The 57,894-nt window shown below is 42.9% G+C and overlaps 1 protein-coding gene across 1 annotated transcript; it reads left to right on the top strand.

The window, feature by feature from the left end:
- The first annotated feature begins 282 nt into the window (after window positions 1–282).
- On the top strand, window positions 283–56,408 carry UBE2E1 (ubiquitin conjugating enzyme E2 E1). The gene is made up of 6 exons (XM_033166145.1): window positions 283–429; window positions 1,596–1,775; window positions 3,119–3,169; window positions 44,888–45,020; window positions 54,248–54,395; window positions 55,474–56,408. The coding sequence occupies exons 2-6, from the start codon at window positions 1,624–1,626 to the stop codon at window positions 55,569–55,571; spliced, it is 582 nt and encodes a 193-aa protein (XP_033022036.1). The 5' UTR covers window positions 283–429; window positions 1,596–1,623; the 3' UTR covers window positions 55,572–56,408.
- Window positions 56,409–57,894: the final 1,486 nt, after the last annotated feature.

Here is a 57,894-nt window from a genome sequence, read left to right as displayed (position 1 = left end):
TTTTCTAAAAAAATTGTTTAGGGGTACTCTCATTTTCCTACTCAAATTGAAATACTGCCCCTCAATGAGGCCAAACTTAGATCCACAAAATGTTTAGGGGTATGCGTCCCCCTGGATCCCCCCCAGAAAAAAGCACTCTGTGTGCGTGTGCGCGAGCGTGTGTGCAGCGTTTCTTGCACACTGTGCGGTGACACCGGCTGTCTGTCTGTCTGTCTGTCCCCCCTTCCCCTTCCCCTGCTTGCGGGAAGGCGGCGGCGGCGGCGGCGGCGGGCGGGGGGGGGGGGACGGCAAGGCAGAGCGGCAGGCGGGGAAGCCATTGCCTGCTTAATAGTTGCTGTTGCAGCACTTCCGCTTCTCTCCCCGCGAGAGAGACACGAGTGGCCAGGCCCAGCCGCACCGAGGAGGAGCGCCAGACACAAAGGGAGAGAGGTAGGGGGAGAGGGGGCGCCCCGACTTTCACCCTCGACGGGCGCAGACGCCCCCCGCGCGCCTGGCCTCCCCCTGAGGGCGCGGAGGAAGGCGGCGGGGGCTTGGGGGCTTCCCGGGGGGGGGGAGGGAGCCGAGAGGAGATGGCAGCGGAGGGGGGAGACCCGGGTGGGCAGAGGAGACGTCGGGGGTGGGGAGCATTTGGGGGGAGATAGAGAGCTGACAGGTCTCACCCCGCACCCCTGGGAGCCGGGGGAGGCCGGAGGGTGCGCGGACGGGAGGGGGGCAGCTTTCTCTCTCCCCCACCCCGTCTGCAAACCGAGAAGGATGGGGTGGTGGGGAGGGAGGCATGTTGTTTTTGGGGGTGGGGAAGGGTAGTAAAACAAAAGCCAAGGGGGGGCGTTTAGAAGTAGAGGAGGAAGAAGGGGCGGGGAGCCCCTTGAGGAGTAGCTAGCTGCTCCCCCCCCCAAGTTGGAGGGGGGTATACTCTATAAACACCCCCTTCCCACAATACCGATTCCTCTTTCGCATCCATTACGGATTTCTCCTCTCCTCTCCTCCCTCCAAGGCATTCCCCTTTTTCCTGGGTTATCTCTGCCCCCCCAGTCCCGAATTACCAGTCCCCGATTATGCGCCTTCTGAAAAGTATTCCCCCCCCCCAACCCTCACTTCCTGTGGTGGTGAGTTTTCCACCTCACCTCTTTCAGCAGCCTCCCAGTTTTTCCTAGTACTGCCCCCCTCTGAATTTCTTACTTCTCCCCAACCTTGTGGAATACCAATGTTTCCACCACTATTTAGCCTCTGTTCTCTGACCCCTTTATCTCCATGTGTCATGGATGCTATTTGGAGGGGGAAAGGGGGGTCGGAGTGGGTCCTGTGTGAAAAGGTTAGAGGAGGCATGTAAGGAAATTGCTTCGTCTCCCTAATCCCAGTTTCCCCTTTTATTAATTTTTGTGGTCTGCCCCCATTTCCAGAGAGGAGCTGGCACTAAATGTTGCTGAAACTTGCAGGTGGGGGCTTCTCTTTGAATCTATTCATTCTTTCTCCCTACAAAGAGAAGTAGAAAACGTTTTCTAAGAGCTTGACCCAAGACCCCCGTGGCTCCTTGTCCAAGTGTTAACTGTCCCCCGTTTCCCTCCCCCCCATTCCTTGTGGTGTTTTCTCTCCAGGTTTGGGGTACGTAGTGTGGGGGTAGCTATGTCGGATGACGATTCGAGGGCCAGCACCAGCTCTTCCTCATCTTCGTCCTCCAACCAACAGACCGAGAAAGAGACAAGCACACCTAAGAAGAAGGAAAGTAAAGTCAGCATGAGTAAAAATTCCAAGCTCCTTTCCACCAGTGCCAAGAGGTGAGACTGTCCTTAGCATTCTCTTCCTTATAGTTGTTGCGATGGCTTTTCTTCACTCAATACCTTTCTGGCATATTCTCTTTCTGCAAAACAATTACAGCATTGTTGCCCGCTCCCCAAGTGCATTATTTTTATTTTAAAGAATCTATATTTTTTCACCTAACCATACCTCTAACCTTCTGCTTGAAACTTGTCGTTATCACCTGTATCCGCCAGCAGAAAAGTTCAGAGCACTTGACTTCAAACCATGAGTACCTCAATACCTGCCTTTCTACCAACTTACTGCGTGGCCTTGGGCGAAACTCTTAATTTCTTCACATGCTTTCCTGTTGGATGGTGACAGTAGTCAGTGTGCAGGAGTGTGATGTAGATTAATTAAGATTTGGTATCTGCATTGAGTTCATCCACTTATGTGTTAAAATAGTAGTCTCCAAGGGAGGAAAAAAAGGCTACTTTCTATCGTTGCTCGCATTCAGAGTCAATCTTTTCTGTCCTTCAAATTCATCACAATTCAGCTTTCAAACTTTGATGCAAAAGATCACTGTTGCTTCAATAAGAAGAATGTTCTTATTGAAAATGTACAGATCTCACCCTTATGCTTATGAATCTCCTATATCTTTCTCTTGTGTGGCTGAGATTTGAATTGGTGTTTCCAACAAATTGTCTGATGGGTCCAAGCACTCCATCTTGTTTGTACTGAAATTAATGTGTCACATTGGTATGAGAAGAGGAGGAGCCTTTCATGAGGAATTTTACAGAGGGGAGGGCACACACCAGTATTTGTATTGACTGCCAGTTCATTTTGTGGAGGGAGAATCAAACAGAAGGAATATTCTTTAATGCTCTGACCTTTTGCTGCTTGGTGATAAAAATCAGTGGGAATTTTGTTGCTGACATCATTGATGCTTGGATTTCTTCGGTTGTGGTTAGTGAAGGGGAACTCTGTACTATTTATTCTCTCATGCCTGCGATGGCATTAAGGTGATCCAATGGGAATGTGTTTCTGCTCCTTCTGTGGGGATCTAGTATGTTTCACTGGACAGAATGCTAGACTTGACAGAAAGTAGGCATTGAGTTTTGGACTCATTAATTTGAGCAAAACAGTGTCTTTTGCCCTGTGTTTCTGACTGTGAAGCAGGTATAATAGTTTCAGTGTTATGAAGATCACTGAGGTTTGGAAATAGTGGACCTGGATCGACCTTAGTAGATTTATGTAGCTTGCCCTTTATCCCTATCAATAGTTTTTGTGTGTGTGTGTGGATGTTACTTTGGAAAGTCATACTGCTTTCATCTCTTGAATTCCCTGTGTAAGATTTGCCTTCTCTTTTGGTTTCTTGCTGTAGGATTCAGAAGGAATTGGCTGACATCACCTTAGATCCACCTCCCAACTGCAGGTATGTGTTGATCCATCTTTTCTAATGGCTGGACTACGTGTTGCAATTAAGTGTGGCTACCACCAACCTGTATTGCCTCCCATGTTTAGTTAAATAAGGCACGTGACACGGCATGATATCATTGCACTCTGTGTTTTCCTGCTGAGTGCAGTTGTTGGCTTCTGCTTGCAGAAGGGCAGGGAAATAAATGCATCTTACCAGATAAATGCAGGACATTTTGTGGGGTGGCAATGAGGAAGACTGGAGAGCACTTGACGGGTTATTACTTCTAAATATAATTTTTGGTTCTGAAATGTTGATGCAGAGTATATTTTCCAAATGGCCTGGAATAATTCCTTATGGCCTTTGAGGCTCAGGAGACAATTCCGGATGTGAATATTCTGTTTCTTATGCTTGTTTTTATTGTACTTCAGACGCAATTGCATTAGGAGTGGATTGCATCATTGGTTGTCATGCTGTGTATATATATATATTTCTGTGGCTGGTCAGTTGTGAAGGATATGAAAACGCATGTTCCCGTCACCCCTTTTGCATTTATAAGTATTATTCCAAATTGCATCATGCTTATTATTGCATTCAATTTGTGAGGGGGGGGGGGGCGGACGGAAGACCTGTTGCTGCTTTTTCAAGTTGTCATGCCTCTGCACGGTGCAGTAGGAGCGAGATTTGAGTTCCTAGCTCAGCATATGCACCTTAAGAGCATGCATGTAATCTGGTGAAAGCACACCCCGGGGGATGTCATTGCCTTTTATAAAATGAGTGTTTGAGCTGTGTGTTAAAAGATTTAGACACTTTCTGAAAGTACCTGCTAAGCTGCTTCTTAGGTTATCACTTACCGGTAGCTTTTGTAGCCCCTGAGCATTTAGATATGGGGTAATACAGTATGATGGTCCTTGGTTGCCCCTGTTAATTAAACAGGAAGGCTACTTTTCAGCACATGCTGTCACCTTTGAGGCTGCTGTTTCTAGACAGCATCTTTATCTGTCCAGGCTGCTAATAACCACTTTTGAGCCAGTTGCTATTGATGGTGGCAGCTGGTGAAACGATCCAGTCTTTTAGAACACTTAGGGTGGAGCTTGCTTCCTCTACCTGCAAGACGTTCCCTTTCTTTTATAACTGCTCCAGCAAGCAAATGATGCGACTGTTAAAAGTTTCATTTTAAAATCCAGCCATCACGTGAAGAAACTGGGAGGAAAATATGTGAGGAGAGCAGAGGTCTGGGCTTAATGAAGGGCTGCCCTGTTTATTTAACAGGATCAGCTAAAGACGGTATTTCCTTCTACTGGCCGAAGTCCCCATTGCAACGGGATCAGGAACATTATCAGTGACTGATGCCTGGATGAAAGAGGGGAGATGACTGATACAAATGTATTATGATGTTAAAGGTTTTTAGTTGTTGGTGTTTGATAAGAGAGACTTAAAAAAAAATGCATGACAAATTGCTTTGTCTTGTTGCCGAAGCTTCATGTGGTTTAAATTAATCATGGTTGTGAATTTGCTATGTGGGTTTTTTTGAATCCGCTGTTCTCAGTGTTGCATTCTTGTTAATGGCTTCCCTCTTACCTTGCCTGATCGAAGCCTAAGTCCAAATCATTCAAGTAATCTCGCAACAGTTATCTCTTTCTAAACAGCTTGTATATGAACTTGGTGCCTTTCAGGGCTATGCTAGCAAATTACCTTGTCAGAATATAATGACTGTAGATGTGGTTTCTTATTTCACTAGTGCAGTCCACTGGGAATCATAAACTTCGAGGCACAATACAGAGGTGTTTGCTTTGCTCAAGCCTTTTGAGAGGCAAAAATTGGTTTATGCTACAAGCACTTTAAACTACCTGGTGATCAGAGGAATCTTGCACTTCAAATCGTATATGTGAGCAGAAGTTTGGATGTTTTCAAGTTTCTTTTTCCTGTGGATTGTGTTGGGCTTGAGAGAAGTATGCTAGCCTTGATTTGGCTCATAATTGGTAGTGAGAGGAGGAGGAGGAGGAAGTGCGGGGGGACCTAGAAACCTTGAATCTGGAATTTTAGAGTAACTGCATTGTTGGCACTTATTTGCTGGGGGTACAAAATTGTGTCTCAAAACCTTGTTCTCTCTTCATTCGCATCTTAAGTCCGTTATGATAATGACGGCATCTTTTGGGGATGTGTTTCCTTTGTCACAGAAAAGAATATTTTTTAATTATTTTGTAGATGTGTTAATATGTTCTCCTGGAAGAGAGCCATTTCTCTAGCTCTCATAGATGCTGCATTAAAATTACAGGCACAGCACAGGCTACAGCATCACGTGTGAAAATAGCCTACGTGTTGCCATTTCCTAACACAGGAGTAACCATTGTGTTGCACCCCCTGACCGTTGGTCATGCTGGCTGGGGCTGGTGGGAGTTGGAGTTAACAACATCTGGAGGGCAACATATTGACTACCCCTGCCTTTATGTATTCCGTGTGAATCCAGCTGTTAGCTGATGCTGTGGGAAAGATCCATACCTTTACACCAGTAGCATTGGCCTGGCAAGGTTGCTTTCTCCTAGCCTGCAGTCTCATGCTGCTCTCATTCAGGATTGGAGACTGCCGTAGTGGCCCATTACAGATGTGAGAAACACACATTTTAAAAGGATTTTTCAATGTGATCTTTAGTACCACTATGATTTCAGGGGACGTAGAGCCAAAAAGCCCCTTGTTGTCTTTTTAAAGGCAGAATGGAATGGCATTTCACCCCACCTAAGCTGCTACAGCAGAGCTGCATGCCCCGAATATTATTGGTGATGGGGGGGGCCTGTAGGCTTATTCCTCATATGCTTTTTGCTTCTTCGAAGAGTTTTCCCAACAAGGCACCTTAAAGCTTTCTGTGAGCCCATGAGGTCCTGCATCTCCCCTTTCATTTGATGTGTTTGCCTTCAGGACAAGGTTGAGCACTGCCAGTGAACCGCCTGCCTGTGTTTTGTCTTGGCTACGCTCGAGAAAGCTTATATTGTTGCTTTTGTTCCTCGAGGGGGCTCACCGTGAAGCCCCCTGCCATAGGCTGCTTTCACAAGTGACACTAAGAATGCCTTTTTGTCCCTCGCACTTGTGGATATGGTTAATGTGGGAAACGGTCGCTTTTAATTTGAGTGATAATCTTTGGAGCTGCTAAATTCAAAGGATCTGGCGGACGGGCATTATCTTATTCCTAGGAGCAAATATAGTCTTTAAAATGCATCATCACATCAGTTGCTGTTTGGTTAGAGAAGTATGCATTCATCCTCTCACTGTCTGTGATAACTACAGGCAAAGTATTTGGAGGAGACCAGAGATGATAATATATGGACATGCATAGTGAAGGTTCATGTGGTGCTGTAACTGTGCAGGCATGGGAAATGTGTGAAAACTGCTGAAGCAGTTCTTGTGAATGTCGCCATTGGGCCTAATTTCTTTGGGCAGTGGCTCAATCCTTCTTTTGTCAGGTTTTATGTATATGTTCTATGGCGCCGAGGAGCTTAAACCACAGAGCCTAGGGCTTGCTGATCAGAAGGTCGGCGGTTCGAATCCCCGCTACGGAGTGAGCTCCTGTTGCTCGGTCCCTGCTCCTACCAACCTTAGCAGTTCAAAAGCATGTGAAAGTGCAAGTAGATAAATAGGTACCGCTCTGGCGGGAAGATAAACAGCGTTTCCATGCGCTGCTCTGGTTCGCCAGAAGCGGCTTAGTCATGCTGGCCACATGACCCGGAAGCTGTACTCCTGCTCCCTCGGCCAGTAACGCGAGATGAGCGCCGCAACCCCAGAGTCGGACACGACTGGACCTAATGGTCAGGGGTCCCTTTACCTTTTACCTTTTACCTTTACAGTCAGACCTCAGTTCCCAAACAGCTCCGTTTTGGAACGTATTGGCTCCCGGACGCCGAAATCCCAGAAGTAAATGCTCCGGTTTTCAAACGTTTTTCAGAAGCCGAACATCCAACGCGGCTTCCGCTTGAGTGCAGGAAGCTCCTGCGACCAATCGGAAACCACGCCTCGGTTGTTGAACGTTTTGGAAGCCGGTCGGGTTTCCGGAACGGATTACGTTTGTCAAACAAGGTTAGACTGTACTAAAATAGTGCGGCTACTTCTGGCTGCTCTTATCATACCAGACTGCTGTTGCATCTCCTCCTCGATAACATGCGAGATCACCTTCCTTGTCCCCAAGCCCCACCTACTTTGCTCCATACGTGATAAGGATCTCGGTGGTTGTTGGAAGCAGCCCCCCCCCCCCCGCATTCAGATGGCAGTACTTTCCAAAGGATCAGGTTTCACACGCTTTCGCTTTATGGTCTGGGAATGACTCCTGACTTGAAACGCTCCAGATGTGTACAGAAAAGTGCTTCCTTTTATTGACTCGGTGCACTTTGGGAATGTGCACCGAAGGCTAGAAATTGCCCTGAATACACCCAATTTGTGTACGCAACGATTACAGCACAACAGACTGAAGAGCAGCAACAAAATATGTGCGGAAAGGAGCAGCAGCAAGCCCTCGAAAGCAGCTACACACCAAACTTTCATGAGGACCCCTAAGAAAAGGAAGAGAGCAAATTGTTTCCTAGAAAGGGGCTTTGTGTAAAACCCTTAGTCTGCCAGTGTCAGCAATTTTTATTTTATTTTATTGCCATTTTTTTGTTTGAGTTATTTGTGTTCTTTTAAATGCCATCTTTCCGGGTAATATTGCAGAGTTTCTGTTTGTCCCGTGCATTTTGATGTGCTAACTTGACACTTGTTAGAGAGTTTCCATGTGAGGGTGAGCAGTTTTCCTTGTCCATTTGTGAAATTGCTTCAGTTCTGGCAGTTATTACGAGAGAACTGAAGGCACATTTTGACTGCGGCTTAAATAGAAGATAGGGCTTTGACATTCAAAGGATCACATCTGGCTAGCAAGAAATAGCGCTGTCTATTGAAATTTCAATGAACACATCTCTCTTAAAACGCTTAGTAGTAGCATAGAATTTCCTTAAGAGTTGTGCTTACATACTGGGCTGGGTGAAGGAAAACAAAGCGGGTGGTCGTGTGTCCCCCCCCCCCCATGCCTATTTTGCATGTTCAGAATTCTGAATTTCATAGGTCGCAGAAGAAAAAGTGCAAATAACAGCATAGTCTCACATAGAACAGTTCGGACTTCATAACTAATCTAACATTTTGTCTCTGTCATTCTAACAGGAGCATTTTAAATATGTTTTTTCAGGTTTGTGTGATTTAGAAACCTTCAGGGAAAACTAATACTAAAACTCCTATTTCAAATACGCAGAATATGCACAAATCCTATTAGTTTGTCCAGATGTTCTTTCTTGTAACTTCTCTCTCTCCAAAAACACCTACAAACCTTTTGACCTGAAATGATAATAAAGGAGGAGGAGGACTAGAGAAATGTTAATGCCATGCTAGGAAGTAATAAATAATAAAAATGCACAGAAATTTATGGGATATTATCTGTGATTTGCAGAGATGGAACTGAGAAATTTGAATTCGATTTCACAAGTTGTGCAGCAAGAAGTTCTTGGTGTTTTTTCAATAGCCCTAAATCTCCCTCTAAACTCAGTGAAGGCTAATATATATGTATATCTGACAATGGCACTGGACTCTACTTTCATATATTAATTAATCTGTGCCCCAGTATCTTAATTCTTTAAAAACTTACACAGATTTGGTCTCCTTAATATCAGTGGAACTATATGCAAGTGCATATTTTTAAGAATCAAGGTTTTAAAATACACTATTTTTTATTATTTTGCAAGAAATGTTGTATGAATGAATGTGTTCCCTTGAGTAGCTATTGCCTGGGCAAATGCATTAAATGGGCTGCTTTCTAGCGCTCCATAATGCAGGAATACTCTGCAGCTGTTTAACCAAGATGAGAGTTTTGGTTTTTCTTCCCTTTGTTCGCTGGCTTGAAAGAGACATTTGTGAATGCCAAGTTCATTTTGCATATGTATGCTTTCTGTTTTTTTGTCAGTGGTGACGTGATATGGAGAGTACTTTATTAATGTTTATTAGCTGAAAAATTCCTACATAATGTGCAGCAAATACTTAAGGAACACTGTACAATAAGGTTCATATGGAGAAATTGCTAGTTAAACCTATAGAAAGACCTACATTAGTTTCTTTTTACTTTTTTAAAAATAAATTAAAGCCAATAATGATTGGAGACTGTTCAGTTAGCACATGTTTCTCTCAAGCAGATCTATCACTTTTTTGGGAAAGCTTTTTACAAAATATTACCCAAATGAAGATATAAAATTCCTTTCTATATTACAATGCCCTCAGTACTGAACAGCCTTTCAGGGCACAGCTCTGAATGAAATCCTCACTTTTAATCTGCTGTTAATGTACTAATCCCATGCTTTCAGATTTAATTACCGCATCCAGATCACGCAAGAGTTTGGTTACTTCATTTATTAGAATTTAAGCATTGTTCTTGGTGGCTTTACCTGCAAAGATGAAAAGAACTTCCTGCTTAAATGCAAATAAAAGTTAAGTGCTGCTCTCCATGTGCAGAGTGCCTTTTCCTCCTCTCGCCATAGGCAACCACAAGCAGCAACCATATTTCTTGGGACTGGAGTAGTGGCTCCCCAAACAGGGTGAGCAGAACAGCTGGAGGGGGCACAAAGCCCCAAAGTAATTCAAGATCTGCATGACAGTAACCAACTCTTCCTCAATCAGCAAAGATCTGTTTTAGAAGAGATGCAGTGGGGAGGGTTTGAAGTTCAAGGATCTAGAGTTTTAAGATGTGTGATGGCAACAGCAACTGCTTGCCTGCCTATTGCATCTGGTTGGGGTTCTTGGAGGGGCCCCATTGAAGGTCTGGGCCCTTGGTCATTGCCCCACCTGGGTACTCCCTAGCATTGGACCTGACTGGGACGGTTGCTAAGTAAATGTCATGCTTGTGGTGCATTGGATTAACAGGATCCTGAATTAGGATGGTTGTCTTGGTCACTATTGTTCCGCAACAGTTTAATTCCAAAATTAAATGCAGGAGTAGGCAGCACGGAGCGTGCACTGTGTTTGATCAACGTAACTTTTTCGGCACTTGTCCATAGACATGTGGAAAAACTAAGTTGCTATTGCTGTCTGGTGGTTTTAAAGTAAGAAGTGAGGGACATGGGTGGTGCTGTGGTCTAAACTACTGAGCCTCTTGGGCTTGCCGATCAGAAGGTTGGCAGTTCGAATCCTTGCGCTCCCGTTGCTCTGTCCCAGCTCCTGCCAACCTAGCAGTTCAAAGGCACGCTAGTGCAAGTAGATAAATAGGTACCGTTGCGGTGGGAAGGTAAACGGCGTTTCCATGCGCTCTGGTTTTTGTCACGATGTCCCATTGCGCCAGAAGTGGTTTAGTCATGCTGACCACATGACCTGGAAAGCTGTCTGTGGACAAACGCCAGCTCCCTCGGCCTGAAAGTGAGATGAGCGTCGCAACTCAATAGTCGCCTTTGACTGGACTTAACCATCCAGGGGTCCTTTACCTTTACCTTTACCTGTAAGGTGAGAGTAGGGTAGCTCTGGCAGGTTAGGGGCCACTTGCCACACAGTGTCTACTGCTTCTCTAATAATGTGGCGGACAGCTATGCCTTCCATTGGCATCAAGTAAGTCACTTGAGAGAGATGGGATGTTGCATTAGCTAGGCATTTGGCCACAATTAGCAGCACTCTCCTGAAATATTTTAGTAAGCACTTCAGATGACCATCCATTGGAAACGGCACGATTTAAAAAACAGTAATAATTGAGCCTGTTTCCTTTTAAACCTGCACCCTTGTTTCTGATCATTTAGCACTATTTCCAGCACATTTTGCAATTTATCTCTGCCCCCAGGAGAGCTAGGAATCTGTCTGTGCCAAAATGTGTTGGGGGCTGCACTTGTTCTTCTGGGTAGGGGCTGTAACACAGTGGTAGGACATGAGCTCTTGCATGCAGAAGATGTCCAGCTTCTATGCCTGACATTTCCCCGTAAAACTAATCTTGGGTCCCAGAGACCTTTGAGTGTTGCTGAGGGAGATAGTACTGTATTGGAACAAGACAGACCAGTTGGTCTGATTGAGTGCATCTCCTTCACCTGTAAAGATTGCTGTACAGCAGGATGATTAGAAAACAAACAAACCGGCTGGCTGATATTTCCTGGGAGCCCAAAATTATTTAGCACAGCAAACAGTTCAGTTGATTCCTTTCTAAAAACAAACAAACAACTCCCCAAAACACCAGAGAGATAGATACTTAATGGCAGGGTTCGTTTAGTTTAGAACATGTGGCAATATGATCTTGATTTTTTTGTACTGATTTCGGGCCATTCCATGAAAAATGAGCCTGATAAGAATGCTAGATGAGCGCTGGACTTTGGTGAGGAAGATTCCAAACGTGCAGTCTAACCATTTTTTTTTAAAGCTAAAGACAAAAGAAGTTTATTTTATGGACCTTCTTTTCAAAAGTCCACCCACGTAGTCTTCACAGAAGTGTTCAAGTTAAAAGTTTTCGGATGATTGTCCCACCCGTGACAGCATTTTTTCCTTAATTTTGTATCGTTAAATTTCTTAAACTTAATTCCTGATTGCATAGTTGTAACCAATAAACATTGATTTAAACAGATATGCTGAGTTTATCATTGATTCACCTCCCAACTCAGTTTTTCCATAAATCAAACTTATCTCAAGTTCCATGTCCTTTTTTGTCCCACCCGTGACAACACTTTTAACATTTAATAAAATTGTCAAAAATATCCATAACAATAATAAAAAAAATTAGTAAAATGTTCAGTATCTTATTAAGAACATAGTTTAAATTTTGGTTGTTAATTTTTATGTATATTTACATTGTTACACATGTGTGAATACCAAAAAACATGGTCAAAGTGTCCCACCCGTGACAATGGAATGGCCCTTTTCTGTTTGATGCACCCTTGCTAAGTAATTCCCTAATGAGCTGAGTGCCTTGCCTGCCAAGTATGAAAAATGACAGATTTTGGAAGCTGCTTTGGCAAAGAATTGAAGTTTGAAATGTCCACATACCACTTAACTTTATTATTTTAACTATCTTGGTGACCCATTGGCAACACATTTTGATAGTGCTTGCGGTACTGTGAGCATATCTTACCTGGCGTCTTGTGTGCAGGGTAGGGGATACAGTAGAAACCATGATCTGGAAAGCCTTATGCCAATGTAATCATATGCAAACAGTGATTTTGTTTATGTAGCTCAGTTTATCTAAAACCTTGGGATGTTTCCTGAGCTATTTTGATAATTGAGATAGTGCTATTGTCGAAGATACATCTAATGCATTGCATAGAAGTAGCAGAAGTAACTTTGGAAACGATGCAGAAAAAATGTACTTAGTGAGTGCAAACAGTTTTTAGTGGCTGGTAGTCTTTTGTGCAGGTTTTGAAAGTTAGCACATAGAAGATCGCACATGCAGTTTGTTATCAATTCAGATAATCCGTGGGGTTCATAGCATTGGAATAATTTCTACTATTGTGTCTGTTTTTAATGCACAATTTACACACTTTGCAAAGAAGAGCAGACAATTTTTACAGCCATTCTATGAAAATACAGCACTGTCCAGAACTGTTCTTACAAGGGCCAAACTCTGTTTTGCACAGGAGATCTGTGATCTCTCTCTCTCTCTCTCTCTCTCTCTCTCTCTCTCTCTCTCTCTCTCTCTCTCTCTCTCTCTCTCTGAAATGTGTCTGTAGGGGACTGCTAATGTGTACTGAGCCTCAGTTAAGGAAGAGGTGTGTACTTAAACCTTTCCCCTGTTTTCGGTTTCCCCAGTCAAAATCCTGCTCTTTGCTCTTCAAAGCTGCTATTTGCCCTTTGAGGAAAACAAAAGCATGTTGATACCTTCAAAAAGGAGAGAGGTTGCTGGTGTGTCATGTCAACGTGTAATAGTTATAGCAAACTTAGTAGCTGCAAGTGAAAACTAGTGTTTATATGTTGCTTCATGCACAAGAGGGTATACTTTTTCTTGTGGCAACCTAGCACGTAGTAGATGCAAAGTGCCTCTGCCTGTTCCTCCTATGCCTTTCTCACAGTTTCCAGCTTTCTCTACAAGCTACTGCCATCTATCTGGTCTGGAAAAAGCAGTAGTGGACTTTGCCAAGTCCCTTCCCTGGAATAGAGGAAGGTAACTGACTTTTTGGGTAGTTAGTAAAAAAGTGCTGCTGATCTTGTAGGGCAATCACAACTGCCTCCCAGAAGCTGGGAGAGAGTCAGGATATGCCAACGCCTGGTGGTTGCAAAGGCTGCAAAAGAATGGTGTAGTACTGCACCACTCTGTTGTAAGGGCCAGAGATGCGACCGCTCTTAATCTGTACTGCTGTTTCTTACTCTGAGAGAGTAAGGTGGGTTGGGACTAGGAATATACTTTGGCGATGGGTTGGGAATATAGTTTGCCACGACTAATTGCTGACAATGGGGTGGGGTGGGGGGACGGGACACTTGCTGTTGACCCTGATGAGCAGGTAAGTGGCCAATTGGACCTCTGTTTTATCCAGTTCTTAAACAGCAAGTATTTAATAGACTTAGAGGTATAGTAAGATTTCCTAAACCCATATAGATCTGTATTGGGTGCCGTATAGATGGTAGGTTATTTAAAAGAAAGCCCTTGAAAGTTCCAGGTTCCACTGTACATGTGGGGGAGAGGATATCTGGATAGGGCCATTGGTTAGAGCTGGCATGGCCAAACATGGCCCTCCAGCTGTTTTGGGACTACAATTCCCATCATCCCTGACCACTGGTCCTGTTAGCTAGGGATGATGGGAGTTGTAGTCCCAAAACAGCTGGAGGGTCAAGTTTGGCCATGCCTGGGTTAGAGCATAACTCCAGGGTTGCAGGTTCGATCCTCGTATGAGATATATTCCTGCATTGCAGGGGTTTGGACTAGAAGATCCTCAGCGTCTCTTCCAACTCTACAATTCTACGATGTAACTTACCTGCTAAAATAATTCATGCAAAGTATGAAAGACAATTTGTGATGGCGAAAATGTGATGTTGCCGGCTCCGAGCACTGTAAGCTATAGGAATACTTTACTTTCAAACTGTGACGTTCCTGAGATGCTACTTTTACCAGCCCTGTGAAGTGCTGTGTAATATATTCTTTCACGTCCGTTTGAATTATACAATTTCCCAAGTACAACTTCCTTGAATTTTAAAAACCAAAAGGCAAAGTGGAAAATAGTGGTGCTCACGACCCCACAGAATACGGCATCAGGACTTGCTACAAAAGAAATAAACATACTGGTTCTAAGACCAAAAACAGCTTCCACAGATAACGTTCCTTGATTAACTCTTCCCTGGGTTACAGAAAGGAAAGACAGTGCTGTGCTAGCGTTGCAAAAGCATGTTGCATAGTAAAAGAATCCTGAAATATAGGTTCCACCTCCACCACTCACCCACATGCACACATCTCAGTTTTGGAGTATTTCTGGAACTGAAGGAGTATTTTCGGTCCGTGTGAATTTTTTGACAAGGGAAAATTTGAAATCTGGTTGTTCTGGAGACATCTTGTCTCTTCTCCACATACATATTTCATTTAGGAAAAGTGTGTCACGTACATCTAGAGCGTTAACATGTGATGATGACCCCTCATGTATTTGTATTTATTTATTTATTTATTTTACTACACAAGGTTTACATCTGTTTCCTAAATGGAACAGCTTTTGCATAGAAAATTAATCACGTTTGAAGTGGCCCCGAAAAATGCTTTAATAAGGCAGGGGAAAGTGGCAGTGTGTTTTAATTATAGTAGTGCTTAGCTGTAGAAGATTAGTTTGCAAGGATGCTAAAATGATGTGATCATAAAAGTAATTATATCAGTCTTATAGTGTACCACAAGGGGTCATTTAATCAGAGGTTTCTGATCCATCTCATTCATATACACACACACACACACACACACACACACACACACATATATATATATATATATATATATATATATATATATATATATATATATATATATGTTGTGTGTGTGTGTGAGAGAGAGAGAACATCCCTTTAATCTGAATGTAAATAATCCACTGTAATTTATTCTATTTACATGTTAAATGTTTAGAAAATCCACATTTTGGCCATTCTTCCTTTCCATCAGTAATGCCAGACACAATATTTAAACAATAAAAATTGGGGTGAAATAGTTGCTTTTACCAAGTGGTGTTCTTTATAGAGAAGAAATAATGGGGTTTCCCTCTGCTCTGTCCGTGAAATTATTCTTGGTCAACTTTCCCGTTTTCTTTTAATCTCCTGGATCAATCCTGACTTTATCGCAGGTGATGCAAACTAGCTGTGGGTCAGATTAAATAATCTAATGGGGTGGATTGTATCTGTAGCCACACACTTGTGTCTTTTCTTGCCAGCTGACGGGGCACACGTTAGTGTCTTACCGTTGATTCTAACCGGCTCTGTTTCTTACTGTTTACTTCACCTTTTCACCAACCCAAGAACTATATTGCATTTCCCCCCTCAGTTCTAAATGTGCACAAATACTCTGTTTCAGTTCCAGTCTATTTAAGATCATGTAGACATTGATCCACACAAGCTTTACCTCTCTGTTGCTTCTCATGAAGCTCTGTGAGCACGCTTGCCTATCTATCTGTAGATATTTTTGTGTCTCCACTGCGCTTTCGGTTTGTGGTTGATGACTACATTGTGAGAAGGTTTCAGGTTCCGTCCCCCCCCCCCATTTAACTAGTGTTAGATCGCCAGCGGAATGGTTTTATTCAAAATTGGATTTGTACACGGTCCTAATCTCTTCTTACTAATAAATTTGCATTCTTTCAAATACACATTTCAGAGACAGAGCCTTTCATATTCTTGTTGATTTACATTAGTCACGGTTGGGTTTTTTTTATTGTTGCACCTTAAACCCACATCTGCATTGGGAAAAGCAACTGCAAAGGAATGTGGATTCAAGACCTTTTGGGGCAGACTGGAAAGGGTCTGTTGTTAACAGAACTCAAGAGTGGATGGAACAAGTTGAATTTTGGGATGTTGACGGTTGCAAAGAATTCAAAGCTGTTTCGTCCCCAGCCTCCTTAATCTCATATCTTTTAAACTGAAACAGACCTTGGTGATGAGGCACAGGGAGCCGAGCTTTTCTTCACAGTTTCTAGCCCATTTCCTCCATTCCCTCAGCTGTGTATTGCATCTGATAAAATGGTGGTTAGTCAAATGCAGGTAAAAGGTAAAAGGGACGGGTGGCGCTGTGGTCTAAACCACAGGAGCCTCTTGGGCTTCCCGATCAGAAGGTTGGCGGTTCGAATCCTTCCCTGGAGAAAACCACAAATATCTCTATAAGAGATACATTATGGTTTTCCATTTAATATCTGAATAAATTTATCACATGCATGAAGTAGTCTTCTACAAATAAGTATTGCAAATGCTATATTGTGTCTTTCAATTAGCATATATGCTCTCAACTATAATGGGCTAATATAAATATTGCCTAATTAGACAAGTTAGCATGCAGCTTAAAATGGCATCTAAAACACATAAAGATCGTGTTCTCAAAATAATAAATTGTAACCTGTCTTAAGGATTTGAATCCTTGTGAAAAAGCTCACAGACATCACCTTGAAATTACCTACTTTTTAAGTATATCAGTGTGGAACACAAACACCAGTTTCATTCTTGGAAAGCTTCCTAGTTTAGTTTATCTAAAGCATGTTGAAAATACAACTTGTTTATTTTAAGTATCTTGGTCTTTGTAAACTTTTGCACACTGCTAACTCTTTTTAACCTAAGGATATATTTTTAATTGTTGCTGATTTATACACGTAGAAACAGCAGCAGCAGCAAAAACCATGAGGTTGTAATTACGACTTAAAAGAGTCCAGGTTTGTTGCTGTTGTGCCATTAATGAAACAGACAGAAACAGTTGTTTGTCATGCTGCCGTGACATATAACAGGCAGTGACAACTTCCGCCAGTGCCTAAATACTGGCCAACAACATGTTTAACTGTCCCTTACAGGCAAATCTAGGAATTTTCCTTTGTTTTCAGTCCTTATTGCAGGGAATCAGTATGGCATATATGGGGTTATAGATTCTCTCCCTCCTATGCTAAGAGCTTCATGTCTGAGCAGGAATTTGAACACTACACTTTCCAGTCCAAAATCCAGCACTTTCTTTGCATTGATGTCACATTACATTGTGTGCCTGTGTGTTGAGAAGACAGCCTTTAGCAGAGAAGAGGAACCTCAGACCCAACAGATATTGTTGGCCTCAAAAGTCCCATTAGCCTCAACCAATACCACCAATGGCCAAGGATGATGGTTACTGTAGTCCAACAGGAGAGCCACAGGTTCTCAGCCCTGCTTCAGCCCTTGCTTAAAACGTCTATCTGCCATTTTCTAGAAGTGAAATCCACAAGGTACCAGACTTAGTCACACAGAGGACCATTCAAAATAGCTTTTCCCGGTCTGCTTGTGACGTTGATCACTTGCATTCTGTGGTTCTGCTTCAACCAGCCTCTGCTTGACTAGTGTACCATTTAGGTTGACTCTAAACAACAAAACATTGTGTTAATGTTCAGGGTGGCGCTGTGGTCTAAACGACAGCCTCTTGGGCTTGCCAAATGGAAGGCCGGCGGTTCGAATCCCCGCGACGGGGTGAGCTCCCGTTGCTCTGTCCCAGCTCCTGCCAACCTAGCAGTTCAAAAGCACGCCAGTGCAAGGAGACAAATAGGTACCACTGTGGCGGGAAGGTAAAGAGCATTTCCATGCGCTCTGGTTTCCGTCACTGGTGTCCCATTGCACCAGAATTAGTTTAGTCATGCTGGCCACATGACCCGGAAAGCTGTCTGTGGACAAACACCGGCTCCCTCGGCCTGAAAGCGAGATGAGCGCCGCAACCCCATAGTCGCTTTTGACTGGACTTAACCGCCGAGGGGTCCTTTGCCTTATTTTTTTACCTACATTAATTTGGCATATGTTTCTCGTATATACAACCGACAGGCAGATAGCTGAGTGTCTTTTTTACTTACTACTTTTCCTTTTTTTATTCCTTTACTATTTTATTATGCCTTTAATATTTTTATATCTCTGTTATCTTTTCTTTTCTTTTATTGCTTTGTTCTTGCTTCTGCTTTGCTCTGTTCCTTGTGTGTGTGTGTGTTGGGGGTATCCTCCACTCAGGGTTAATGAAGGGTTTGCATGCAGATGAAGCTGTTGGGTGGTTGGCGAAGGACCCTATGTGAGAGGCAGGCAAGGGAAGCTCTCCCAGGTGAGAGCTGAGAGGGTTCACCTCTTTCCGTGTGAGACAAGTTAAGATCTACCTATGAGAGAGGACTTTCCATTCTTTTTGTTTAGATTAGTTTTGCTTTTTTTATTGTATTTTACTATGAAAGGTCTTAATACAGTCTGATTTGGGGGAAATTATATAAGTTGGCGTGTGCTATAGAAGAGTTTTGAACTTCTTGATGCATGAAGCTGGGATAGCTCAGTCGGCAGAGCATGAGACTTTTAATCTCCGTGTTGTGGGTTCGAGCCCCACATTGGGCAAAAGATTCCTGTATTGCAGGGGGTTGGACTAGATCAGTGTTTTTCAACCACTGTTCCGCGGCACACTAGTGTGCCGCAAGATGTTGCCTGGTGTGCTGTGGGAAAAATTGAAAAATTCAAGAGAATTACTTTATATATAGTCAATATAGGCACAGAGTTAAATTTTTTAACATTTTCTAATGGTGGTGTGCCTCGTGATTTTTTTCATGAAACAAATGTGCCTTTGCCCAAAAAAGGTTGAAAAACACTGGACTAGATGATCCTTGCTGTCCCTTCCAACTCTACGGTTCTGTGATTCTATGAAGCATTGCCCATTGGTCAAAGAAAGAAAGAGCTGTCTTTTACTGAGCCAAACCTACGGAAATGGCGGGGAAGGTGTTTGGGGGGGGGGTTCAGCTTCATTTTCCCTCAGAGTGACTTGGAAGTGGCTTGTTCCCCCTTTGAGGACAAACTGATTCATATCTGTATCAGTCCAGGGAGGATTGGAGGATGTTGTGGGTTGGAGGGTTCCACCCCCTGCCCCCCCTACTGTGTGCCACTTCTTCCCCCTACACACACTCCTTGATTACTTCATTGCATGTGTTGGAATCATAGAGTTGTAGAATTGGAAGGGACCCTGAGGATCATCTCGTCTAACCCCCCTGCAATGCAGGAATATTCAGCTGTCCCATACGAGGATCGAACTTGCCACCTTGGTGTTAGCAGCATCACACTCTAACCCAGGCATAGGCAAACTCGGCCCTCCAGTTGTTTTGGGACTATAACTCCCATCATCCCTGACCACTGGTCCTGTTAGCTAGGGATGATGGGAGTTGTAGTCCCAAAACATCTGGAGGGCCAAGTTTGCCTATGCCTGCTCTAACCAACTGACAGGTGGGTAGCCGTGTGCATGCACACGAAAGCTCATACCAAGAACAAACTCAGTTGGTCTCTAAGGTGCTACTGGAAAGAATTTTCTAACCAACTGAGTTATCCAGACAGTTTAGCTTTGGTTTGCTTAGTTTCTTGTCTTGCTGGTGGCTTTGCATGGTTTTTGGAGAGGTGAAACATGCATTTATAAAATAAAACACCCAGCCTGAGTTAATGGGGTCTGTATCACTCCGGTGGCTGCAAGCAGCCTCTTCCCTTTCCACAGCATCTCTGCAGCCACTGTCCATTGTCTGTGAAACCCCGATCCTTGGTTATTTAAGAGACATGTTACTAATTGCTCTTCTAGTTTGATTATACAAAAGAGTAAAGATTTACATGATGAAACCACCAGAAATGTTAAGGGGAACAAGTATGCAACAATTTTGTGATCGGAAGGAACATTCCTCACTATTAAAATTCTGAAGGCACACCAAATATGAGGTTCAAAGTAGGATTCTAATATGCAAGTTGAGGTATTGGGCTTTGATGTTCTCTCTTTCTTTTTGTGCCGATTGAAGAAGACTGCTCACTCTGCTCAAAAGACAAGCTAGACTAAGTTTGATGCTTTCTGAGACCATGGTTATCATGTCAGGGAGTTTGAAATATTTGTGATCTCGGATGCTTCCGAGTACCTTTTATAGACACTCTAGCATTTTTACGATTCTTGCCTTCACAGGAGCTTAATGAAACTCAGTCCCGTTCACGGTGTATAGTAAATGGTGATATGCTCGGATTCACTTCATTTCCTTACTGATGAGATTTATTCTCCTTATTTCAAATTGCAAGAGTTGCTGAGTGCGCTATGCTAGCTCATGGTTTTGATTTCGGCAGCGTGTTGTTGTTTTTTGCCCCTGGTGGTTTGTTTTGTAATCGCCTTAGTCATGTCAATAAAAAGCTGTTCGGCTTCTGAGGTTTTTTGTCAAAGTTAAGCCTAGGCTTTGACAATGAATCACCGAAAGGGTGTGATGTCCAAAAATCTCTTGCGGGTTTGGGATTCTTGAAACGCACAGTGGAGATTTCAACAGGTGAGATGGGCCTCTGTTGTGCTAAATGAACAACTCTCTTTTTTAAAATCTTTGCCCAGGCTGGTCCACAAGGAGGATCACCTGCCTGCAACCTGCTTGTGTAACACTGTACCCTGTTCTCACCTTCCCAGATAGGCAGGGAAGCAAATCTGTGAAAGTAGAGCTATAAAGCCAAGTGAGAAGCAGTGTTAGAAATCCCCCAGGCGTCAGGTGCGTTTTGCGACTGGTGCAGGTCCAGTTGCGACCAGCTGGAGATCTCTGGATGCCAGATTGGCGACTGACATCTCCACCTGGCTAGCTCCTCCAGCTTTCTTAAGCCGGTAAGCAGAATAGCTTATTTATTACATTTATACCCCACCTTTTTCTCCAAGGAGTACATGCTTCACCCCCTTCTCAGTTAATCCCTGAGGTAGGGGTAAGAGGCTGTGACTGGCCCAAGGTCACCCAGTGATCTTCATGACTGTGTGGGGATTTGAACCCTGATCTCCCAGGTCCTAGTCTGACACTCTAACCCAGGCATAGGCAAACTCGGCCCTCCAGTTGTTTTGGGACTACAACGCCCATCGTCCTTGACCAATAGTCCTGTTACGGTAACTAGGGATGATAGGAGTTGTAGTCCCAAAACATCTGGAGGGCCGAGTTTGCCTATGCCTGCTCTAACCACTACACCACGCTGGCTTCCTAGAGTACTTGTGATATGGGGCAGCTATAGAAATATAGTAGATAAGTAAATATGGGGAAAGCAAAGTGTCCCTTAGGGAAGGATCTGAAGTCTTTTCCTTGAAGCTTGAATTTGTTTCATTCTGGATTGTTTTATTTGATGTTTTAATGTGTTGTAAAATGCTTTGAGGTTTTTTAAAAAATATATATATATAAAGTGGTATAGAAATGCGATGAAGATAAAGATATTTCACCAGGGATGAAAAAGTGGCACCTAGACATTCCGCTGTGGTGACTATAACCTAAGCTTAAGGTGCCATTTGGCAATTAGCTTATACAGTCGTACCTTGGAAGTTGAACAGAGTCTGTTCTGGAAGTCCGTCCAACTTCCAAAATGTTTGGAAACCAAAGTGCGGCTTCTGATTAGCTGCAGGACGCTCCAGCCAGTCAGAAGCTGTGGAAGCCCTGTCGGACATTCGGGTTCCAAAGAACGTTTGCAAACCAGAACACTCACTTCCGGGTTTGCGGTGTTCGGGAGCCAAAACGTTCGGGATCCAAAGTATGACTGTATATATAAGGTTCTAATACCGATGAGCAGCCAGATCCCTCTCAATGGTACTGGATAGTTGGGGTCTGGTGTCTCTCAGAAACAGCTCAGTGGAACTACTCACTGCTGGGATCCAGAGTAGGTGCGAGACTTGTCTCCACCTTCCCAATAGAGCAGGTGCGCTGCTAAGCACTCCATCTCTGGACCTCAGCTTTGACTCAGGCCCATCAGTTTTTCCATTTCAGAGGTCTTGGAGCGGTTATGACGGAGGGACCAGAATTAGGAAATGAGGCATGAGAAGAGGTGGTAGAGTCCCCTCTGTTCAAGCTCCTTTGTGTGGAGTGTCATCTGGGGGATGTGGCTTCTGGTAGGGAGTCTAGGATCCATGCCTGTTCTCTTTCGAGCAGATCTGGTCAGGTCTGAGGTCCAACCACTCAGGTGTTGATCTGTTGAGAATACAGTAGAGCATTGCTTTCTTAGCATAGGACTTCCTTCTCCACTTTGGTAGAATTCCATTCCTGTTTACTTTCGGAGCCTGCCCTGCACCAGGCGATTGTGGCATGTGCAATTGCTCTCGATATGCGGGCACACTTCCCCCTTTGCTTCAGTGCTGGGGCCTGCTCTGCACGTATATGGTGTCCTGTGTTACGAAATCAATTGTGGTACCCGCTTGTGTGGAAGTTGTGTGTGTGCGTGCAACGGAGCATGCACAGATCTTTGGAGTCAACTCTTCCAGGGCTCTCTCTTTCTTTTGTCTGATCTGCTTGCCTCATGCTTGGGATAAAAGCGAGCGTAGGCAGCTGAGTCATTCCATGAGTGCGTTTGGCAAGTTGAAAAAACTTTCCCTGGCTGGGAGGTTCACTATGACAGAAGTTAAAGCTTCCTTTTATCGTGTTTGTTTCTGTTTCTGCAGGGCAGGGACACGGTTGCCAAGAGTCCAGAATTTGGCTAGCCTTTTGGAGTTCCTGGAGAGTTGCCAGAATTAGTCTGACTGTGCATGGTTTCGTTCTTACTTTTGGCCCACCCCCCTCCCCGGTACACTTAAAAATATATATAATAATCTGTGCAATACAGCTGAGGCCAAAGGGGTCAGATTATTGTGTACGTACAAGTCTGCCCAGTTTGAAATGGTCACTGGTCAGCACCGTCTAATTGGTTCCTGCTGGCTCCAAGCTGTCTCTTCTTGGTCCAGCTGTTCTACCTATGCTTTGGCTGCTGGTGAGGCAGACTTTGAACATCCTTTCCAGGGCACTCGGTTGCAGCAAAGTTGCAGTGGTGGTGACAGCCTATAGAAGAAGGCAACCCTATTCTCTCCCCTGAGTTGGCTCTTCCAGCCTGCCCACCCTTGGAATGGCATGATGGGCCAAACAGCCTCAAGAATGCAGAGCAGCAGTGCCAATAAATTCCTTCCCTGTGCCCAGGGTGGATTTGATTTAAATCACAATTTAAATCACTAGTCAGTAAGACTTGATTTAAACCTTTTTTTTTTTTAAAGAAAGACTCATTCTTGCTGGTATCATCTTAATATTTACAACCAGATGAAGGTTTCATTTTTGGAATAAAAAATTTTCAGAGTAGTTTTTACAGTTATATATATATAAATTACTGATTTGGTTATACTATTAGAAATACATAGACTGATAATTATGAAATTATTGTGAGGTTTAGTAAGTTCAGTGTTTCTATTTGGAAAACTTTTCTGCTGTACTTTATTGGAATCATTTCCTTAATAACAATTTAAACAATTTATGTAACTAAAAAAATAACATTATAGCATACGTATCCATGTTTGTTAACTGATGTGGTTAAACAATTAAAAAAAACACACACAACAACCTTAGACTGAGTTTTAGTACACATTAAAAACTTAAAACAAATCCTTATTTCCTGATGAATAGCCTCTGGACTCTAATATAACTTAAACAGAAAACTATCTTTAGAAAGATTTTTCCTCCAAAAGCATTTTATTTTAAAAATCCAATTTAAATTAAAATAAATGATTTAAATAAAATAAAAATTAATAAAAATGATTGATTTTTTTTTAATCCACCCTGCTTGTGCCTAAGAGAGGCAGAGAGAGCAAGTCTCTTCTGTGAGTCAAATCTTTTGATCTGTGTATATTGCCTTGTGCCCTTTCCGCTCCATGCTTCCTGTCTCTTAGCCTGAATGTTGTATTATCTGTTTCCTTACACCAGCTAGGTTTGGGGTTGGTTGTGGTTAACGGTGCTTTTCTGCAGCTTCCTTAGACCAGGTGTCCCCCTCCCCACAAAGTCTCTGGATTTCCCCATTAGTTAATTTTAGTGTTTTCTGAAGTGCCTTCTAAAGGCTTAATTCCCAGCACAATATGCTTACATACACATGTCTGTATGCATGGTCTGTAATTGAGCTCACTAGTTATTTCCTCTGCATATGCTTCTAAGTTTTTCTGTGGTGTTTGTGACAGCCCACCCTTTTCTACGAGTAGCATTCAGCCCACATTTGTTCATTTGTACATATGAACAACAAGACAGAAAGAGCAATACCGGCCTTTTTTATAATCATCAGATATATTCAGCTTTCACTACACTGCAGCATAAAAAATGGCCAGTTATACAAAATTCCCAAAAATGGACATGTTCAAGCTTTTCTTCATATTGCTGATAAAGTATGCAGTTTTATTCATCTATCCAGTACCCTGATATATGTCATTTCAAACAAAATGACATTGTCCTTGAAACTAGTACTTTTCCAAGTTGTCATCACCTGCTAGTCACTGCAGTTGCTAGTGGTTTTCTGTTTCTGTTTTCTTAATAGTAAAATAAACATTAGAGTTTGAAAATAGCTGAGCTTGCTGTCTGGAGTCGAGACTATGAAGTCAAGACCAGAATCTGTTTGCTCAGAAATATTCATGGTTGCTAAAGGTGTTTGTAGTATTTCAAGGAGTAACAAGTTTGTCCACACTCAGCCCATTTATTCAGTGGCCCAAAATTAACAGGAATTCCTAAAGCACAATCTTAGATTCCTGTGATAAGCTCAAGATAATGATAATTCTTCATACTACCGGTATTTTACCCCACAGTCTTCCAGTAAAATCAGTAGATTACTTAAAGTGAAATAGATAGCTTCAGTTTATTAAAAGTTAAAACTTTTTCAGAGTTCCCAAAATTTACACTTGAGCAGTAGTCTGTTTGCCTTAATACACTCTTGCAAGGCAATCTTTTGCATATTTGCTCAGAGGTAAGTCCCATTTTGCTCAGTGGGCTTTATTTCATTGTTAACCAGATCCTAAACATAGGCTAGGAAGTAAAACCCATTGAATACAGTGGGACTTAACTTCTGAGTAAATATGCAAGGGATTGTGATATTTGGCCTCTTTATTTTTTTTGTAAATTTGTGTGGAAAGTTGATTTACACAATGGTTATCATGTGAGCTCCCGTTGCTTGGTCCCAGCTCCTGCCCACCTAGCAGTTCGAAAGCACACCAAAGTGCAAGTAGATAAATAGGTACCGCTCCGGCGGGAAGGTAAACAGCATTTCCGTGCACTGCTCTGGTTCACCAGAAGCGGCTTAGTCATGCTTGCCACATGACCCGGAAGCTGTATGCTGGGTCCCTTGGCCAGTAACGCGAGATGAGCGCCGCAACCCCAGAGTCACGGCCATAGGAAAATTCGTCTTGCGAGTCACCCTTTCGTTAGCGAATGCCTTTCGTCTAGCGAGTTTTTCGTCCAGCAAGGCATTTGTCTTGTGATGTACCACTGTATGTAACCCGAGGTACCACTGTACTTCATAGGAATTGATGCATAAATGAAATTAATAACAATATATGTTATTAATGCTAACATTTATTCCATACTTCTGTGTTTTGAGTGGGTAGTTTATGTGGGGTGTGAGGCAGAACAAAATCCGGAATCATCTGAAACTTATAATAATATAATAATTTATTACTTATACCCTGCCCATCTGGCTGGGCCTCCCCAGCCACTCTGGGCGGCTCCCAACAGAATATTAAAAACACGATAAAACATCAAACTTTAAAAACTTCCCTAAGCAGGGCTGCCTTCAGATGTCTTCTAAAAGTCAGATAGTTGTTTATTTCCTTGACATCTGATGGGAGGGCGTTCCTCAGGGTGGGCACCACTACCGAGAAGGCCCTCTGCCTGGTTCCCTGTAACCTCACTTCTCGCAGTGAGGGAACCACCAGAAGGCCCTCGGAGCTGGACCTCAGTGTCCGGGCTGAACAATGGGAGTGGAGACGCTCCTTCAGGTATACTGGGCTGAGGCCATTCAGGGCTTTGAAGGTCAGCATAAACACTTTGAATTGTGCTTGGAAACATACTGGGAGCCAATGTCGGTCTTTCAGGACCAGTGTTATATGGCCTCAGCAGCCACTCCCATTGCTGCCCATTTGCACTCTCTATGTTCTATACCTTAAAAAAAGGAAAAGAAAAATCAAGACCAAGCCCTCGGCTACTGACTTCTAAATCACATAGGCCTTTTTTTAATAGTTGAAGATGAGACCATATAAAAATGTACTGCATAATCAGTATTGAATGCAAGTTTTACATGTGAATGTTATTTTTTTCCTTTTGTGTGTGTGTGTGTTTTCTGTACCAGTTGCTTAATTTTATTTAAAAACATGTTCCATTGGCCCTTTCCTATCTTCGTATTCCTTTCAGAACAGAGTCCTTCATTGCAAGCGACGTCTCCACGAGGTGTTTGTAAAAGCCCTATAGTGTTGGCTTGTAAAGTGTTGAATAGAATCCTAAAACCTGTTAAGAATTAATAAGTTGGGGGGGAGAGAGAGCAAGGGGGCACGGCAGTTAAACTTAAGTACACACTTTTGAGAGAAATGGCTGCTCTTCTGAAAGAAAGTGATGAGGGAAGCAAGCACTTTATAGCGTTGGGTAACTGCCGCATCTTGCCATTTTATTAGACAGTACTTAAAATTATGAAATTAATTGCCCAGAGAGCAAAAAATATAAGGGGGTGAAGCTGTAAACGTGTTTAAAAAGGTTTGGCTATTGCCGTTGACATTTATGTCAGAGGATCTCGGAGGAGTGTTAAAACGTACACGTCCTGCTCTTAGAAAGGCTATCTCTTGTCGCTCTGCTTCATTTGTGGAAAGTTTTAAGAGCAGCTGAGAGAAATTTAATATGAGCAATGATTAGTTATCTTTTGGCGCCCGGACAAGACATCCATTGTGTAGCTGTTCTCTTATTGTGAACTTATGAAAACTACTCTGAATATATTATGTCGCTTGAAAGCAAGGACTTAAGCTTGCCTGTGTGTTGCTGCCTTTTTCTTCCCTTCCTTCCTTTATAGTATCCTGGGCTGCACTTGCGTTGCGTTGCCTCCAGATGTGAAAAATGGAAGGGTTGCAGAACCAAAAAAAAGCATGTTATTTCTGTAAGGAGGACAAAAGCTGGCAATAATCTGATAGCAAACGTTCCATACATAACGTGAACAAAACTTTCAGGGTCTTGCGGCCTTTTAAGGAGAGAGTTACAAGTAGCTTAATTATTAACATTAGTGGACTGAGGTTTGGAAACGAAGGAAGAGTTTTTTTTATTATCAGTGATTAACCGTGGAAGTGGAACGAAATCTAAGGCATACTAATACAGTGGTACCTCGGGTTACATACGCTTCAGGTTACAAACTCTGCCAACCCAGAAATAACGCTTCAGGTTAAGAATTTTACTTCAGGATAAGAACAGAAATCGTGCTCTGGCAGCGCAGCGGCAGCAGGAGGCCCCATTAGCTAAAGTGGTGCTTCAGGTTAAGAACAGTTTCAGGTTAAGAACGGACCTCCGGAACGAATTAAGTACGTAACCAGAGGTACCGCTGTATTCAATCCAATTTGTAGTATCAGTTGAGCATTCATAGGGTACCAAATTAATATTGGCACCTGTCTATCTCAAGAGACAATGGAGTGTGCTTACTAGGGTGAAGCCAAACCGCTGCGTTAGCAGCACTGAAGTGACCTGCTCAGGGCACAAAACTGGGCAGAGTGCATGGAGGTCTTGGGCTGCACAGAGGATGAGACCCTCCTCCCGGCTTCGCTGGTATGGTCCAAAGGAAAAGCAGAGCCATACGTTTGGCACCAGCTTGGCTACAGGAGTTGGCAGAAGGAGGCATACAATATGCCATCCAACCGTCTTAGGGACTCCACTCTGGATTTCTATTGGGTCTCCTCCTTAGTCTTTTCTTCTCCCTAAACTGCAAGGCAGCAGAGGTTTAGGAGCAGAGTTTCCCTTCTCCAAGATGGGCTACCTTCCCAGGTTGTCAAACCCCACCCGACCCTCACTTCCCCCTACAGCACGTGCAAAAACTGCCTTCTTGACCATTGGACCCACTGTTGGTCTCATCCGCCCAGTCCACTGGAGCCTGTCTTCACATGCAGGGGAAGTCCCTAAATCACCATGGGTTTGAGACCCATCAGCAGTGTTTGAAAATCGCCAGGCACATGTTGAGTTCAGTGGCACTTACTCCCAGGTAAGAATGTGTGAGATTGCAGCACTGAAATCAGCGGTACACGGCCTAACGCCCATTGGTTTTTGTGACTTCAAGCACTGCTCAGGCAATATGCCTGAACAGAAAATCTCGTGTGTAGGAAGCACAGGGCAGGATGTTGCTTGGCCCTGTGCCTCCTATATATGCAAAGATATTTCCTGATGAGGCATAAGGCCTGAACAAGGCTTCCGCCTGGACCCAATCCAGTGAAATGCTTTCAGTCCAATGTCAGTGCATTGGGAGCTGTCCTTTGGGTAAACCCTTCTGACACTAGTTCAACCTCAGGTCTCCCTAAAATAACATTTTCTGCTCTTCAGTTTTTACAACCACTAGAAAGTCTGCTAGTGCAAACCTCCCAAATAAGTGATTGTGTCAGAATGCTAGCTTTTTATCCCCCCCCCCCCCCCGAGTGTGTGTGTGTGTGTGTGTGTGTGTGTGTACATAAATTACACTTTATGTTCTTTAAAAGGCGATGATTCCTCTTGTTTTATTTGGGGTGAGTGTAATCTTCATTGGTGTCAACATTTGCCTGATTAACACGCAGTTACACAACTTGTTAGGCAAGTTTGTCCCAGCACTTCTCATTCTCATGACTAATAGAAGCTTGGCAAGGCAGGAAGATTTTTTTCAAAAGGGATGTCTCTGCTTCTAGAATGTGGCTGTCATGTGCTTAGCTTATTAAAAACAATTAAAAGGCTTTTCATTTTTTTAAAAAAAGCAGTAAGTGAATGGTGGAGAGATGATTCTGGACCTTTTCTTTGTTTCTGGGCATTACCAATGGTAAAGGTAAAGGGACCCCTGACCGTTGGGTCCAGTCGCAGATGACTCTGGGGTTGCGGCGCTCATCTCGCTTTATTGGCCGAGAGAGCCGCCGTACAGCTTCCGGGTCATGTGGCCAGCATGACTAAGCCGCTTCTGGCGAACCAGAGCAGCACACGGAAACGCCGTTTTCCTTCCCGCCAGAGCGGTACCTATTTATTTATTTGAAGTATTTTTATTAAAGATTTCTTGATTTACAAAAGTATGTGCAATGTCTCTCGTATTTTTTACATGTATCATTTTTGCAAATCAGTTTCATTTGTTGAGACATTGGGAAGAAAAAGCGGGAAAGAGGGGGACAGGGGTGGGAGGATGGGTGGCAATGTTTCTATTTTATTAAATATTTGTAGGGTTTGATGTCAGCGTTGCTTGTGCAGGTTCTCTTTTGTTCGCTTGTGTTCTGTTGGTGGTGAGAGAGGTTGGGGTTGGCCTAGGGTGTAGTTGTTCATTTGTGATTGGCTGTGATGGGCTTTGTTTTCATGTCTGAGTGGGGTGTGTGTGTGTTTTGGGTTAGGTTAGCCATATTGATTTGTATGCTGCTGGTAGATTTTTGTCATTGTCTTGTTGGGCTGTGTGTGTGATAAAGGGGAGCCATACTGGGGTGAAGGCGTCTTCTTCTATTTGTCCCCGTATCAGTTTCAGCTTATTGGTTAATTTTTCTAGTAAGGCTGTTTCCCATACTATTTGGTACCATTGGTCCATGTTTATTCCTGACAGGTCTCTCCAGTGTCTGGTTATGTTATTTCTGGTTGCTGAAAGTAGGTGGGTTATGAGTTCTTTGTAGTGTAAGTGGGCATTATTGTCTTGGAAGATGTTTAGTAAGGCCAATTCTGGGGTGATTTCTAAAGTGGTACCTATTTACAGTATCTACTTGCACTTTGACCTGCTTTCGAACTGCTAGGTTGGCAGGAGCAGGGACCGAGCAACGGGAGCTCACCCCGTTGCGGGGATTCAAACTGCCGACCTTCTGATCAGCAAGCCCTAGGCTCTGTGGTTTAACCCATAGCACCACCATATTGCAACTAATACAGGTGTTCCCCAGTCCAATTTGATGGCATCTACCGGTACCTTCCATTCAAATGGGGTGTGATGGGTGTGTGGCAACTTGAGAGCATTTGCTCTGGGGGCATGCCATATTCGATGAATTAATATTCAGTGAGATTGGCTCTAGTAACTTACTTATTGGGGCTGTGCCAGTTAGGGTACAAATTTTGTGTCTAAATGACTGGCCACAACATACTCCAAGCAGTTCTGTTCTTTAAGATCCACAAAGAATTCCCTTTTCATTATTCTGTGAAAATGACACTTTCTTACTGAAAGGGTTTCCCAACTTCATGGTTAATAGCACCTTATGGGGGTGAGAGCAGGGAATTTAAAACCCATCTCCCAGTGCTGTGGCTAGGAGCTCCAGGTGTGTTTAACCAAAACAAAAAAAGATGTTGGGACATCCTGTCACAGACTAGTGTTGCTTCTAGTTTGGCATTTAGGTGGAGCGGATACAGCATTTTAATTCGCTTTATATATCTAAACAATTAAGATTAAAGTTTTCATAATGGAGGTGCATTTTCCATTCTCTGACCCAGAATATCTGTGGAAGAATTCTGTGGAGCTTTAAAACTTGCAGTCCTACCAGCGCAGTTGCTACACTAAAAGAGAAAAATGCAGCCTCTATCATTATTACACACCTAAAGCATTACCTCTAGTCTAGGTACACTGGATAATATAATTAGTTATTGTTCAAAATTACATACCGTAATTAAGAGGCCACACTGTGGGTGTGCTTTTCTAGGTTGTACAAAAAGGACAGGGAGAGGTAGTAGCTGATGAGAGGAGATTCCCCATTGATACCTTGCTCCTTGACAGTCCCATACTCAACCAACAGAGTTCATCTTGTTCTTCTTCAAAAAGCTTTGCTGATTCTCTCTCTGTGTGTGACTCACTGCCAACGTGTTTACCTGAGAATAAGCACTTTCTGTTTATACATATGTGGGTTATTTCTCCCCATGTCACTGGAAAATTAAGACACATTAACTTGCACTCAGAATGTATGTTGAAGGAAGACCTTTGTGTAAATCTGGTAGTTGGGGCAAGTCATGGGTCTTGTTTACTGGCATTTAAAGTGTCACTGATAGGTGTCTGCATTAACACCTCGCTTACATGAATCGAGCAGGTTCCCTGGGTTTCTGCACAATCCCGTACACCTAAACAATTGAAAAGTTTCGCAGTAAGCATACCAGTTTGATTTGGGCCAGACTATCACTAGGGCTGGGGACGCGGGTGGCGCTGTGGGTTAAACCACAGAGCCTAGGGCTTGCTGATCAGAAGGTCGGCAGTTCGAATCCCCGCGACGGGGTGAGCTCCCGTTGCTCGGTCCCAGCTCCTGCCCACCTAGCAGTTTGAAAGCATGTCAAAGTGCAAGTAGATAAATAGGTACCACTCTGGCGGGAAGGTAAACACGTTTCCGTGCGCTGCTCTGGTTCACCAGAAGCGGCTTAGTCATGTTGGCCACATGACCCGGAAGCTGTACGCCGGCTCCCTCGGCCAGTAATGCGAGATGAAAGGCGCAACCCCAGAGTCGGACACGACTGGACCTAATGGTCAGGGGTCCCTTTACCTTTACTTATCACTAGGGCTTGTTCCTAGCAAACCGTTTTTCATGCTGGAAAAAACAATATTGTGAAACCAAATTGTACATGTGACGTTTCTAAACTACAAAGGAAATTACGTTTTATCGCCAAACTTGCTAGGAGGTTGCTTGGAGGTTGAGTGCTTAGCAGTTAAATACAATGACTTAAAAGAAAGAAAGAAAAATGCAGTATTTGAAAAGAGATTCCCTGCGTACTAATGTGACACATGGACCCCCCTTGCATTGCTGAGCTGTATACAATTTGTCGATTGAGGAAAACACTTGGTCCATTTGGTGAAGTGGGCTCTGGCCTATGAAAGCTTTCGCTTTTGTTCACTTTGTAAAGTTGTCACCAGGCTCTTTATTTTTATTGCAATACGCAGCGTGAAAATAAGGGGAAGTGTGAGTATTTGTCACAAGTCCTAAGTTGTCACTATTAACTTCCATCTTTGCTTCCTTTGAAACCTCGTTTGTTTGCCTCTTGTGACAGTACTTTTGCATTCCAACTATTATGCAGAACAGATAGGAAGGGAAGTATTTCTCAGGTACTCAGAGAGGAAATAACTATGCTAATAGATTTTGTTTCCATAGGGTGAAAAAGTAAAAGATGATGCTTGAAAATGTGGGTGTGCATGATTAATAGAAGCAGTACTATTAAAGTCTACCACACCCACAGGAATATTGGAACCTATTATGCTATGATTATAATACATTAATTTGGCACACACTTTTTACTGGGAAAGTGTAGCTTGCTTCTTGATGGTGTTTTCTTTAAGCTGGCTGAGAAAATACAGGTAGCCAGTTCTGAAATGATGGGCTAGATTAACAAGTGGAACCTGCTGTTAACCACAGTGGGGTTTGTTCAAAATAAATTTAAAATAGGTCTGTGGGAAGCACGAGAGCCTCTGCAGAGCTAAAGGATTTATATAGATTTTAAACCAATTGTGGTTTTAAAAGCAGCACAGTATTTTTATACAAGGCAGGCATGGCTACTTTAGACGGTGCAGCAGCCCATACTGTTACTGAAGCTGGTGCGATATCACCTCATTCCTTCACAATATACATTTTTGCTTTAAACAGCATATTCCTCATTAGATGTCTAAAGCAGACGCCCTGAGCTATTGGTGTAAAATCTCCTCGAAGTGTTTCTCATTGCATTATGGAAGGAGCGTTTGACTCCAGAGACAGTATGAGTGTTGATTTGTTGTCTTGTCTAAAATAAGTTCCTTGTGGAGTTTGATGGTTTTTATCAATTTACCGGGAGTTCAGCAGTTTTGCAAGTACTATGTAATGCATAATTACCCCTCTGGTGTTTACTAATGTTAATTGTTAACAGTGAAATCTGATAAGAGTGAGAGAGATGATAAGTAAACTACAGTGCCTATGCGTTTCTTATGGATGGAGTTCAATACTCCTCAAATGAATGCACGCTCTGCTGTTCCCCTGCTGAAGAAAGAGGCTTACTGGTCATATTAACAAATTTGCAGGAATTAGGAGTACAATATAGATTATAGAACTTAATTATTTTGATGCTTAGCTTTTATTTTCCTCCACTCCAACCCCCAGCTAACACAAAGAAGACTGTTTTTCTTCCTATGATAGAAAATAGAAAACCACTTTGGGTGGTTTACTTCTTGGTTGTCTAAGCTAGAAATTAAGCATAAAACGGTCCTTTAAAACAGTGTTTGGGAAAAGTGTTAAGGTCTACTCTTGAATGTTGGAAATCTCACTTAAGCAGGTTTTTATTACAGATCACAGTACTGATTATATCAGCTCCCCCACCCCCCGGATATTGGCTATTTAAAGTACTTTGCAACTGAGACAGTTGATCTGTTCTGCTTAAAAACAAACGAGTATTTACATACAATTTGGTTATGTGCTTATATGTTAAAATTGTTATTATTATATGTTGATATTACCAGTAAGTAGCATGAATTACTGGGCAAGCAATATTCCGTATTGTTTTCTGTTTTGCTGTTTCCCGCACAAGCCCTCTTAACTTTTGCATCATCATCATCATCATCATCATCATCATATATTTATACCCTACCCATCTGGCTGGATTTCCCCAGCCACTCTGGGTGGCTCCCAAAATAAAAATAAAAATAATAATAATAATAATAATAATAATAATAATAATAATAATAATATGATGATGATGATGATGATGATGATGATGATGATGCAATAAAATATCAAACATTAAAAACTTCCCTCACTTCTGGTACATGCACTTGATGAAAGCTGAATGGTCTTTCACGCACTTTGTGGTTGGCGACCTTTCTTCTTTACATATCTCTTCTTTCCACACTACTGTTATGTAGCTATTTTTAGGGGTCCCAAAACCACAACAGCACTGGCACCTAAAAACTGGGCCTGGTAACTGGCATCTTGGCAATGGCTCTCAGGCAAGCCTTGAGCCCCCAGCACCTCTCACTAAGTGCTACATGAAAGGAAAAGCCAGGGAAGGAAACAAACTGAAAGCAGCAACAAGAACAGCCTCTCTTATCTCCATGATGTGCTGGTGTCCCTGACTGGCAACCCTTGGATTAGAAGGAAGCAATGTTTTTGGGCCGGTGGGCACATTTTGGACTTTGAGAGAGTGCTGAAGGCACCAGACCCAAAATTCCTTGGAATAACACAAAATGGCTTGGGGAGTGGACGGCCTGGTATAACACAGAATTGAGAGAGTAGAGTCATACCTTGGTTTTCAAACAGCTTAGTTCTCGAACGTTTTGGCTCCCGAACGCCGCAAACCCGGAAGTGAGTATTCCAGTTTGCAAAAAAAATTTGGAAGCCAAACATCTGACGCGGCTTCCGATTGAGTGCAGGAAGCTCTTGCAGCCAATCTGTGCAATCTGGTTTTCAAACGTTTTCGGATTCCGTTCAAAAACCAAGGTACGACTGTACAGTCATAGTGAAGCTTTCCCCATAATTGTATTTCCATACTAGATAAGGCTTAACTGATTTCTGCCTTCCATAGAGCTGTTAAAGGCCCAAGAACCTTGTTTTCCCCCCCAGTATCAACCCTAAAGCAAAGCCTAGGCTGCCATCCTGTACCCACTTAATAGATTAAGCCCTATTAAACCCAAGGGGACATACTTCTGAGTAGATGCACTCTGGTTTCTAGGGGGAAAGCAATGGCAGAGATCTCAAGGACATTAAGACAAGCGCTAGAAAATTGCAGTAAACAGGAGGGATTACTATTGCCTCATGCCCAAATAATTCATTTATCAGTCACACCTCTGACTTTGGTCTTTGGCCAAAAGCATTGACAGGTGGGAGCAGTATGGCTGTCTCATTTCCTAGATCTCGCTTAGAAGGGTACCTCCACATTTGGCATCATAACTTTCTAAGAGGCCTAGAGACCACTGGTTGGTTATTTAATCAGTTATTTAATAGGTTTGAATGTCTTGTGTACGTTTTCCAAGTATTTTTTACATGGTTAAATTGAAATTTTTTAATTTTTGCCATTGCAGTTATTCTTGTTTACCAAACAACAGAATTGTTAATTTGTTGCCCATTGGACCTGTTTATGTGATTTTTTTAAATTGTTGTTTTTCCTCTGTTTATTTTTATTACTTTGTCCCCTGTTGTGGGATTGAAAATATTCAACAGAACAACAAGCTAGAAATGCTGTTTAAAAAATGTGGGAAATTATTCCATTGCTGTTTCAAGAGTAGGCTTTGCATGTTGATGCAAACTTGATAACTTATGGGATGTATGCTATAATTGTGGATTTTTATTTAAAAAATTTTTTTTGTAAGGTGAAGCACTGTTGCTTATATATTAAATAAGCTTCTGGAATTGAATAGGACAAGCTGGGGAATTAGGGGCCCCTTGGGGAATAGAACTGCTTGATTTTATTTTCTATTTCAAAGCCAATACTAAATGGATTAATTTCTCCTGAACCATTTTTACCAGGGCTTGCTTCTAAATTGAAGTGATTATTGCTGGACTAAGTAGAGGTTTCAGTACACTCTTGAGAATAACTTAGCCATCCTCCTGACCTCCCCCAGAAAAAAAGGCTGTGTACTTTGTAAGCCTTTTAAGTATGATGTAGAAATTGAACTATTTTTTTTTAAAACCGCTGTGCCATTGAAGTCGCCTTTTCACAAAAGTATTTGCTTTTTAATCTATTTGTGCCTCAAAAAGCATGCTGCTTATAACCAAGGGGAAAATATTCTCAATTACAGTTCAATTTGTGTGAGTGCTATTGCATATAATAATGTAATGCTAGTATTTGTATAGCACTCTGACTACATTGTCAAACTGCTTCACCTAGCTCAGCTCAGTAATCCCTACAACAGCCTAAAAAGGTAGGCCAGTATCAGTGGTGATGATGATGATAAATCAAATTTACAGTTCATCAAAAGATCTCAGGGCCGTTCACATATCACTGTTTAGCTTTCTCTCTGCTCTGGCCCATAATGGCTTGCCTTAGACCATCCGTTAAATTCATTGCTGAGGTGACATTTGAATTGGGTGCTTTGGCTCTTAGTCTATGCTCTTAACAGCCAAACTAATTTGCTTTCTAGTCTTCAGCTGCTGCCTTGTGAATATCAAGCTGCTCTCAAGTAATTGCTCAATTTGTGTGTGCGCCTTTTTTTTAATGTTCTAAAGTATATTTATACCCCTGCCACATAACCCAAGTGGTCCTGTAAGGGCAATAGTAATTCAGTAACACGTACGACTAACCACGGAAAAACACAGGCGCATAGCAGATTCACGTGCGCTGCCGAGTGCTTTATCTGCCAAGGGGAAACCAGCTGGTATTAGTACAAATAATTCCTTATGATAGATGAGCCTTCTGTAATATCCAGTTTCATTCCCTCTCCATCTTCACTTCAGGGAAGTTTTTAATGTGTGATATTTTCGTGTATTTTAATCTCTGTTGGAAGCCGCCCAGAGTGGCTGGGGAAACCCAGCCAGATGGGCGGGGTACAAATAAATTATTATTATTATTATTATTATTATTATTATTATTATTATTATTATTATTATTATTATTATTATTAAATCCCTAAACCCTTTGTAGACACTAAATAAATAAATTACAGGCATTGTTATGGCAGAGTAGAGAACTGATTTTTCTACTACATTAATAAGACAGACAAGGGCTCGCTGTATTATAATCATGCATCTTAATTTCTGGAAATATTTACTGTTGTGCACCAAACATGGAACATGTGAGTGTGAGAGAGATGTGATCTATTGTGCACAACAACTGCTTGAAAATAGCTTAGGTCTTATTTCAGTGCTTGTTTATAAGAGTTGAAGTCCACACCCTTCATTGTATTTTAATTTACTTTTAATCGGTTTGCTCCTTCCTCAAAGGGAAGTGTGGTCTCTGACTCAGCAGAGGTTCTTGCTGTTTGAGAGAAAGGCAAAGGAACAGATTTTTTTGTGATCACACCCCCACCCCCAAAATCCCCCTTGTACCACCTACTGGAGGGTCCCCTAACCTCAGAGCAGATTTTTTTTTTTTAAAGGGTGGGAATAGGGAACTGTAGTGGGAAGGAGGAAAATCTCCTCCTCCCCTTCCTACCTATGGAAACATCCATTCAATTTCCATTACACTACAGTACTGTATAGACAATTCTGAATCCAGTCAAGGTTGTTTTCTCTTTTACATTGATTGATAATTCAGAGAGGTTTCTTTACAGTGCAAACATATACTTTCTCCCACCCACATTCTCCCTTCCATTGTATTGCCAGGAAGCTCAGAATTCGGAAGTATTTACTCTTTATAGTGGCTTGGCTGTATCAATATTTTTGAAAGCCACTGTAGTCTAAATAGTGCTTTAAAGGTAAAGGTAAAGGGGCCCCTGACCATTAGGTCCAGTCGTGTCCGACTCTGGGGTTCCTGCGCTCATCTCATGTTACTGGCCAAAGGAGCCGGCATACAGCTTCCGGGTCATGTGGCCAGCATGACTAAGCCACTTCTGGTGAACCAGAGCAGCGCACGGAAACACCGTTTACCTTCCCGCCGGAGCGGTCCCTATTTATCTACTTGCACTTTGACGTGCTTTCGAGCTGCTAGGTTGGCAGGAGCTGGGACCGAGCAACGGGAGCTCACCCCGTCATGGGGATTCGAACTGCCGACATTCTGATCAGTAAGCCCTAGGCTCTGTGGTTTAACCCACAGCACCACCCACGTCCCAAATAGTGCTTTAAGATAGTGTAAATATACAAATATATAGTCCATTTTATAGATCAGATCACTATAATGGCAGATTCAATCCCTTTGCATTTGCAACCTGGCAAGTGTGTGATGCAATATGGTAGGTGCGATATGATATATCCATTTACCTGTCTTTTCTGCTTCATCTTTAAGTATTTTAGTTGCTAAGACATTAATTGGCTATTAGTTCCTATCAGAAATCTAGCTGCGCACTCATGCTATTTTCAGTGTGTGTGAGAGAAAAGTTAGCTCCTTGATTAACACAGAGGGGCCACTTCACTGACCTTGCGCTCTCAATGTCCGGTAAAATAAGCCCAGAAGTTGTTCCTCTATAACAGGGGTGGCCAACTCCCAAGAGACTGCGATCTACTTTCAGAATTAAAATCTGGCAGTGATCTACCCCCCGTTTTTTAAGGGGTTCAGCTCAAAGTTGTTCAGCTTTTGGGGGGAGGAGGAAAGCCCTGTTTTTGGGTGTTAAGATGCAGGCTTTTGTGGGGAAGGCAAGGGAAGGTGGGGTTAAGTCACTCAAACAGCGCTATGGATGGAAAGAACCACACAGAGGGAGCTCCGTCTTCCCTTCCTCAGTTCAAACAACAATGGAGGGAGTCAGATTTACCGACGCAGAGGAAAGGGAGCCAGAGATCGACCGTGATCTACCAAAACATCGCGGGGATCTACCAGTAGATGGTGATCGACCTGTTGGACACCCCTGCTCTATAACAGGCACCCCCAAACTCGGCCCTCCAGATGTTTTGGGACTACAACTCCCATCATCCCTAGCTAACAGCACCAGTGGTCAGGGATGGTGGGAATTGTAGTCCCAAAACATCTGGACGGCCGAATTTGAGGTTGCCTGCTCTATAGGCATCGAGATCTCATTTCTTTCTGATGTCATAAAATCAGCCTAGAACAAATTTCTGTCGAGTGGGTGGACAACTACTGTATATGTGACTGATTTTAATGATAGCTTAAGACCTACTTCCAATCCACCTTAAAGCCAAAAAATAGAAAGTCTCTTCCCCCAATCTTTGTCACCTCCCCCATGCTTCTTCAAGACATTTCTTCCCTAGACAATTCATCAATTTAGTTTAATCTTGACACTGAAGAACAGCATGGATCTGTATGTAATGGAAGTGGACAAACATTGTTCTACTCTGTGTTTTGCTTGTCGCTTGACTGATTGGCATGTTTCTCCTGGACTGCTGGAGCACAGCAGTCTAAAGGTGTTTGGGTGTTGTTTTTTCAAGACGGTTTTTTTTGGGGGGGCAGGAGGTTGCCCCCTTGATTTTCTACAGTTAGCCTTAAAATCCTATCGGTGTTTAATTACTGTTTTCAAGCAAGGTGTTTTGCAATTAATGGCCATAAGGCATCATTTTGACCCATCCAGGCTGGTCAGGTTCTTTATCGTAACGCCACGAGGTTTTGGCTGTGAAACACCGTAGAATCAAAACAGACGTAAAACACACAACGCTGAACTCCTTGAAAAAGCTGGCAAATTGTGGCTCAGAGCTTGCAGTGCAAAACCTGTTGTGGAAGAAGAGTTAGAAGAAGAAGAACAACTGAAAACTGGTTCTTCCTCGCATATGTACAGGAATAGGCTTCATGCCAGCTCAGATTTATTGATTTCTGAAATCTAAGGTGGGAGGTAGGTAGCAAGACCTCTCACAGGCACCTCTCTGTTGTTCCTAAACCCAGGTCTGCTGAAAGTCTGCCCGTACATCTCAAACAAGTGTCAGTTTTCAAGGCTGTGATCCTTGGAGATAGGGGAGGGAACCGTCCAGGTACCTCCATCATGTCTAGATCCAGACCTCCTGAGAACCTTTTCCTGAGCTGTTTTTTATTTTAAGGGCTTCTTTTGTGATTTGATTTTAAATGCTCTTAAGCTACGTCCAGAGCAAGTTTTTGACCGGAGAGCAGAATAAGAATACAATACAATCAGGAATATCTATGTTTGTACTCGGGGGGCTGGGGCGTGCATCTTGTCAAGGTTTCCTGGCCTCCTATGATAGCCATGTTGCAAGTTGCATAGAAGATGCAAATCCTAGGGATGGTTTCTCGTCGTATGTGCTCACGGAAGTTAACAGTGAATGTGGTTTGGCCAAAAATAATATGAAAAATATTGCATAAATATGTAGTTCACTTTTTATCAAGGCCACATAGCCACCTCCCTCTTTCAGGAATGGTAATGTGAGGTTTGCGTGATGATGCCGCTCACAAATAACGAAGCAGGAACCCAAACAGTCTTTTGGCAGTTTTATTGGTGCAAACTGTTTACAGTGCAGAGCTACAGAAAGCATGTCTGTCTCAGTCGCTGGCAGAATCCGGGAGTGGCCCCATCCGGCTCCTTCCCCAGCATAAGAGCTTCGGCACCCCAAATCTCCTCCTGCCCTCCTTACGTTTCATCCTTCTGCGCAGTTGGGGCGCTGGAACTGGCGTGCTTGCCTCCTGACCAGCCGGACGAGGTAGCTCTTTGCAGCATCCCTGAGCCCTCTCCTCTCCCGGCTGGCCCCTTCCCCTTCCTCCCCACTGGAGGTGTGGCTGCTCTTCGTGTTGGAAGAGGTGTTGCTGCTCAAAAGGCGGCGACTCTGTTCCCCTCAGCAGGCCAGGTGGCAGTTCCCTGACAGGTAATGATCCAGAATAAAGCACATGGATGGCATCCATGCTCAGGTGTTATTTATACCTAATATGGACTAAGTGGTTGTTGTCAGAGCTAAACACAGGTTCACATATATTGTGCCTTGAATATGATTCTTCATACAAAGGCAAAGTGTAAATGCCAGAATAAATAAACCTGAAAGTTCCCCCCCCCCCCCGCAAAGTCACAAGCTCTTTGACAGCTGCCGTAAAGTACAATGAACGTTAGCTTTCTTTTTTTGGCTTTAATACTTTAGTTTTCTCTAAGTTGGCCATGTGTTTGACAGCTTGATAGAAATGTGATAGTATGGCACATTCGGCTTAACTTGAGTGTAATGACTGAAGCTCCTAAAGGTATAATTTTGTATTCATGTGTCTACATAATCTCATGTGAAATGGATTATCTGCATGGATTTACCAGAATATCTGTAATGCCTCACCTACGGTGTCGTTTTAATGTGTCTGCTAAAGATAGCCTGGTGACACTCAGTGGAAATACTATTGCTTTTTTCAATAAAGCAGCTATTTCATTAAAGGGTGAGCAGCCTTTGGCCCAAGTACAATGGGCAGGCTAAAATTCCATGCAGGTGCTGGGGGGGGGGGGGGGAATGGGGAAAAAGAGAGGGGCAGAGAGAGAAAGTGGGATTCTCCTCCCACTTTTGGCTTCAGCCCTGGACATCTCCAACATGTGCCCCCCAATTCTGTAGCCCACTGCAGAAAAAAAGTTTCCTCACCTATGCTAAAAGGGTTTGTAACAAATAAAGTTAAATGCCTTGGTAGCTTTTAATTTGAATATTAGTGGTTCTACATGGTATGCCCATATATACATACCTCTATTCCATTATTTTCATTTTTAAGTCATGAATTTTATGTGAACGATAGATAGGAAAGGCAAAAAAGACAGACCCTTGCTCATTGCTAATTTTGATGAGAAATACTCTAGTTGTTTTTTTTTTGTAATTCTTTCAGCATGCAAAGTACTTTTAATGCTCTGCTACATAGATAGCCCATACTCCCATTTGCAACTAAAGAACTTTCATCAAAATATACCTGCTAAATGTGTAGTTGATTATGGATTTGAACTCTGATTTCTCAGTTTCTTTTTGTTGTCTGGTTTGATTTTAACGTGCTGTGGAGAGGTAATATAGTATTCCAAATGTGGATATTCATTTGGTATTGTTATAATCCTATGCTTGTAAAATCAAATTAAAAATTATGGCCACAGTGGATCTCCCGCTTTTTGGAAATGCAACAGGCATGCATGATCAACTCTGATTTGGATGTAAGAGATTATTGACCATATTTATTGCAGTAACATTATTCAGTTGGCAATGCTTTGCTTTTGGCAACTAGAAACTGTCTAAAACAGGTCCACAGAAAAGTGACTGCATGGGGGGGTAGCCAAGTTCCCTTGTGCATTAAGTTAAGAGTCCCTGTTGACAATCCCAGTTTTCATGTAGCTGCACTTGATTGCTATTAATGAATCGCAAATACTTGTTCCATGTTGCAGTTCCATCGTAAGATAGTTCCCTAATTCAGTTTGAGGCAATGGTAGTAGTATTTAGCAGCATCCCATTTACACGATTCCTTGGACTGTTGGCTAAGGGTACTCAAGAGAGCTGTTTCTCAATAAGTTTACACAGCTAGCCCTGGTGTCTGTCAAGGCTGATCGTGCAAGTAATGTTTACAGCCCATTACATCTCCAGTAACTTCAGAGAGTATATAGATCTGGAACAAGACGCAGAGAAATAATTAACGGAGAGATGCGGAGTATCATGAGTCTTTGGGGTACATGGGGAAAGGACTGTTGATGTTCCAAGCTTAATTTCACTGTGAAGTTTTCAAGAGAGGGAAGGCCATTGAAAGTAAAGTATCTTAGCTGTTGTGCTCCATTTCAAAAATGTATGTTCAGCTTCTAAGTTGGTTTCTGCCTTGCAGCTCTCCTGATACTTCCTCTATAAAGTACTCTTGGTCAATAGTCAAGTCTGAAGGACTCCCTGGTCCTGAATGGGGTAACTGTGCCCCCAAAGGACCAGGTGCGCAGCCTGGGAGTCATTTTGGTCTCACAGCTGTCCATGGAGGCGCAGGTTAATTCTGTGTCCAGGGCAGCTGTCTACCAGCTCCATCTGGGGCGCAGGCTGAGACCCTACCTGCCCGTGGACTGTCTCGCCAGAGTGGTGCATGCTTTAGTTATCTCTCGCTTGGACTACTGCAACGCGCTTTACGTGGGGCTAACTTTGAAGGTGACCCGGAAACTACAACTAATCCAGAATGTGGCAGCTAGACTGGTGACTGGGAGTGGCCGCTGAGATCACATAGCACCAGTCCTGAAATGCCTACATTGGCTCCCAGTACATTTCTGAGCACAATTCAAAGTGTTGGTGCTGACCTTTAAAGCCCTAAATGGCCTTGGCCCAGTATACCTGAAGGAGCGTCTCCACCCCCATCATTCACCCTGGACACTGAGGTCCAGCTCCGAGGGCCTTCTGGGGGTTCCCTCACTGTGAGAAGCAAAGCTACAGGAAACCAGGCAGAGGGCCTTCTCAGTAGTGACGCCCGCCCTGTTGTCAAGGAAGTAAACAACTATCTGACTTTTAGAAGACATCTGAAGGCAGCCCTGTTTAGGAAAGTTTTTAATGTTTGATGTTTTATTGTATTTTTAATTCTTTGTTGGAAGCCGCCCACAGTGGCTGGGAAAACCCAGCCTGATGGGCCGGGTATAAATCAATGATGTTGATGATGAAGATGCATGAAGCACCAATCTTGGTTTAGTCAGTGCTTGCTTGGACAGAAATCCCATGCATGCCTCCTTGTGTTCCATCATGCTACATAGGAAAGTGTTCAGTGGTTGCTCATGAGAAATCAGCCAAACCCAGAACTTCTAAAAACTAAGTTCTTTATTGTGCAGATATTTACAGTGGAGCAAAAGTTCAAACGTCCATCTCATCCCTCTGCAGAGTCCGGGAATGAACCCTTCCGGTTCTTGGTCCAGCAAAAGAGGCACGGGATTCTAAACCCCCGCCTCCCTCTTCCACGTCTTTCCTGTCTGTTAATTCGGGGCGTGGGAAACTGTCCCTGTTCCCCGCTTCCCCCTTGGTGCTCAGGCTCTGCGATCCCTTCACAGCCCCTGCGCCGACTTCCTGCCTCCAACTCCCCCTCCCCACTGGAAGAATGGTCGCTTCCTCCCGAGGAGTGGGATGACGAACTGCTGAACAACGGGGGTGGTTCCCTGTACTGCTGGGATGCTACCGGCCGTGTGGAGGGGGGCTTCCTGACAGAAAGAAACACAATCAATCAACAATTTGTTGTTGTTACTTGGCCTCTGTCTTCCTGTGCCAATGACAAGGGATTGCAGTGCCTTTATGTGATGGGAGGAAATCCAGAATGTGAAGCTTCTCCCATCAGTATTACATCCCACTGCTGGGGAAAGCTTCGCTCGCTAATTTACCGCTTCAAATGCCTAAAAATTTCTCAGCTTGCATCTTAATTCACTTAACCCGTTAACATGGATTCTGATTTTAAGCCTATCCTGAGGAGTGGGTGTATTAAATTTTTTTTAAAAATTGTACACTCGTTAATTTATTTGGTACGTATGTGAAAGGCAATTCATAAATTTAGTGGCAACAACGATAACTTTCTAGGATAGTGTGTACTCAGCTGAAGCAAAATTGCCAAGCCTCCTGTTTGCTCTTTAGGTAGTGTTTTAATTTCTTAAGAGGTTTAGGATCTGGCAGTTAGTAGGTTTGAGTTTTTTGTTTTATTCCCCCCCCCACTGTTCTGTTATTTATTGGCTTGGGAATAAATCGTATTGAGTGTTCATTTTTGTTCTCTCAGGGAAAGTAGAGAAGTCTTGTTGTTGCTTTATATTATCTGTTCACATAGAAAGTAATAGTTCTCTATCCCACTAAGCAAAACTTCTGAAAATTGTGTTTTACTGATGGTGTGTGCTGCAGAATACTTAAATCAGTTGCCCCTGTGTCTTTTACTTACTTTGAAGGAGGATTTGGGTTGGGGGGGGCAGCTGACTTCCAAATCAAGTCAGTAAATAAGAATACTTAACTAACAGCTTGGTTCTGCCCCCCACCAACATAAATCCTGTCTACGCCCATGGGCACAGCAATATTTCCTGCTCTTCCATCCTCAACATCATCCACAGCTGAAATCTGCTTAGATGAAATCTTACTGCAAGCCGTGCCCTACACTGTTGTCAGTGCCTGTATCCTTAGTTTTATATCCTGCCTTAGTTTTATACCCTGCATAATATCCTTTGCGGAAATCGAACTGTTTTTCTTAAATATTAGAGGCAAATCTCTGTAAAGGTCTCCTTTCCCCCCTTGTGACTTCACAGTGCTGGCCCCAAGGGTGACAACATCTATGAATGGAGATCGACTATCTTAGGACCTCCGGGCTCAGTATACGAGGGTGGAGTTTTCTTCCTCGACATCACATTTACACCAGAATACCCTTTCAAGCCTCCAAAGGTAAGAAATGCGATGCACAGTTAATGTTTGCTTCCAGTGTGCGATGCTGCCACTTGTTGATCCACGGTACACAGTTATTCAGAGGCATACCCATAATATTTCTGGGGATCAGAGGGCATTCTGGGAAAGTGAGTGAGTGGCTGAAGCCCAGCTCTTTCCTTACAATACAACTTAAAAGGGGGGACATACAGGCTCATGTGGCTGGAGTGGGTCCCATAAGTGTTTGCGGTGGCCACAGGTGCTGCCTTCCGGAAGGCAGGTTTGTAGTAAGAATAAGAATAAGAATGAGTAATTTATTTATTATTTATACCCAGCCACTCTGGGCAGCTCCCAACAGAATATTAAAAACACTATAAAACGTCAAACATCTAAAACAGGGCTGCCTTCAGGTGTCTTCTAAAAGTCAGGTAGTTGTTTATTTCCTTGACATCTGATGGGAGGGCGTTCCACAGGGCGGGCGCCACTACCGAGAAGGCCCTCTGCCTGGTTCCCTGTAACCTCACTTCTCGCAGGGAGGGAACCACCAGAAGGCCCCCGGAGCTGGACCTCAGTGTCCGGGCTGAACAATGGGGGTGGAGACGCTGGACCGAGGCCATTTAGGGCTTTAAAGATCAGCACCAACACTTAGAATTGTGCTCAGAAACGTAATAGGAGCCAATGTAGGTCTTTCAGGACCGGTGTTATGTGGTCTCGGCAGCCACTCCCAGTCAACAGTCAAGCTGCCACATTCTGGAGTAGTTGTAGTTTCCAGGTCACCTTCAATGGTAGCCCCACATAGAGCGCATTGCAGTAGTCTAAGCGGGAGATGACTAGAGCATGTGCCATTCTGGTGAGACAGTCTGCGGGCAGGTAGGGTCTCAATCTGCATACCAGATGGAGCTGGCAGACAGCTGCCCTGGATACAGAATTGACCTGCGTCTCCATGGACAGTTGTGAGTCAAAATGACTCCCAGGCTGTGCACCTGGTCCTTCAGGGGCACAGTTACCCCATTCAGGACCAGGGAGTCCCCCACACCTGCCCACCCTCTGTCCCCCCAAAACAGTACTTCTGTCTTATCAGGATGCAACCTCAATCTGTTAGCTGCTACCCATCCTCCATTCACCTCCAGGCACTCACACAGGACCATTGTACCTTTCCCCTGCCATATTGGTCCAAGTGGGACCACAACAGCATGAAGGTGTTTTGAGATATTAGATTACCTGTGAAGTGTTGCAGCTCAATATACAGTGGTACCTCGGGTTAAGAACTTAATTCGTTCTGGAGGTCCGTTCTTAACCTGAAACTGTTCTTAACCTGAAGCATCACTTTAGCTAATGGAACCTCCCACTGCCGCTGCGCCGCCAGAGCACGATTTCTGTTCTTATCCTGAAGCAAAGTTCTTAACCTGAAGCGTTATTTCTGGGTTAGCGGAGTATGTAACCTGAAGCGTATGTTACCTGAAGTGTCTGTAACCTGAGGTACCACTGTATATTCACTGCTTATTCACTAACGTATCTCACCTTTTGGAATACATATTTTCTATAATTCCAGTAGGTTTGGCCGGCAAAGATCCAATTCTGTAATTCAAGTTGGACATAAACTGCCTAATATGTTACTTACAAACAGTAGCAATAACTTGTTGCTGTTGACCAGTTTTGTAATCTTTCTGTTCAGTTTGTGCCTTTAAAACATGTTGATTGATATTTCATAAAAATGATTTTTATAAAAAAAAAAAAATTTAAAAACCCTTTCAAATGCTTAAAAAAACTGTTGTTTACAATAGTGCTATAAAAAGCATTTAAACAGTGCCCTTCATCTATTAGGATCCCAAGCTTCTTTACAAACTGTGAAATAGCTGTGCTCTAAAACGATGTATCTTGTTAATTGCTGTTGAAAATGCAGTCAATGAAACACAGCACTCCATAAAGAATTTACTCTGTTAAGAAAGATCTAATTTAGCAAAAGGCTTTTAAATCTTTAGTTAATCCTAATTTTATTAATGTCTGCTGGTGTCCTCTTGGTATAACGAAATACTGAATTATCATCTTTGCTGTATTCTCCCCCCGACCCCAATTTGTTCTAAATCGGGATTCTTAAATTCTCACACAAATGCTGCGTGAGACCGGAAGTATTCCATGTGTGACCTTGAAATCGTTTTCTGTGTAGATTTTACCTGGGCCTTCTGGAACCTTCCAGGGATGTTACCATACTTTAGAAGCCAAGGCTGGATCTAGACACATCAAAAAAGTGATTCAGTTAAACATGTTGTAAACTTCATAAAGGGAAATCCCGTTGACAAAAGATGGGACTCCACAGCGCCATCTGGTGTCACCATGTTATAATTCATATAAAGTGTTTTTTCTTTACTAATCTATCTGAGGCCCAAGACAGAAATAAATAAATTTTGAATGAATGGTTTAATCACCCCTGCTTATGCCTTGTGTATCTTCTGAGTCTAATCCAAATGAATGGACCCTGGGTGGATCTAAACACAGGGGGGAAATGCTGTACATAAGTCAGAAATTAGATGGTTTTATATTTGATAATAATTTTTTATTAGTTTTCAATTACAATAATCCAATCTTAGTCTCATTATAACAATGCCAAATTATAATACAGTTACTAATACCAATCATTCAGATGCCAAATTATAGAATTTAGGTGCCCCCCCCCCGCATGTTAGAATTGATGGTTTGATAATTTACTTTATTTCTGGATTCCAAAATCTTATTAATTTCAATTACACTCCAGTCAAAATAACAATCCCTCAAACAACAGCTGAAATTTTAACGACTTCCATTCGTATTGACATATTAAATGATTTATAAAACTACAGGCGAAGCATTCAAACTATATCCTTGTTCTTTCTCTGTGTGGCTAGAAATTAGATAGTTTTAACAAAAGAAAAAAATCTCTATGGAAAACGGCGCTTTAAAATTTCATGCTCTCTGGCACCATCTGGGGTTGCATGTGTATAGCGTATTCAAATCCCTGTTACTTTAGTAATGTAGCTCAGGGGTGGCCAGCTCCCAAGAGACTGCGATCTTCTCACAGAGTTAAAAACTGGCAGTGATCTACCCCCTTTTGGGGGGTTCAGGTCAAAGTTGTTCAGCTTTTTTTAGGGGAGCCAATGATGACCAGTGATCTACCACAGACATCCAGTGATCTACCGGTAGATCACGATCTACCTGTTGTACATGCCTGATGTAGCTGATTCCCCTGACCTGTTCCATCTCTGGGTCAACCAGCAACCATTTTCTTTAATGGGAGATAAGACATTTCTGTATTGTGGCCCACGCTGGCCTTCTGGGAGCTGCAGAATATACTTGTGAAAGACACCATGCGTTTTCTATACGAACACTGAGAAGGCGAGACCAAATCAGTGATTAACTATCATAGCAATAAATGAGTAGTCGTTCTGGTGGGATGATTCCTGTAATTGAGAGATAGTTGTAAATAATTTTTATTCTTTTCTTTTGTTGCTTAATTGTATTGAATTTTTCTTTTTAAAAGGAACACACATGAATGAATCAGCCTGTTATAAGACAATAATGCACCCAGCAGCCCTGGACTCTGAAATATATGCTTACAGCCCTATGACAGATAGGAAAGGAGATAGTATACTAAGCAAATAGAAAAGTAGCCACCGGCATATCTTAGGTTGGATCCAGCCTGAGTTAGTTGCTATTGAAATCAGTGCATTCAGTTTTTGTTTTTTTAATTTTTATTTTTTAAAGCAGAAATTTTTTTATTTTCATCAACCACTAGCAATAAAATAAAATGTACTGAAGATAGAGGTCAAATCTTAACTCTAGGAAATACATTTTGGGGGTTTACATCAATAATCAAATAATAGATCTTATTCTAATTTCCCCCGCTAAAAACCTTGCAGTTTTTGCTGTCATCTGATCATCTTGATCTGCTAAAAGAAAGGACACAGTAGCAATGGTTGAGTGACCCGGCATGGACAGTAGGAAAGGGGTAATAACTCCTCACTCCTCAAATCTTTAGAAAGAGTGTAGGCCAGAAGCACGAGCCACTGACTCAGTACAGCGGTACCTCGGGTTAAGAACTTAATTCGTTCCAGAGGTCCGTTCTTAACCTGAAACTGTTCTTAACCTAAAGCACCTCTTTAGCTAATGGGACCTTCCGCTGCCGCTGCGCTGCCAAAGCACAATTTCTGTTCTTAACCTGAAGCATTATTTCTGGGTTACTGGAGTATGTAACCCGAGGTACCACTGTACTGCCATCTCCACAGGGACATAACCTTTTCCCCAGTGGAATTTTTTGAAATTGACCCCCAAGTACAGCCGAAGGCAGTACTTACTGTACATTCAATCTTGCAAGAGTGAAAGCGTGTCTGAATTTTGGAATTGTCAAATTTTTCAAAGAGGGTGTGCCAAAGTGTAAAAAGGACTAGATGGAAAATAATCATACCACAGACAAAAATTCCTTATTGTGGCCAGAGTTAACCTGCATTCAGTTAACATAGGCTGGATCCAACCCATATTACTTAATTACTTTTATCTTCTCTGCTGTTCCTGAATAACAGCTTTGCTGCCTCACCTCCAGGGCCGGTGCAGCCATTAGGTAGGGGGAGGTTGCCACCTCAGGTGGCAGAAGTCCCCAGGATGGCACCCCACCTCCTCTACCACCGGAGCAGATTTGGGGTGAGATCTTGCCCTCTCTCCCGAAATTCTTTACCAGTGGTGGAGGGGGTGAGGCAAACAGTGAAATGGGATGTGCCGCCCCTGCTCACCTCTGCAGACAGGTAAACTACCTTCCTAGAATCATAGAATTGTAGAGTTGGGAGGGACCATGAGGGGTCATCCAGTCCAACCCCCAGCAATGCAGAAATCTTTTGCCCAAAGTGGGGCTCGAACCCACAGCCCTGAGGTTAAGAGACTCATGCTTTACTGACTGAGCTATTCCAATGGGAGAGGAGAGATATTGGAGGTATGCTTTGAGTGCCAGAGATCTTGAAAGAGTTGAGCTGAGCTATTCTATTCTTGGGACGTGGGTGGCGCTGTGGGTTAAACCACAGAGACTAGGGCTTGCCGATCAGAAGGTCGGTGGTTTGAATCCGCATGACGGGGTGAGCTCCCGTTGCTCGGTCCCAGCTCCTGCCCACCTAGCAGTTCGAAAGCATGTCAAAGTGCAAGTAGATAAATAGGTACCACTCTGGCGGTAAGGTAAACGGCGTTTCCGTGCGCTGCTCTGGTTTGCCAGAAGCAGCTTTGTCATGCTGGCCACATGACCCAGAAGCTGTTCGCCGGCTCCCTTGGCCATTAACGCGAGATGAGTGCCGCAACCCCAGAGTCGGACACGACTGGACCTAATGGTCAGGGGTCCCTTTACCTTTACTCTATTCTTGGACACAATACATCCAGAATCAAAGTTAGACTGGAGACTGGATCATGATAGAAACTTTCTGGAAATCTTGACAACTTCATTGTAGCATATAAAAATACTTTTGTGCAGTTAATGCAGTTTCTGGGAGACTTATTCCAGACGATGTAATCCAGTTCAGTTACATGTGTTGCACATTACCCCCAAGCATATGTTTGAGTAGCGGTTTCATGCAAAATAAATGTCTGACACTCCATGTCGCTTTTTTCCACGGTGGCTAGACTTCTCCTGGCATCTGTGCAAGCAAGTGCTTAAGGCTTTAAGGACCAAATTGTGTTACAGGCATACGCATGTAACAGTATACACCCACCCACAACACAGACGGTTATACGCTTTTTAAACAGGTGCTTTTGGGGGGGGGGCAGAAGTAGGAGAGATGTGAGTGCTTTAATCTCACTCCACAAAAACTCAAGGCTTTTTTGAAGTTTGAAACGTGTGTTTGGAGTTACGTAACACTTCTCCACTTATTGCAAACCAGGCCGTCATGCATGCAGTTAGTGGAGGGGAGAGGGAAACAAACCAGACTTCTTACTACCAACCCAATTCTGCTCCTCATACTACCGTATTGGCCTGAATATAAGCAGCACTCCCCCCCCAAAAAAAATTCTGACCGTGAAAATTTAAAGTGTGACTTACATTCACGACCTTACAGGTGGCAAGGTGGCTCAGTGTCCGTCCCCCCCCCGGAAGCAGCACGGGTATTTTCTTATTTTCTTTCCCCCCTTCAATTTTAAAGGTGCAGCTTATTTGCGGGTGCGGCTTATATTCGAGCCAGTACGGTACTTTTCTTCTTCCCTCCACCTTTGCAGCAGCTGGTGTGACTGGCAGGGATCCCAGATTCAGCAGATCACGATCATTTTAAGACAGGAATCTGCTGAGTGCTCCAAATTCAATGCAGCCTGTCATACATAGATACAGATACACATGGGCGCATGTATTTGTGTGATGTCTAAGCCTCAGCCTGAGCCCACACACAGTTTCTGCAGGAGCCACGTGTTCCTCTTTTGGGTAGACGCTTTGCTACCCGGCCTTCCGATTTCCGTACTTTGTCATCCCTATGCAGACTAGCTGCTTCAGAAACAGAGCACAAATTAAGTCATGTATCCTGCTTTCGAGTCCCCGGAGGAAGAATGTGGTAAAATGTGACAGATAAAATGAAAAGTGCGCTTGAAATGTCTAATGAGAAATTCTCCCATGGACATTGACATTTGTGGCAAAAGGTTACCAATTTCTGTTCTTTAATCAGGCAACTGTCTCCAGGAGAAAGTGGTGCATAGGTACACTGTAAATTACATGGTTGTTCTTCTGCGGCCTCGGAAACGGAGGAAAGTAATGATAGATTATTGCTGCAGTAATCCCAGTGCACCTTTTAAACCTGTGTAAATCTGATGTAATAAAGACGGTTGGCACAAGAGGGCAGCAGCTCGCCATTAATGTAGATGCTCGCCCTTATTCTTGTGACTATTCTAATTAGTTTCCAAGGAAGAATAATAGTTCTCACACTGGTGATAAAACCATTAGACTAGTAATAGCTCCGTAAATTATACCGGGTTCAAAACATGAAACTTAATTTCACTATTTGGAGCAGAGTTCAGTAATCACTTTAGCAGTGGTTACGAACTTAATTTGTTCCAGAGGTCCGTTCTTAACCTGAGGTACCACTTTAGCTAATGGGGCCTCCCGCTGCCACTGCACCGCCGGCGCACAATTTCTGTTCTCATCCTGAGGTAAAGTTCTTAACCCGAGGTACTACTTCCAGGTTAGCAGAGTCTGTAACCCGAAGTGTTTGTAACCCGAGATAACACTGTAGCTACTACATTTTTTAAAGATTTGCCTTGAGAAAGTCTTTAAACCTCTTTTGGCATTTCGCTTTCCATTTTTAAGTTCGGAATAGAGTAGTTGCTTTGGAAGACAATAACCAGGCATCCGCACAACATGACCAGCACAACGAAGTTGATGTTGAAGAATCATTGCTTCAACACTGGTAATCTTTGCTTCTTCCAGTACACTGGCATTAATTCACCTGTCTTCCCATTTTATTTAGGGCCTGCTTGCTCAGAATGAACCCAGGCACCAAGTGAGCCAGGGGTTATTCACAGCCTGGCCTATGTGAGGTGATCTTTCCAGTCACCCCAAATTTACTTTACAGCTCCCAATACAGCTGTATAAGAGTAGACTCAAAATTCCAGTGCTTCCAGCAAAGCGGGACTATCAGAACAGCAGCAACGGATTTGCTGTAATACTTTTAGCCAGGCTGAGTGTGGAGGAAACTACCGAGGAGTCTCTGTGTTAGGATTCTTCTCTAGAGACAAAGCCAAGTGGGGTGATATTGAGAGAATAAGTGTAACTGAAGAAATTACTGGTAACCATTTTAGCAAGTTCAGAAATGCCACACACATCAGGTCCAAACAGATGTATGTTAAGAGATGCTTAAGTTGATGTACAGCCATTATTATTTTGGGGCAGCATGTGTCCCCCCCCCCTTTGTCATTTACTAAAAGACAAGTCTTATTAACTCGGTAGCCAAAGCAGTGTGGAAATGCCTGCTAATCTAACTTTGAAGATGACATTCCGTTTTTAACAATAGATCAAGACAGATTGGTGATTTGTACAAGAGCCAGTGTCCTCCGTTTAGCCCTTGCTGCTACAGTTGTCAAAGGGGGAAAATCTTTCCTGCCGCCCCCTAAAAGGAAAAGAAAAAAACACTCTTAAAATAGTTTTGCTCATAAATGCATGCATATGGGAGAGCTCAAGTGAGAATCGTCTTGCCTGGGGCTGTTCAGAGCACCTCCGTCTTAAGTGCTTAGAAGATTAGGGGAAACAGAATGATAGGTAGGCAGGAAATGAAATTCACCCTGCTGTGTGGGCATCTGCTTTTTAGGATATGAAATTCTTTGTCTTTTTGTTGTTGTTCAGTCGTTCAGTCGTGTCCGACTCTTCGTGACCCCATGGACCAGAGCACGCCAGGCACGCCTATCCTCCACTGCCTCCCGCAGTTTGGCCAAACTCATGCCAGTCGCTTCGAGAACCTCAAAAAAACCCCGCCTGTCATTGTGTCAGTTTGGCAGAAATTATTAGTTGAGATGGCAAGCGGTAGTCCGTGTTTTGTTGTTGTTGTTTAGTCATGTCCTACTCTTGGTGACCCCGTGGACCAGAACACGCCAGGCACTCCTGTCTTCCACTGCCTTCCGCAGTTTGGTCAGATTCATGTTGGTAGCTTCGAGAACACTGTCCAACCATCTCGTCCTCTGTCGTCCCCTTCTCCTCCTTGTGCCCTCCATCTTTCCCAACATCAGGGTCTTTTCCAGGGAGCCTTCTCTTCTCATAAGGTGGCCAACGTATTGGAGCCTCAGCTTCAGGATCTGCCCTTCCAGTGAGCACTCAGGGCTGATTTCCTTAAGAATGGATAGGTTTGATCTTCTTGCAGTCCATGGGACTCTCAAGAGTATGCTCCAGCACCATATAAATCATTTTAACTATATTCACTCACCCATGAACATAAAATCTAAGAACAGATAGTGCTTTGTTGAGATAAACTTTGAGGTACCATGGAACGTGTATTTGTTTTTAGTCCTTGGTCTTAGGAAGAACCCCGTTTGACTAAAGGCTATAGCAGGACATTAATCTTTGTAATGTGTATATATATATATGGAGGCAATATGATAGTCACCATCACTGACAAACTCGGTGCTTGAGTTCTAATGAGAGAAATGCTAGAGGGCCTGTCTGGAAAATCCCAGACAGAAAGCTATTTATGGCTGGGTCATTTTTGAATTGAAGAGGCTATAAACATTGATTTGTGTTTGTGTGTGTGTGTGTTTTCTTTTTTCTCTTGCAGGTTACCTTTCGGACAAGAATCTATCACTGTAACATTAACAGCCAAGGGGTGATTTGCCTGGACATCTTAAAAGACAACTGGAGTCCAGCGTTAACCATTTCTAAAGTCCTCCTTTCCATCTGCTCACTTCTCACAGACTGCAATCCTGGTAAGGCAGCCGAAACGGGGCGGTGGGTGGGAGAATCTCCGTTCTGTAGCAGGATTAAGCTTCAGAGCTTTTTCCTCTCTTTTAATTTTATATATTGAATTTCCTTTTTTAAAAAAAAAAAAAATTGCAAATTGGCTTCGGATTGAATAACTTATTGTTTCATGCATGCTTTTCAGAATGTATATATACATGGTTCTACATTCAGATCAGTTACACAAATACTGCTTTGGGTTTATTCAAGTAAAACAGGTGTGTAGGTGCAGCTGATGAATTCTGATGGAACAGTTCCACATGGAAGTTCCACATCTTTCACTTTGGCATGACTTACCCAGTTTACTATATTAGGAACCACTTTCTTGACAAGTAGTTTTTTTCCCCCCTGGGGGTACGCATACCCCTAAACATTTTGTGAATCTTTGTATTTTAGTCCATTTACTGTATTTATTTTTCCCGATTTGAACTATAAAACGGTGATTTTCTTGAGTCAAAATGAGAGTACCCCTAAACTTTTTTTGGGGGGGGAGCACTGACTATATGTATAGAAAAACCTGACTTCAGAATCTGAAATACACACATTTAGAATCTGAAATATTCCAAACAATTCTAAATTTAGAATTCCAAATTCATAGTGACAAGAGTTGCACATGTTTGATACAATACATAAAATGGTCCATGGACTGAGAAGCAGCAAAAGAATATGAAAAAACCCTTTTTTTGAATTAAGTGTGTAAGATTAAGAGAAGATTCCTTCTTTCCAGGTGCAAATCTCTTTTGTTTTGAATGAATATTAGAGGTGTGCTGTATCTGTAGAAACACCAACAGCCTGTTCTTATGCATAATTACTAAGAAATAAGTTTCCAGGGTTCAGTAGGCCTCACATGTGGCTGGAGAAACCCAGCCAGATGGGCGGGGTATAAATACTAAAATAATAATATTTGCAACTAAAACTTCAGTTCATTCACTGAACAGGTGGTTTTCGTAGTCCCCATTGGATTTAACCTCTTCTCTTGTGATATTTCCTTTCCCCCCCTGCCCCAAAGATCAATGACGAGCTGGAATTTTCTTTCTTCCTTTGCAGCTGACCCCCTGGTTGGAAGTATTGCTACTCAATATATGACTAACAGAGCAGAGCATGACAGAATGGCCAGACAGTGGACGAAGAGATATGCTACATAAACTGGAATTTTTTTCTCCAACTCTTGCGTTAAATCGTCTGTGATGGAAAGAGCTGCTCATGATTTTGAAGGGGTGGGGGACACGGGGGGAGGGAGGGAGAGGGGAGGAACTGAGAAAAGAGTAGGGTATTTCTATAACAGATTTTATTCAGTCTTTTATTTCCTAAGATTTTGTTGTTGTAACTTAAGGTATCTTGCTACAGTAGTCAGCTAGAATGGGGAATAGCATATTTTAAGACTGTCATTAGTTCAGCAATAGTAGCTCTGAATTATAGCACCAAGAAGAATGTAAACTACTTTGGCAATTGGAGGGGCGAGGGGGGGGGAGAGAAACGGGCGTTTGGTTAACTTGTGATAGGTAAAAGATTAAAAACAGCTTAATTTTGTACAGGTACATATATTTGGCATTTATGTAAAAGTTCTTTCAAGAAGATTCACTATGTGCTTCTTTTCTTTTAGTTTGGTTTTATTTTGTAAAAAGATGTTGGGAATATCTTCTTTTTTTCCTCATGGGAGGTGGGAGAATTTGGTATTTAACAGATCCCTTTTAAAAGACAGCCATCTCATTGGTTTGAATTATGGGGGGGGGGGGTGGCTGTTTTGTTGCCTCACTTAGAACAGGGGAAGTAGTTCGTGTATATTCATTTTTTCTATGCCAAGTTAACCTTTGTGAAAATGAAAGGTTTTAACTAGGACTTAGGGCAACCTGTAGTGAAATACCTTAAGCTGTTTAACTGTAAGGCGTGAAATAGGAGTCACTCAGTGGATTGGTTGTATGTTGTGGGCTACCTAAGTCTGCATTTGTTACTGTGCTAATAAAAATATGTACAAAAAAACCCCACCTCTCCTTCTGTCTAATTGAAATAAAGGTTACCTTGGTTCTCAAACTTAATCCGTTCCAGAAGTCCGTTCCAAAACCAAACCGTTCCAAAACCAAGGAGCACTTTCCCATAGAAAGTAATGCAAAACGGATTAATCTTTTAAAAACAACCGCTAAAACAGCAATTTAACAGCAATTTTACTATCTAACAAGACCATTGATCCATAAATGAAAGCAAAGAACAATGTACTGCAGTCACACAATCAATCAGTCACAAAAACAAAACAAAAAAGCTAGAAAAACAAAAACACAAAATAAATAGCAAAAGCAGACAAACTTCAGCATAACACTCAAAATGGAAGTGTGGCACTCAAATTGGAAGCATAACACTAAAAAAGGAGCATGTTCGGCTTCCGAAAAAAAGTTTGCAAACCAGAACACTTACTTCCAGGTTTGCAGCGTTTGGGTTCCAAGTTGTTTGAGTACCAAGGCGTTTGGGAACCATGGTACCACTGTATATTCTGACAGAAAAACACCACACAGCAAATTAACAGTGTCGTGTAAGTTGCTGGCGCCTGGGGTAGGGCAAATGTTGTGTGCCCCTGGTGGACTGGGCAGCTGGGGTGGGGGCATGCACCACGGGGGCGCATGCAGAGTCCAAGCGGATTGTGAACTGAGCCCGCCTCCAACAGACTCCATTCGCCTGCCCACTAGACCAACCCACCTGCCAGGACTCTGTGCCTGTCGTGGGGTGCCTAATTGCGCCCAAAAAAAAGTACGCCTGGGGGCCACAGCCCCCTTACCCCCTCCTCGGGTTATACCTCTGCATCAAACTTCATAATCTAAAGGCAATAAGGTGCAGGGTCTCCAACTCGGCATATTCTTTTTAGAAATGGTTTGTTTATGCCTGAAAGCAGTGCTTTTTCCTGGGGGGACGCAGACCCCTAAACATTTTGTGAATCTTAAGTTTACATTTTGTGAATCTAAGGCCTCATTGAGGGGCAGTATTTCAATATGAATAGGAAAATGAGAGTACCCCTAAACAATTTTTAAAGAAAAAAAGCACTGCCTGAAAGTATATAGCCCTCTCATAGAATACCAGGGAAGTGTACGATGATACAGAAGCATTCAAAAAGCAATTAAAAGCAGTACAGAGCAATTATTAAAATGACTGCCTATCGGGAAATTTGCTTTGACTGTGTGCCTCTGTCAGATATGCTGTCACTTTCTCCATTTTGGACTAGTATGCTGTAAATATGCAATGCTTGGGAGCATGTCTTGGGGGGGGTGCTCTAATGGGAGGCTTTTGAATTTGGCAGCTGGCTCTAACTGGACCACTTCTGGGTGAAGGAAGATCCCATAAACAGTAGCGAGGGGAAGAGGAATTGTATAGGAGGAGCACAGCTCTGAAGTAGACACAACAAAAGTTTGATAGGCCAAATCCAGAATTTGAGCCAGTACTGATCTGCTGCTGCAAAATTGCCCTGCTCCTCTTAAAAACCAG

This window comes from Lacerta agilis, chromosome 12, assembly GCF_009819535.1.
Source record: "Lacerta agilis isolate rLacAgi1 chromosome 12, rLacAgi1.pri, whole genome shotgun sequence".
Lineage (NCBI taxonomy): Eukaryota > Metazoa > Chordata > Lepidosauria > Squamata > Lacertidae > Lacerta > Lacerta agilis.
This window is presented reverse-complemented; position numbering and strand designations above follow the sequence as displayed.

Bases quoted from the DNA above. Each gene is read 5' to 3' on its own strand.
- UBE2E1 (XM_033166145.1), top strand. From the start codon at position 1,624: ATGTCGGATGACGATTCGAGGGCCAGCACCAGCTCTTCCTCATCTTCG. The intron at 1,776-3,118 runs GTGAGACTGTCC...TTCTTGCTGTAG, and splicing joins CTTTCCACCAGTGCCAAGAG to GATTCAGAAGGAATTGGCTG. The intron at 54,396-55,473 runs GTAAGGCAGCCG...CTTCCTTTGCAG, and splicing joins TCTCACAGACTGCAATCCTG to CTGACCCCCTGGTTGGAAGT.